General features: G+C 44.9%; 1 protein-coding gene and 1 long non-coding RNA gene across 3 annotated transcripts in view; one reads left to right on the plus strand and one right to left on the minus strand.

Moving 5' to 3' along the window:
• Positions 1-1,343: 1,343 nt before the first annotated feature.
• RAP2A (RAP2A, member of RAS oncogene family) lies at positions 1,344-29,834 on the plus strand. Of its 2 annotated transcripts, XM_068267950.1 has the most exons (3): positions 1,344-1,974; positions 26,049-26,304; positions 29,609-29,834. In XM_068267950.1, the coding sequence occupies exons 1-2, from the start codon at positions 1,661-1,663 to the stop codon at positions 26,284-26,286; spliced, it is 552 nt and encodes a 183-aa protein (XP_068124051.1). In that variant the 5' UTR covers positions 1,344-1,660; the 3' UTR covers positions 26,287-26,304; positions 29,609-29,834. The 2 variants fall into 2 exon arrangements, with proteins under 2 accessions (XP_068124051.1, XP_068124050.1); XM_068267949.1 differs by having other exon boundaries at positions 1,346-1,974; positions 26,049-29,834.
• Positions 29,835-50,755: 20,921 nt separating this feature from the next.
• LOC137544196 (uncharacterized) overlaps positions 50,756-64,953 on the minus strand; it is a 34,899-nt gene continuing 20,701 nt past the window's right edge. Inside the window, exons 2-4 of the long non-coding RNA XR_011025777.1 lie at positions 62,407-62,575; positions 54,141-54,207; positions 50,756-50,836 (exon numbers count right to left, since the gene is read on the minus strand). This is a non-coding gene — a long non-coding RNA (uncharacterized lncRNA). The remainder of the gene's footprint in view (positions 50,837-54,140; positions 54,208-62,406; positions 62,576-64,953) is intronic.

Consider the following 64,953-nt stretch of genomic DNA (forward strand, 5'->3'; position numbering starts at 1 on the left):
GTTTTGACATCTTGTCAGAACTGGAAAGAATCGCTGTAAGAAGAAAATGGTGAGCTTCTGAGAGGAACCGACAGCGAGGTAAGTAATATTTATTAGCAGGTACATCATGTGTTGATTTTAAATAATTTTAATGGTTCATGTTCCCATTGATATTATCAGATTGAGTGGAAAAATTGTTTAGATTTCTCTGGTTTAAAAAAAAAAAAATAGATAAAACAGTAGTTTCTATTTAAATGCATGTTTAAAGGAATACTGTAGGGAGGGGTCAGGGGAAAATGAGTTAAACTTACCCGGGGCTTCTAATGGTTCCCTGCAAACATCCTGTGCTACTCACCGATGCTCCGGACCCGCCTCCGGTTCCCTTCTGGAATGTCAGACTTAAAGTCTGAAAACCACTGCACCTGTGTTGCAGTGTCCTGATGTCACCAGGAGGGTATTGCGCAGGCACAGACCATACTGGGCCTGCGCAATACGCTCCTGGTGACATCATCGGGAGCGAGGACACAGCTGCGCAGGCCAGAGCCGGATTTACAGGTCAGGAGCCCGTAGGCACAGGCGTTCTGGTGCCCTAAACTCCACCCCTCAACTATGGCCACACCCCCATCTTAGGTAGGTATCCCTCCTCCCGATTTGGTAACCCCATTAATCTATGTAGTAGATGTGTCCCCCACCCCAAGTATAGGGAGCCAGATGGGCCTCCATCTCAGTATTAAGTAGCCCCCCAATTGGTAGGGGGACACTTGGGGAGGGGTGCCGCCTCTCCTACATAAGGAGCCTGTAGGCACGTGCCTACAATGCCTTATGGTAAATCCGGCCCTGGCGCAGGCGCAGTGGTTTTCAGACTTTAAAGTCTGAAATTCCAGAAGTGAACCGGAGGTGGGGCCGGAGCATCGGTGAGTAGCTGCGCGGGCAGAGGACGTCTGTGGGGGACCATTAGAACTTCAACTCATTTACCAGCTTCAACATCCCACAATATTCCTTTAAAGTAAGCAAAACAATTATAGGTTTTAAAACGATATACTTGTCTACCAAGGAGTGCACAGAGCTCCACTTCACTGCAGAACAATATGTACACCTGTACTGAACACAGTACTGTGGAATACCACCAAACTCTCATGCCTCAGCAGCACCATCACCCTCACACACGCATATTCGTGAGATCACAAGCCATGGGTGACTCAATGACGTTAGGGGCGTGGCTCTTCAGGATTGGTCTAAGGAAGGGATTCTCCAATTGGCTGGCTCAGTTGATGCTTCTTGTGCCTCTTTTCCCTTCATCCCGGATAGAGGAGGCGACGATTGGTCCTGTCAGTCGTTGTCTCCTCCCTGGGTTCTGGAGGACAGACAGTTGCTATGGTGATAGACGCAGGAGCCAATAGTCATGGCAGGTGTGAGGTGACGTGCCGGGGGCGAGGTTTGGCAACCCAACGCGAGGGAAGGAGGGGGAATGCGAGGCCGGCACGATACGCCGGGGGCGGCTAGCGGCTAGCCATCGCTCGGGAGTAGGCAGGTCTCCGCCGAGTACCGGGCCACGCAGCCTGGCCTCTCTCCCATGCCTCGGGACGCCGCTGCAGAGGGGCGGGAGGAGGAAGGAGGAGGCGGAGTGCTGCGCTCTAGAGCCTGAGCCGTGCTGCATGCCGCCGGGGAGCGGAGGGGGACGATGCGCGAGTATAAGGTGGTGGTCTTAGGGAGCGGCGGGGTCGGCAAGTCAGCTCTGACCGTCCAGTTCGTGACGGGCACATTCATTGAGAAGTACGACCCGACCATCGAGGACTTCTACCGCAAGGAGATCGAGGTGGACTCGTCCCCCTCCGTGCTGGAGATCCTGGACACTGCTGGCACCGAGCAGTTCGCCTCAATGCGGGATCTGTACATCAAGAACGGCCAGGGCTTCATCCTGGTCTACAGCCTGGTCAACCAGCAGAGCTTCCAGGACATCAAGCCTATGAGGGACCAGATCATCCGCGTCAAGAGGTGGGAGGAGGGGAAGGGGGGGCCGCTGCTGGGGGATGTGGGGTGCGGGGGTCTCCTCATCACTGTGGCAGGGCGTTGTCAGCTAGAAGAGGGGTGATCTGCTTCAGAGGTGGCTGGCTTCGCTTTTCCAGGAGCTGCCTGCTGGTGATGGGGATGAATGGTGGCCTCCCTCTATTCGTCAGGCTCTGTTCATCCTCTATCTACCACAGCTTCCAGGAGTGTGAAAAGTGCTAGTACAAATTAAAGGAGGCTTTGGGCCTTCACTGCCAGGGTTGCTCAGTTGAGACAGATGTGCTTCACATCTTAACCCACGCTTGTTAGGTGCTTTCAGAAAGATGCTCTGTTATGTTTTGTCACATAAATCGTTTAAAAGGTTGCCACTTGTTAATATTACATCAAAGACTGCATTTTACTGTGATGCTTTGATGTGCCTCAAATTTATTGTGGTCCATTGGTGTGTGTGGTGAGGGATAAACTGTGGATGTGTGTTATTGTTTTACTTGTTGGACAAGTGCTTACATTTTCTCTTTATCACTTACCTTTTGACTCAAAACATTTTGTATTAAAGTATTGGATGTACTCTGTTTTCCCCTGGCCAGCCATGACTGTATCTAAAATAGAATTGCGCCTGCCCACACAACACTATGTTTAGAATGTTAAACTAACATTTACTTTTGGGACCAGGTATTCTTCAAATACCTTTCTTGAATCTTAGAGCTAGCCATAGACAATAATAAGTTTAGACCTATTTGGTTGTCTTTTTCTATTGTTCATACTTTCACACCACATGATTAACAAACAGAAAATCGTGTAAGAGTGATGTTCCAGTATACTTTTTTGCACATGCGCTTAGGATTGTTTGTTGTACAGTGATAGCATGTTTCTAAAGTTAAGGGGAATTATGTTGGCTGTGCATGTCAACCATGACAGATGTGGACCAAAGGAAATCCATTGCTAAGGATTTTCTTTGACCAGGTTAGTGGAGGTAAGTCCCAGTGGGAAATTCATAGATAACTTTACTAGTGTTCCCATCTTCCTGCATCTCGCCACAAGGCTGAACTGAAAATTATCATCTTAGAATTTTGGACCCAGGCATCTGGAGGTGCAAATGAGCCCTCTGTCCTCAACGTTGGACATGGTGTCTTGCAAGGATGGGTTATTTAAGCCCCCTTGCATAGAAGCCCCTGAGTTGGTCAGGAACATTGTGGACTAATATTGGTTAGGCAGCAGAATCCCTTGTTTTGGCTGCCGGGTTAACACAGTGTCAAATGCTGACACACTTGGGGTTACAAGCACTGCCATTTGACTGTATTATGATTCGGTGGCCTGCAGACAGGAGGCTGAACTGCTCCATAAGCTTGCAGTACATGTGAAAGAGGCCTTCTATGTTGCAAAATTGCATTTTTGTTCATTAACTCTTACCATGGACTGACATTTTATCTGCTATTGGGTTTTTTGTTTTTGTTCTGCCCCCCCCCCCCCCCTTGTTGGACATTAGTGAATCAAAGTGGGCTGTGTATAAAAGGCTGGAGTGTTCACATTTTTAAACTTCTCTGCTTTTCCCGATTGTAAAATTTTAAAGTAGAGGTGGTCAGTGAGATGCCATATTTTCTTTTCACGCGTACCCTGGCTGAGACCGGCACCATAAACAACATACCTGGGTAGAGGGAAGCCCCTGAAACCTGCAGATGCTTCCCACATCCTTGTGGACCCCAAAATAAATCTGTGCAAATATGGTCGCACGTGTGGAGTAAGCTGGAGCTGCTGGTGCACGAGTGGCTCCATGCTACTGCATGGGTGCAGCACGGCCGCACTCCTGTTTGAAGTGTAGCACAGCCTAGATCTTCCAGAGGCATGCAGCGGTAGGGGCGAGGAGGACACAGGAAGCCTCTGGAGTGTCCAGAGACATCCTTCTACCTAGGTAAGTATCTTTTTATTTATTTATTTTTTCTGGAGATTTTAGCTTAGGTTTTCTTCAAAGCTGGATTCATGCAGCATCGTGAAACGCAGACGTTATAACGTGTAAACGGCAGTGGACACTGAGCAAGCTATACCATACACCTTTATTCAAGCCTACATGCAGTGGGTTAGAAGAACACAATCCATTACAACACAGATAGATGAACAGGCTCAAAGAATTTTATGGCCAATGAGTTGGCATGCAGAATTATTCTGCAATGCAACTGACACAGTGTGAATGCACCCGTAGACAATGTCAACCAGTGATGGGCTCACAAATAGTCACGAGTCCCTAAGGACTCAAATTCGTGATTTAAATGAGGCTCAATTGCCTCAGCTGTGTGGCTGGATGACAAGGGGTTAGTTACCCATAAGTCCATTGTCCTCCCTGCGGTTCAAACAGCTTGCACGTGTCCTATTGAACACTTTGCAAACCTCAACACCGCACACTTCCTCCTTCCGGCTTGAAGGAGGACATGCGCGTAGTGAGGCTTGCAACATGTCCAATAGGACACGTGCAAGCTGTTTGGAGCGCAGGAAGGCTGACGGACTTATGGGTAACTAACCCCTTGTCATCCAGCCACACAGCTGAGGCAATACCGCCTGATTTAAAGAGACTCTGAAGCGAGAATAAATCTCGCTTCAGAGCTCATAGTTAGCAGGGGCATGTGTGCCCCTGCTAAAACGCCGCTATCCCGCGGCTAAACGGGGGTCCCTTCACCCCCAAACCCACCCCCGCAAAACTTGGTCGTAGACTTAGTCGTAAAATTTTCTCTTCCTGGAGGCAGGGCTAACTGCTGCAGCCCTGCCTCTAGTCGCGTCTATCAGAAGCGCATCGCCGCCTCTCCCCCGCCCCTCTCAGTGAAGGAAGACTGAGAGGGGCGGGGGAGAGGCGCAGGTATGCGTCTGATAGACACGCATGAGGCAGGGCTGCAGCGGTTAGCCCTGCCCCAACGCGGAAGCGCTCCCTGGCTGCACGGAGGGGATTTGGGGGTGAAGGGACCCCCGGTAAGCTGCGGGATAGCGACGTTTTAGCAGGGGCACACATGCCCCTGCTATCTATGAGGTCTGAAGCAAGATTTATTCTCGCTTCAGACTCTCTTTAAATCACGAATTCGAGTCCTTAGGGACTCGTGACTACTCATGAGCCCATTGCTGATGCCAACTGCCTGTCCATCCTGCTGGTCATTTTCGCTTCAGTAGTGTCTGAATTACACACTTAAAACAAGTATGTGGCCAGTGTGGTAAAATTTTAGTCAAAGCACCTGATTTGCATTATTGTTCATTCGGTGGCTAAAAAAACTAGCAGTAGAGGATTGGCAGAACAGTCAGGCAAGAAAAAGTCTTTCATATCATTCTTACTACAGGGTTAGGCCTCGTTCACATCATACACGCTTCCGTGCGCATTTGGAAGCGCGTATGATGTGCTGAAACGCAGGAACGGCATAGACAGCCCTTCTACCGTTCACATCTACTGCGCTACGCAGCAGTACGATGCGCTTGGAAGCACTTGCGTACTGCTGCATGCATTTTGCCCGGAAGCGCAGAGCTGATCCCATTACTGTCAATGGATGGGATCAGCAGGGCAGCGGCGCAGATGGCGTGAGATCGTATGCGCTGCGTTCGGATCGCACGCCATGTACGCTAGGTAGATGTGAACGAGGCCTAACTCTAAGTTTATGCAAATGTATGCAGTTTGGAATAGGACCAAACAACATAAGGCCTCATTCAAACTTACAGTTTGCGTTTCGTGCTTTGGCGATTGCCGACGTTCAGCAAAGGAATGCTGCACAAGTAATCCTATGGAAATACTCGTACTGTGGCGATTGTGGTGCGTTTGCAATTTCCGCTGAACGCAAACCTGCTGCATGCAGCATTTTCCCAGCAATTGCATCGCAATTCTCATTCACTAGAATGAAAAAAATCGGGATTGCAATGCAAAATTGCAATCATGATTTGCAGTTCCTAGTGTGCCTAATCAGCTTTGCCTTTTTTTGTCCACTTCCAAGCTGCGTAAATTTGCATAAACTTCACCTAAAATGTGCATCAACTTGAAATATCAGCATGTAACCATCCATCCATTTTTAAAGTGGACTCAAACCATAAATATTTCAGATCAAGGGGATGCCCTTCTAGCAGCCTTCTGAACAATTCGTTCTCAAGATTTTCATCTCTCATGATGATAATTATCGTTTTTGGCAAATATGTAGTGTAAGCCCCACAACTTTTATGGTGATTTTTTTTTTTTTCCTTTGCGACATCGTTTAACAAAGCCTTCTTAAGATGTTGCATGACACAGTCGGTTGTTAAGGCAGATCCATTCGTGAATGATTATGCCGCTTGCTATAGACTTCCGCGCAAAAGTACTGCAATCGTGCCACACCCATTGGCCTCGATTCATAAAAAGCAGTGTGATAAAAAAAATCTTGTCGGGAAAATACCGCACTTGGTATTCTCCCGGTCTGTGTGCTAATTCATAAAGATTTCCCCAGCTGCCTTTGAAGGTCGGTAAATTACCGCAGCCCATTGAGTGGTAGAGTAGTGTGGCGATTCTCTCTTTTGCCCTGCACAAATGACTCCACAAATGACTCAGACAGATGACTCACACAGACTTTCCCTGCCTGCACAAATGACTCACACAGACTGCTCTCTGGCTCTCTCCACAGATGACTCAAACAGACTTCGGCTCTCTGCACTTTGCATTCATCAGAGGTGTCGGTAACTTGTTAACGCCTCACCAGAGATGTCGGTAACTATCGTCAGGCTTACTGCTTGTTGCAAGCTTTATGAATTGACATTTGCTGACAATTTACTGACATGTGTTGGAGGTAACTACAGCCAAGTCGGTAATTTATCTCCTTGGTCGGTAATGTCAGCTTTTCATGCGGTAACAGCCTTTATGAATTGACACATTTCTAAGTGGTCGGGAAAGTCTGCTGTTTTCAGCATTACCACATGAGGTAATGCTTTATGAATCAGGGCCATTGTGTGTGGTCGTTTGTACCGACTGCAGATGATGAAATAGGGAATGAGCGTTTGTCGGATTGCTGGTTGCCGGAAGTTCCCTGACCCATCTTCTGCATCTTCACATGGGTACCTAGCTTTACAGTCATTCCAGCGATAGTTATTTCAAGTGTGTATCTTATATCTCCCTAGAGTGTGTTTGTTCTCCATTGGCTCAGTTTGCTCCTGTACTTCTAAGTAGAGGAGGTGCAGGTTTGCTCCTCTGTGGTGTCATCGTTGGTGCAGAGACGCAAATCTCAACTCGTGAGAGGGGGACACACTCTGGGCCAGATTTATCAAGTGTCTGAGACAAAATATTATTAGGTTTTTAGAAATCCATGCAGAACTGTCTCAGCATCTTAAGAAATCATTAGATAGTGCAGATTCCTTCTAAAACTGTTGTATAATAGGAGGCGCTAGGAAGGTCTCTCAGGCAGTGCAGTGTGTGAGGAGAATTCATGTTGCTGAGGTAACCAACACACCTGCTGTATTGATAGCAGCAGGCTCTAAGGAGGAATTCAGCAGGTGGGAGGAGCACATCACAAATCATGTCTAGCCTGCAATTCTACATCTGTAGAACTGCTATCAAGCACTTCTTAATCTGCGCCAGTTTTTAGGGATGGATTTGCACTTTTCTTAACTGTAGTGCAGCTCTAGAAATTCATGCTAAATTGCCACTATTACCTAGTATTTAAGAAGGTTCTTAGTATCATGCAGAACTGTTCTCCCTGCAGGTCAGAACAGATTAAGAAGAAAAAACTGTCGGTAATGCATTGGTAAATCTCACCCATGAGCCCTTGAAACAATCTATTTCCTGTCATTGTGAAGCTGCTGTGACACAAAAGAACAAATTAGAGGCCTTTTCCATTGCAAATTGCAAACACAACTGCGTTGTGGTCCAATTGTGATTTGCAATTATTTACAAACACACTTTTCCATGCTCTGCGGTGTGATTTACAATCGATCGTCACTATCCATGTTGCAATCTCCAGAAGATAAGGGGAGGGGTTTTGTGCAACATCACCAAGAAAATCACATGGCACTTCACTTCGTTGCTATGCCTTATTCATGCGCTTTCCTAGCCTTAAAAGCAAACGCAGCAAGACTGCAGCATTCACTACATTTGTATTTATGTTAGAGGGTATCTGTGAGAATTTAAAAGAAAAAGTTTGATACTTTCTGCAGTAGAGGGAAGCCTCTGCATAGTCCAGATGCTTCCCCCATGCTCCTGGACCCCATAAAACCAGTTCTGGGACCCTCTGAAATTGACAAGAGCTTGTTGAATGTTTGTTTTTGTGGCTGCGCTCCAATCTGTATGAGTGTGACCGTACTGCGCAGGTGTGAACAGTACTGGCGCCAGTGCAGTCTGGTCGCGCTGGTACATGGACGGAAGCATGGCCATGTTCCCAGCCAGCAGCAATGGGAGTATCTATTTTATTTTTAGTCTCAGATTTTATTTAAAGTTGCATTACATTGAATCGTCAGCGTTTAAATGGGAGCACTGTGATTACAATGATGATCGCGGTGTCCCTGTGATTTCCAAAGCATTTTAGGGCTGGTTCACACGGGCAGCGTCTCGTTCAAACGCTGTTTTTTTTTGTTTTTTTTCCCCTCGAAGAATACCAGAGTTTACCAGCTTAGCTTTTGAAGGCGTTTAATAGCTTTCAGGAGGATGTTGCATTTTCAGGACTTTTGCAGGAAGTATAGGGAAAGGCTGGACTTTCATTGGCTTTCACTGGCTTCTAGGAGCTGCATGTTGCTTTTGAGACAAGACGCTGGGATTAATACTGCCAGGCTTTCATGAAGGCCTGAAAAATCTTGTACTAAATGCTCCCATTCGCTTGCATAGGAGGGCGGTACATGCCTAAAAAACGTTACTTTTAAAACACTGCGTTTAATGCCAGCAAAACGTCCGTTGTTAAAAAGATCATTACTTCTGTTTTGCAGCTCAATGAAGCAGATTTTACATCACACTGTCATGGCTGCTGAGACAGAAGTGCAGCTTGGTAAATGTCTCTCTTGCATTTCCATGTAGTGGAGTTTAGGCCTGAATAAATCAAATTTAAACCAAAAACGCGATCGTCAAAGCGGTGATTATCGCAATGACGTAAATTCTACATGGGCGAAGTTTGAAGAAGCAGCTTCAAACTAGCCCCCCAAGTCCCAGCGGTTGCGGCCCGCAGCATCGGAAATACCTTCCGCACTAGTCCAACGCTGTCCAGCCTCTATCGCCGTTTGCCAGCTCTTGTGCACGGCATACTTCCTCGTTCCTGAATGTTACATAACATATAGGAAGTATGCCGTGCATTAGAGCCTGCAGGAGGCGAAGTGGATAGACAGGTAACGCTGTACTCTTGCTGGAAGGTATGTACAGCACTGCCGTAGCTTGGGGGACAGTGGGGGCACGGAAAGAGACCCAGAGGGGGCACGGAGAGAAACTGGTACAGAGAGGCACAGAGGGGGAACAAAGCTTGATTTAAAGGAAATCACGAATCTAATCGAAATTGTGATTTTTGGACAGAAATTGCTCAATTCAATTTTTTCCTAAACTCATTCAGTCCTAGTGGAGTTGTAGGTGTGCATACATGCACCCCCCAAAATAAAAACACAGGCTCTTTGATGCACACATTTATGTGCTGCACAACAGTGTGTTCTGTCAACACAGTGCTGTATATACTTGTGTGCAGCGCATTGCTGTATCATGTAATGTTGAGTTGGCTCTGCACTGCAATGGAGAGGAGCCCAGGTGTCACACTTTTTCATAAAACTGCCACTTGCCAGGCCCTGAATGAGAGCCCTGTGCATAGAGTTGCTCTGCAATGCAGATGACTAAGTTTCATAAGACTGCTTAGCTTTCAATGACACTTTTGAAATGGGCACAGTTCTGTTGAAATGACCATGCTCTAGCTCCTCATTGCTACCTGAACTCGGGGTCACTTTAAGTGGCCCCTCTTTTTTATGTGTGTTGGATAGTTATAAACCAGTGGTGCTTTGCTTTTACTGGGCCTTAAAGCGGAACTGAAATAAAATAAAAACAGTGTTTAACTTACCTGGGGCTTCTGCCAGCCCTTTGCAGCCTTCCTGTCCCGCGTCCGTCCGCCACGATTCTCCGTTCACCCACCGCCATCGACTTTCACTATCGCCGATGCCGCAATCCACGAGTAGCTATCTTTGCATTCCCAGCCGCCATAGCGTCAGTGCTAATAGCGCAGGATGCTATTGCGGGCGGGAAGGTGAAGAAAGCTACACGTTGCCCAGGGTGCGTAGGCGCAGTTGCCTTTGTCATACAAGTCAACTGTGTGGCAATACCGAAAGTAGCTGGAGGCAAGAGAACAGAGGATCGTGGTGGACCGGTGCAGGACAGGAAGACTGCAAGGGGCTGGCAGAAGCCCCAGGTAAGTGAAACACTTTGTTTTTGTTTTTATTTCAGTTCCGCGGACATTGCATGTGAAAATGCACAAAGCATGCAAAAAATTGTCCACGGGTAAATGCCGGATTTTTCCTCTGACATAAGTGGGGCCTCTCCTTACATGTGCCTCTCTCACTGTCGTTCTGTGTTCTACGGTGACAGGAGCTGCTGTGAGGGGTTACATAAATTTGGTTGCCGCCACAGGCACCCATGCAAAGCGCCACTAATATTGGCTATAACAGTAAATTTGGGCGCCAAAGTTGCCATATTATATAGCGGGTGATGGGACTGCCCACTATAGACACTGCAGCTATGAATATAGCAGCTATAAATATAAAAATAGCGGGGTGGCTAGGGTTAGGCATAGATGAGGGAGTATCTATAATATAACTATAAGGAAAAATGAGCACAAAAACAATGGTAATGGGCACGAAATAACGGTAATAGAATATTGGTAATTTTTCTGATATATTATCCACAATAGTAATATATCAGTAATTTAACCGATGTTCTACTATCACCCACTGTGCCTTAACTCTCTCACCTGAACCCTCCGCTAACTATGCCTATTGACCCCTCAACTACTCCTAACCACCCACTAACTACTCCTTATATTATCCAGCCCCTATCTAACTTAACTGCAAAAAGCCATAGGCGCACTTTGAGAATAATGGATTGCTGTTTGTTATCAAATGAGATATATGTGCCCTTATTTTAATAATGAGGTGTAGAATACACGTATGTATGAGGATGAATAGCTTGGACCAATGTCGCATAAAAAATTAGGAAGGGACGAAATCAATCCATAATTCAAAAAGTAATTTTAAAAATTATGATCAAGCTTAGGAAAGTTTCAACAACTGTTGGTAGCTTACAACAAAACACCCACTTTTGAATATCCCTGTTTGTTAGCTATCCATAATGGTGACATTTGTGGCTTTCTTTCTGATGTCCTGACTCTTCTGGGGTTATGCTAAGAATGGAGCTGTAACAATAATTGCAAAAAAGCCGTAGGCGCACCTTGAATAAGGTATTTTTGTGCATCCACGTTGTCATGAAATTACCTCATATCGAGTTGTAGAATACATTTTGAGTGTCCTATAGCTTGGACCTCTGTTATACAAAATATAGGTAGGGACAAACTCAATCCATCATTTAAAGGGACTCCGAGCTCAAAATAAAAATGAAAATTGCACTCACCTTGGGTTTTCTGCAGCCCAGTGTAGGTCGGGAGGTCCCACAATGGCGTCCTGGCTCTTCTCCCAGAGATGGCTTCCGGGCAGCTCCAGGCGACACTGGCCCGAGTGTCGGGCTCCTGCTTGTGCATACGACACGTGTGACGTAATCACGCCGGCCGCCTTGCGTCATCACGGTGGCCGGCGTGACAATACGGCGCATGCGCGATTAAACCGCGCATGCGCCGTACTGTCACGCCGGCCACCGTGATGACTGTATTTTTTACTGGGGTTACATTAGCTTTAAGTGAGTTTGAACCCACGTTACATTGTAAACGCCTCCACGGGGTAGTTATTGATATAAATCTGAAAACTGTGGAAACTGACATTGCTTTATAAATGCACAATAATAATATGGTTTAAATACCATGCATGCAATTTCTGACAGGTATTTATTCAGCTCAACCCCCACAGTGGACCTGAAAGAAAAGCATTGCAAATACTCATGTAGTTGATGGGTATTTGGATGAATTGGAGTTTACACTGTATTTTTTCAACAATGCAGCCAAAGGTTTGGACAGCCCAAACTAGTTATAATGCTTCTTACTGGCAGCAAGTACACTGCCTTGTGCAATGCTAAAAAAGAAGGTATTTGGCTGCATGAATATGTGTTGGATGGACAGAGACTACCCTCCATTATGAGATCATTGATTTATCAACTCAGCATGGATGCTGCACATGGCCGTACTATGTACATTGGGCTTCATCCTAGGACTGCACAGAACCCTGTTGTGTTGGGGTTCCTGTAAGCTTCAGTGTGCCCCAGCTAGGTGTCTCAGATCCGCCTGGGACCCGACTTCTCTGCTTAGATCAGTGGAAAAGATCGTGTACTTGCTGGCTGCATACATTTTGAATTTGGTTCATCAACAAACACACATTTGTTTTCATTTTGGTGTCCCTTTAGTTACAGTCTAATGCAGGTCCGTGGTTTTGCTTGTATTTATATTAAAAACATGCCAGGGCTGAGAAGCTGGTGAAGCTATGCATTGTCTTTATATATATATATATAAACAGAAGTATATTCTAATTATAACTTTGTTTTTTCTTTTGTGCAACATGGATCAAACATTAAACAATAAGGAAGAGCACTCCTTCCACCCACTAACTTAACATATCCGTTTGATCTTCCTATGACTCATTTTCCAACTCACCGGACTCTTGCTATAGCCACAGCCAGTACATCGCTCCTATGATTAGAAAAATGTTCACACTGCTTGTTCTCAGCAGTTTTTACCAGTTAAAAAGACAAATCCATTAAGTGTTAAATTAGATGTGTGAAAGAAGTTAGAAATTACTGGGATTTTTGCTGGGGTTTGTGCCCCACTGGTTTGATTTTTTTTTTTCGCCCTGATTTCCCTGAGACTTGCACATTAGATCATTGAAATGTCAGGGGCAGCTTTTATTTAGATTTTGAGGGCAAGGGCCTGTACACACTTCTGCGCTTGCGCTGCGTTTTATCAAATTGCAAAGCCTTCATGAAAATAGAAAAATCACATTCACGATTTTCATGATTTTTCAAAAGACCTTGCGATTAAAAAAATGTATGCAAGGATTATTGCATTAACCTCTTGAGGACCACGGGCTTAAACCCGCTAAAGACCAGGCCATTTTTTACAAAATGGGCCAGTGCAGCTTTAAAGAGACTCTAACAAAATTTTCAGCCTTATTTCTTCTATCCTATAAGTTCCTATACCTGTTCTAATGTGGTGTGTCTTACTGCAGACTTTCCTAGTTGCACAGTGGCTGTATTATCTCGGTTATATAATCTAATCTTCTTTCCTCTGACGGCTTTGTCGGACTCAGGCTGGAATGTGCAGCACTGTTTGTGATTGGCTAGAAGCTACACACCCTCTCCACGCCCCCTGCAGGCTCTGTGTGAGTCACAGACTGAGCTCCTCTGAGCCTATCACATTCTGGTAACAGCCATGTCTTTTGTTTGTAAACACTGCCTAAAACTGGCAATTACAAGCCAGGATTGCAGCAGGGAGTGGCAGAAACAGCACAGAGGGGCCCAGGAGAACATATAATGAATAGAATGGTATGCTTTTTATTGCTCTCTGTTGGTGGGCAAGGATAGCTCCCAGGATGTTGTTTTTTTTGGGAGGGGGGGGGGGGGGGGTTTACAAATATTATTTTTTTATTTTTCCAAATCTCCCTCCCCCAGCCAGCCAAGCCAGCCAATCACTGTGATTGGCTGTCATAGGCTTCAGCCTATGACAGCGGATCTCCCCTGAGCCTGCCGGCGGGACAGCTGTGTCACACGGCTGTCCCCAGTACAGCGCTGCTGCAGATCGCAGCACTGTACAGTGTAAATAGACAGCGGTTTCTGTCATCCAAGCAGATGCGCGCACAATCTCCTGCAAAACGCACCCCCAGGACTTTACGCCGATCGGCGCTAGGCGGTCCTGGTGGAGCCACCGCATTCATGCCAATCGGCGTGACACGGTCCTGTAGTGGTTAACCTCCCTGGTGTTCAGTTTCTGCTGGATTTCTGTGCAAAAAGTGATCCAATTAGTTTTCATAACCCTTTTTCCTGTAACTTACAAAAATGTGTCAAGCAAGGGTCTAATGTACATTTGAGTATAATAAAAGTTTGAAACACAAAATCAAAACTAAAATTTCAAAATTACTTCCCAAAATCTCCAATCATTTACACTTCTGAGCTGCAGCAGCCTGCACAAATGTAAAGGTGGCCATGATGGGCAGGTCCGACCAAGAGACAAATCTCTCTCTGATTGGAGAGAGATCTGTCGGCTGCCCATATACTGCAGGCTGATTCCCGATTTGATTTCAGCATGAAATCTCTTGGGAACTGGCCTGAGTGTGCCACGTCCGCTGCCTCGCTGCTGCCCCCCAGTATATAATTGTACCCCCCATCTGTGATTTTATACATTACCTGTTCTGTCACCCACCGTGCAGTGCTCATCCCTCTTCGTAATTCCCCGCAGGTTACTGTATTGAATACAATGCAAAATAAAAAATAAAAAAAATTTTGCCGCCAGATGTTGTTCATGGTGCGTGACACTGGCATCATCAACACTGATTGCCAGGTAACATGTCACTATCAGAGGCACACGATGAGGGATCAACACCCCAACGGTGAGTATAAGTGCCCCTAGTATAGCCAAGTATAGGTTAGCTAACTTAGGTGCCCAGGTACAGGTTTCCCACTATCATTAGCCAGCTCTAGGTGTTTCAGTATAGTTAGGCAGCTTTACGTCCCCCAGTATAGCTAGCTATAAGAGGCCCAGTATAGGTGCACCCCTCACCAATCCCCCCCACTCCAGTAATAGTGGGAGGCTGATTCACACGCGCACGCACACACACACACACACACATCCACCCCTCCCTCTTCAGCGATAGCAGTGGCCGAAATACCAGCGCTGTGGAGTCGGTAAAAAAAATCTTCCGACTCCTCAGTTTATGAAACCACGACTCCAACTCCGACTCCGGGTAACCAAAATGGCCTCGACTCCGACTCCTTAGTCTAATATTTAACAGGGCTGTGGATTTTGTACAAGTCACCCGACTCCGACTGCTCAGTTTATGAAACCACGACTCCGGGTGCCCAAAATTGCCCCGACTCAGACTCCTCGACTCCGACTCGAAATACTCCCCATTCTCTCTCCCCCCACATCCCTGTCCCTCTGCAGCGATAGCGGTGGCCGATTTCCCCCCCCCCCCAGCCCCCCCCTTCCCCATCTCTCTCTCCCCGCTTCCATCGCTCCCTACAACTGCGTACTTTCCGCCCAACGGGTCTTGCAACATCCCCTTGACAACAGTCATCAGCGAGGCCTCATCCTGTCGGTGGGTACGCATGACGTCATGCGACACAAGACTTCAAGCTATAGCGGTACTTTGCATGGGAGTCGTCGGGATTTTAGTGATCCGATCCGCCGTGACGGGCGTTGTTGTGACGTGACGCTAAGCGACATAATGTGGTTGTGCGCCTGTATCCATGTCGGGATATCCCGGAAACGACCGGCGCTAAAAAAAATTGTTGGTCATCAGGAAAATCTCCGCAATGGGTACTTGGCTTACCTTTCCCTGCAGCTATGGCAACCCCCCCCCCATCTCTCTCTCCCCGCATCCATCCCTTCCTACCTCCCTCTTAAGAGATCCATATCTCTCCCCCCCCCCCTAATAAGTTAATAAGTTAGCTAGCTATAAGTGACCCGTATAGCTAAGCTAACTATATGAGACCCCGCATAAAGCCATTCACCCTCCCTCCGATTGAATCTCCACCCTGCATCTCCCCATCTGTCACTGTATCTATTTATCCATCTCTACCGCTCTATCATACTGGCGCTGAGTGATTCTCCCCCCCCCCCCCCTTCCCTGCATTTCCCCCCCCCCCCATCTATCTCTCCCTCCCTTGCTATGTCATAGTACGTGTCTGGCACTGTCACTCACCCTGCTTCTCGCCCGCGCCGATTACTCGCTCTGCTCGTCTCTGTTCACAGGGTGAGTGACAGTGCCGGCCACCCACTATGATATAGCGAGATAGGGAGAGATAGATGCGGGGTAAGGGGGAGAATCGCTCAGCGGCACTATGATAGAGCGGTAGGGGGAGGGATGGATAGACACAATGACAGATGGGGAAATGCAGGGGGGAGATTCACTCGGAGGGTGTCGCCCAAATCACTGTTGCTATATTTAAAACTCAGGAGAAAAAGTTAATTGCGTAGGGATACTGACTAGATGTGACTTGGACCTTGCTGAGACCAAAAGATCAGTATGGCCGCCAGACAATATTTCTAGAAGTGGATAAAAATGGGACCCCAGTTTGTGACATTTCTTTTAAAGGGGTTCTCTGGTATGTTTAAAAAAGCTTAAACTGAGGCTTCTATGCCCCGCACAGCTGTAATGTCCTGCGCCGTCCTACTCTGATACTCCATTCTCCACTGCCAGTAACCTCCTAATTATTCGTCTAACTAGACGAATAGAACTGTGGCCCCGTGAGTACTCGCTCCCACGCGTCATTGGGAGCTTACTGCGCAGTACAAAGCTTTCTTGTAATTAGCCTGCACAGTAAGCTCCCGATGACCTGCGCGGGAGCGTGCACGGCGACGGCCGTGCAGCCACAGTTCTATTCGTTTACTTAAGACGAATAATTAGCATGTTGCTGGTGGTGGGGAACGGAGCATCGGAGGAGGACGACGCGGGACATTACAGCTGCAGGGGGCCGATAGAAGCCCCAGGTAAGTGTCAGTTTTTTTGTTGTTTTTTTTTTTACATACCAGAGAACCCCTTAAAATAAAACGTAAATTAATAGTTTTTACTAATTTTTTTTTACAAAAGGAAGAAATGGCAGCACTTTCAAATATAGTCTGCGCTCAGGGTCAGATTTACAGCTCAGGAGCCTATAGGCACCGAAGCTCTGCTGTCGCAAACTCCGCCCCTTAACCCAGGCCACACCCCCTCACATCACGCCCCTCACAATGCGCAGATATTATGATATATAGAATTTACCAAATACTGTATAGGTTATTACCAACAACAAGCAGATAATATAAATCAGAAGGACATTATATTGATAAAAATTGTGATACTTTCTAAATCAAAGGGCAGGTGGTAATAAGTAGATTTTTAGTGATAGGAAGGTTGTGGTAGGCAATAGGGATAGTCAGTAAGTTTGCAGATTGAAAGTGGAGCAATCAAAATCATCTGCAGTGGCATTTGAGTGGTCCAATTTCAATCTATTGTTGAACTGGTCAAAGACATCGGGGTACACCTGCACACAGTAATTTTTCACCAAACACCATCAATCAATTATCATTTCAGCTGAAAAACAAAAGCACAGGTAGCTACTTTGCATAGGGCGAATCAGATTCAGACAGCTTATAACTACTTAAAGGGAACCAGAGAGGAATGGAGCCTGAAAATAGAAACCGCTTTTATACAGTGATGTGAAAAACTATTTGCCCCCTTCCTGATTTCTTATTCTTTTGCATGTTTGTCAAACTTAAATGTTTCTGCTCATCAAAAACCGTTAACTATTAGTCAAAGATAACATAATTGAACACAAAATGCAGTTTTAAATAATGGTTTTTATTATTTAGTGAGGAAAAAAAACTCCAAATCTACATGGCCCTGTGTAAAAAAGTGATTGCCCCCCTTGTTAAAAAATAACTGGTTTATCACACCTGAGTTCAATTTCTGTAGTCACCCCCAGGCCTGATTACTGCCACACCTGTTTCAATCAAGAAATCACTTAAATAGGAGATATCTGACACAGAGAAGTAGACCAAAAGCACCTCAAAAGCTAGACATCATGCCAAGATCCAAAGAAATTCAGGAACAAATGAGAACAAAAGTAATTGAGGTTATAAAGCCATTTCTAAAGCTTTGGGACTCTAGCGAACCACAATGAGAGCCATTATCCACAAATAGCAAAAATATGGAACAGTAATGAACCTTCCCAGGAGTGGCCGGCCGACCAAAATTACCCCAAAAGCGCAGAGAAAACTCATCCGAGAGGCCACAAAAGACCCCAGGACAACATCTAAAGAACTGCCTCACTTGCCTCAATTAAGGTCAGTGTTCACGACTCCACGATAAGAGACTGGGCAAAAACGGCCTGCATGGCAGATATCCAAGGCGCAAACCACTTTTAAGCAAAAAGAACATTAAGGCTCATCTCAATTTTGCTAAAAAACATCTCAATGATTGCCAAGACTTTTGGGAAAATACCTTGTGGACCGACGAGACAAAAGTTGAACTTTTTGGAAGGTGCGTGTCCCGTTACATCTGGCGTAGAAGTAACACAGCATTTCAGCAAAAGAACATCATACCAACAGTAAAATATGGTGGTGGTAGTGTGATGGTCTGGGGTTGTTTTGCTGCTTCAGGACCTGGAAGGCTTGCTGTGATAGATGGAACCATGAATTCTACTGTCTACTAAAAAATCCTGAAGGAGAATGTCCGGCCATCTGTTCGTCAACTCAAGCTGAAGCGATCTTGGGTGCTGCAGCAGGACAATGACCCAAAACACACCAGCAAATCCACCTCTGAATGGCTGAAGAAAAACAAAATAAAGACTTTGGAGTGGCCTATTCAAAGTCCTGACCTGAATCCTATTGAGATGTTGTGGCTTGACCTTAAAAAGGCGGTTCATGCTAGAAAACCCTCAGATACAGCTGAATTACAACAATTCTGCAAAGATGAGTGGGCCAAAATTCCTCCAGAGTGCTGTAAAAGACTAGTTGCAAGTTATCGCAAACGCTTGATTGCAGTTATTGCTGCTAAGGGTGGCCCAACCAGTTATTAGGTTCAGGGGGCAATTTCTTTTTCACACAGGGCCATGTAGGTTTTAAGGTTTTTTTTTCTCACTAAATAATAAAAACCATCATTTAAAACTGCATTTTGGCCTCAATTCATAAAAAAAAAAGTGCGGCAGTTCAGAGACGGGCGGGAAATTTCCGCAAGGGGTAAATGAGGGTTTTTGCAGTGAATTCATAAAAAAATATTCCGAGCGCGATAGCAGCCGGTAAGTGTGCGGCGTGGTGCGGAAAGCTGTCCGTAAAATTTGCTGAGTGCGGTAGTTTGCCGCTGACTTCCCAATGACAAGGTGCATGCTGGGTAGAAGCGGGCAGTTTTAGACCCGTGAATATATATATATATATATATATATATATATATATATATATATATATATATATATATATATATATATATATATATATATATATATATATATATATATATAATAACTCTGTACAATTTCTAACCCTTCCTCCTCTGTATCCTTTAAAATTCCATAACATTAAGCTGCAAGGGCTCCATTTGTCACCTAAAATGCTACTGTGTAGAGCAAACTCGCCAGGTCTTTGCTGGTAATAACAAGCTGTTATTTATCGCTTCCTTACTCCCCCTTTGTTTTTCCATGAATACACTTCATTTACTTTACCGACACACAACGTTTACATTACCGCACTATAACCGGTAAACATGTGGTAAACATGCTTAAATTTTATGAATCCACTAACAAAAACATACCATGCGGTAATTTACAGCTTGGGCGATAACGCATGCGGTAATGCTTTATGAATTGAGGCCTTTGTGGTCAATTATGTTATCTTTGACTAATAGTTAACGGTTTTTGATGAGCAGAAACATTTAAGTGTGACAAACATGCAAAAGAATAAGAAATCAGGAAGGGGGCAAATAGTTTTTCACATCACTGTACATACCTGGGGCTTCTTCCAGCCCCATAAGCCTGGATCGCTCCCACACCGCCATCCTCTACTTCCTCTATCACCGCTACCGGGTCCCGTCACTTCCCTTACGCATTGCGGCTGCGCAGTACACAGCAGCAAGGGTAAGTGTATGGAGGGAGCCCCTGTGATGTGGACAATTGGCCACATCCGCTGGCGGTAATGACGGGACCCGGTACCGGCGGATCCAGGCAGCGGAGGACGGCGGCGTGGGAGCGATCCATGCGTATGGGGCTGGAGGAAGCCCCAGGTATGTATAAAAGCTTTTCTGTCCTCCTCTCTGGTTCTCTTTAACTGACTTGATTATTCAGTTATTGTAATGACTGCAAGTAGCGATTGCTCAATTCTAGTGGCAGACAGGCAGTGACCTGATGAATCTAGTGGCAGGCTCTGATCGGTCGATTCTAGTGGCAGGCTCTGATCGGTCGATTCTAGGGGTAGGATCTGATCAAACAAACGAACACAGAACATTTATATCGCGCTTTTCTCCTGGCGGACTCAAATCGCCAGAGCTGCAGCCACTAGGACGCGCTCTACAGGCAGTAGCAGTGTTAGGGAGACTTGCCCAAGGTCTCCTACTGAATAGGTGCAGGTTTACTGAACAGGCAGAGCCGAGATTTGAACCCAGGTCTCCTGTGCCAGAGTCAAAGCCCTTAACCATTACACTATCCAGCCACATGTGTATCCTAGAGGCAGGCTCTGATCAGTGTATCCTAGTGGCAGGCTCTGATCGGTCTATTCTAGGGGCAGGCTCTGATCGGTCTATTCTAGGGGCAGGCTCTGATCGGTCGATTCTAGCGGCAGGCTCTGATCGGTCGATTCTAGCGGCAGGCTCTGATCGGTCGATTCTAGCGGCAGGCTCTGATCGGTCGATTCTAGCGGCAGGCTCTGATCGGTCGATTCTAGCGGCAGGCTCTGATCGGTCGATTCTAGCGGCAGGCTCTGATCGGTCGATTCTAGCGGCAGGCTCTGATCGGTCGATTCTAGCGGCAGGCTCTGATCGGTCGATTCTAGCGGCAGGCTCTGATCGGTCGATTCTAGCGGCAGGCTCTGATCGGTGTATCCTAGTGGCAGGCTCTGATCGGTGTATCCTAGTGGCAGGCTCTGATCGGTGTATCCTAGTGGCAGGCTCTGATCGGTCGATTCTAGGGGCAGGCTCTGATCGGTCGATTCTAGGGGCAGGCTCTGATCGGTCGATTCTAGCGGCAGGCTCTGATCGGTCGATTCTAGCGGCAGGCTCTGATCGGTCGATTCTAGCGGCAGGCTCTGATCGGTCGATTCTAGCGGCAGGCTCTGATCGGTCGATTCTAGCGGCAGGCTCTGATCGGTCGATTCTAGGGGCAGGCTCTGATCGGTCGATTCTAGGGGCAGGCTCTGATCGGTCGATTCTAGCGGCAGGCTCTGATCGGTCGATTCTAGCGGCAGGCTCTGATCGGTCGATTCTAGCGGCAGGCTCTGATCGGTCGATTCTAGCGGCAGGCTCTGATCGGTCGATTCTAGCGGCAGGCTCTGATCGGTCGATTCTAGCGGCAGGCTCTGATCGGTCGATTCTAGCGGCAGGCTCTGATCGGTCGATTCTAGCGGCAGGCTCTGATCGGTGTATCCTAGTGGCAGGCTCTGATCGGTGTATCCTAGTGGCAGGCTCTGATCGGTGTATCCTAGTGGCAGGCTCTGATCGGTCGATTCTAGGGGCAGGCTCTGATCGGTCGATTCTAGGGGCAGGCTCTGATCGGTCGATTCTAGCGGCAGGCTCTGATCGGTCGATTCTAGCGGCAAGCTCTGATCGGTCGATTCTAGCGGCAGGCTCTGATCGGTCGATTCTAGCGGCAGGCTCTGATCGGTCGATTCTAGCGGCAGGCTCTGATCGGTCGATTCTAGCGGCAGGCTCTGATCGGTCGATTCTAGGGGCAGGCTCTGATCGGTCGATTCTAGGGGCAGGCTGGCAAATTCCATAACTTGAAGTTTAACCACATGTTTATGCTGGGACACACATTATACCTTGCAACTCCACCACAGTTGTACATGCTTCTGCTGGGACTTGTACTCCCAAAGGAGCTCGCAGATACACTACAATGCTACAGTTTTAGTGTAGAAAGTCCACAGTCAGTGACGTAGCAATAGGGGATGCAGGGGTTGCGACCGCACCAGGACCCCTTTACCAGAGAGGCCCTCCTTCATCCATCTTATTAGCTTTTCATTGGTGCTATACTGGTAATGATTTGGATTTGAAGTTTCACAGCAGCACTGTGATTTATCTTAGCATTTATAGCTGCACCGGAGTGGTTCCGATTATGCGAGGAGTTGCAGTCCAAGTCTCTGGCTGCCTGAAACTGTCCAGCTGTTGGAGCACTACAAGCCCCAGGAATCATAAGAGGAGTATTATTATTTATTTATAAAGCGGCAACATATTCCGTGGCACTGTACAATGTAAGAAAACATGGGGTACATAATGATACAGAAGATGATATACATCAAATATGAACACTGATACAAAATACAGAACTGCTGATTACAATAGCAAATTTAACATGATGACTAAAATGTATAAATGTCTAACAGAGTGCAAGCAATTAAATTAATAACATTCAATGACACAAAAGGGTGAGAGCCCTGCCCTTGCGAGCTTACAAGCTAAAGGAATGGGGTGGAAACAAGAGGAGCATGTCAATACCTATGCTCTGAAGCTACAGGTTCCTGGTGTTCAGTTCTCAGGGGTGCTTGGGAGAGGTGAGGAGGACCTGTCAGCTGTCACAGAGGGGGAGATAAAGTGCAGTTCACGAGCAGTTCAGTGAAGTATCAGCTAGCCTTTCTTTACCTGCAGTGCAAAACCCACACTTGCTCACAGTCATTGCACTACAAATCCTAGATGTTAGTAAGCTAGGCTAATATACAACACATCATTCTGCTGCCATTCTCCAGTTTGGAAAGTTTGAGACGGCTAGAAGGTAAAGAAGGATGCTGCCTCTGGTACTCCTCCCCCTCTTGAAAGCAGAGCCCCTACGACTTGCTAGCACTGCAGTGAGGAATGTGAGCCCTCCTCCCTCTCACCAGCTCTGCTCCTGGAAGTGTCCAGGCTGCTGCCCTGTGACACGGACACTCTCGGACAGCACGCAGAGGAACTGAATCCCTGCCCTGTGGGGGAGATGGAGAGAGGCACACTGAAGATGACTGGCCTCACTGGTTTTCCCCCCCCATGGCAGTACAGGCTCATCTGCAGCGGCTCCCTCCTTCCTTTGCTTGTGTATGTGAGGCTGCTGCCACCAGCAGTCCCAGAACCATGTGCTTGCTGGAGGCAGCAGACTCGCATACACAAGTCTGGAAAGAGGAAGCCGCTGTATATGAGCCTGCACTGCCGCTGTTGTGTCTGATTACGCTGCCTGAGGATTTGCGCTGCCCCGCATGCGCAGTAGGAGACTGTGCGGCCACATTTCCTATAGAATGATGCTGCTGGAGGTAAAATACTAAATATCTCCGCTCCCACACCTCTTACACTCCCCAAATTTTCAGGGTAGAGAGGGGACCCCCCGAACTACCTCTATACCAAATTGCAGCCCCCGAGACCCACTGGTTCCCGAGATAGATTTCTCTAATCTATCTCCTGAACCAGCGGGTCTCGGGGGCTGCAATTTGGCATAGAGGTCGTCCGGGGGGTCCCCTCCCTCCCCTCAAAATTTGGGGAGTGTAAGAGGTGTGGGAGCGGAGATATTTCGTATTTTATCTCCAGAAGCATCATTAACTTCACACTGAGCATGCGTGCTACTCAGTGTGGAAGGGAGCTTCCGGGCAGCGCAATCAGACATTACACCGCTATATGAAATCTACCGCTCCCCTCATACCTATTCACCCTTGTCACAAGTGACAGGGGTCTGGGGCCTGCTGGTCACCATCTTGTTTTTGCAAATTATCTCTACGATCCCGCTGAATGCAAAGCGCCTATCACGTTTAAAGAGTAACTGTCAGGCTGCAGAAGCTAATTTAAACCTCTATTCTCCTGTGTTAAACAGTTTAGAAGGAAGCCCAAAAGCCCTTAGTGAAGATAAAAATCTCAGTTACCTTTGATGTGTGCTTATCTGCAAACTGTTAGACCTAAGCAGGACGCAAGCCGCATACTATACTGCAAAGCATTCTGGGGCCCTCCCCTCGGCTGCTAATGAGACGTTACAGCAGCTTGTGTAATCAGTCCAGCACGTAGCACTGATAAATCTCGGGCAGAGTACACTGCAGGAGTCAGCTATTGTTCCTAGCCACATGGCTCATTAATATTCACTGCACACTGTGTTATTTAGTACCAGCTTTTCTGTGATCAGGAAGCAGGCAGGACATGACGACACATTTGACAGAAAAACATGGAGCCTGCCATGAGCTGTCAGGAGCATCTATCTCTGCATATACTATATACAAATTCTGTGAAATCCAAACGTGGACAGTGAAATGCATATGTAATGTAAGTACAGCCAATCTTTAGCTACTGATATATGTGTTTATTTTCTCTGAGACCTTATACCTAACAGCTCCTCTTTAAAGAGACACTGAAGCCTCCATAAAACTCAGTTTTTATTGCAGATTAATGTTTAGCATGAATGCCCTTCCTAAAACGCACCATCCCCGCGGCCAATCTCGCAGTTAAAACCCCCGAACTCCCGGGGCAAAAATCCACAACTTTCCTGGTCGTGGATTTTGCTGCCTGGGGAGGCAGAGCTTTAGGCTGTAGCTCTGCCTCCATGCGCGTCAATCCCTGCCCCTCTCAGTAAAAGAAGACAGAGGTGGCGATCAGTGCAGTTTGATGGGAGTAGAGGCAGCTCTACAGCCCAAAGCCCTGCCTCTACTAGGAAGTGCTGCCCAAATCCTCCCCCCCCCCCCCCCCCCCACTGGGATTTCGGGGTTTTAATTGCGAGATCAGCAGCGGGAATGCGTCGTTTTAGGAAGGGCATTCATGCTAAACAATAAGCTGCTATAAAAAGTTTTTGGGAGGCTTTAGTTTCTCTTGAAATATATGAGGGAGGGAAAGAAGGGGCACTTTAGGTGGCCTGTAAGCCACCTTTCTGGCGTCTGTAGGCACGGCACTGCAATGATAAATGACAAATGCAGCCCTGGCTGCACTCAAATTGACCAGCTGCATAGATGTGCAGAGCCCAAATACGGGCAGATTACACCACTTGCATTCAAAACAGATGCAGCAAAGGACGTTGGCTTCAAAAACAGCATGTGCACAGATTGTTCAATGCTAGACTCTTCCACCTCGTTTACTAATTTTTCGTTTTTAAAAAGAGAAACTTTAACCCAGGGTCGAACTTCATCCCAATCAGTAGCTAATATCCCCTTTCCTACAATAAATCTTACTTTTTTCTCAAATAGATCATCAGGGACATCTGTATGGCTGATATTGTTGTGGAGCCCCTCCCACAGTGTGATGTCCTGGTCATTGCACAGTGCTCAATATGCAGGTATTTGCATGCAATAATCACGCAACAGGTTGCACAGGAAGCATAGATCTCCCTGGTTAATGCAAGTACAGTACTTAGTGTGCTCCTCTGTCCACATTTCTGTGCAGCCTGGATGATGCTGTAGGGGTGCAGCCATGCACAAGCGAGTCACAGATGACAGGTAATCCCCTCAGTAATCAGGCAGCAGCTTACACAGGAAGCATACTGTAGGTTTCACCGGCTGATGCTTTTAAGGTAATCGGTGCAGGCCCAGACTAGTGTGCAGATAGCAAGCAGGCTACAAGTGGCTGCCAAGCCCGTTCATGGCTCATGGGTCTCAGACTGACAAACGACACATGTGCCTGCCCAATTTCCACGATAGACTGATCAGGGCTGTGGAGTCGGAGTTGGAATCGAGTAGTTGGAGCAATTTTGGGTACCCGGAGTCTGAGTCAGTGATTTCATAAACTGAGGAGTCTGAGTCGGGTTAATTTGTGTACAAAATCCAAAGACCTGGTTTTGGTATTGATAATGGTGCTTGGTTGGGACCTGGACTTTTAGTTTACTATATCAGTGTTTACTATATCAAGACTATACTGAACTCTGTAAAACTGTAAAACTCTGATATATGAAACCTCTGGCTATAGTAAACTCAGTCCCCAGGTCCTGACCATGCACCTATATGAACATACAATGTATGATGAATTCTGATACAGTAAATTACTTGGCCAGGTGCCTTGGCGGTTTACCATAAAGGGATTCTACTGTATTCTAATTATTTATAACTGTAAGATATGAAATATTAACAAGTTTTGTTTTCTTTATGCAGGTATGAAAAGGTGCCGGTAATTTTGGTGGGTAACAAGGTTGATCTAGAAAGTGAACGGGAAGTGTCATCTAATGAGGGCCGTGCCTTGGCAGAAGACTGGGGATGCCCTTTTATGGAGACGTCCGCTAAGAGTAAAACCATGGTGGATGAGCTTTTTGCAGAGATTGTCCGGCAGATGAACTATGCAGCCCAGCCTGATAAAGATGACCCTTGTTGTTCTTCGTGCAATATACAATAGCGCTTTTACGTAACTTAGGTAAACATGACTATTTTAGCACCAATGGTTTAAAAAAAACTTGTTTTTTTTTTTCCTGTGATTTTTCCCAAAGAGAAGCATTGAGTGAAACCTTTACAGAATAATTTGTCACTCAAAATGATCTTGATCTGTAAAGTTACAGTTGCTACATTTATCTAAAATGTAACTTGTGGCATTGTCTTTGTGAACGTCCTCTTTGGCCACCTTATTCATGATAAAGGTTTCTTTAATTCAGTGGAAGGATATGGAAACCACAACCTCACTAACCAGACTGATAACTCAACAGTGTTTTTGAAGTATTCTTATCTTCTTGAAATAGACCATGTTGGGAAAGCATATGAACAACTTCCTGTTTGTGCATCAGCGGAAAATTGTAACCACTCTTAAATACCCCATTGATCAAGAAATATACAATGTATATCAGAAGGCAACTGCATACCTACGATGAAGACCTGGGAATGCGCTCAGTCTTGTTTTGGAAAATGAAGCCATGTTGCATCTGGACGAGGGAGCAAGCTTTCAATTCCTGTATGTGTCCTAGCAACCTCTGGACCACTCTAACGTTTAAGTAATGTTATTATTGGCTTATTTTACTTTTAGCATAACAATTTGACTCAAAATGTTCAATCTGAGTATTTTTCTTTTTTAATGATGCTGACGGGCTATTGTGAAGTGAATGTTGCTGTGACAAGTAATGGCATTTCATTTGGATTGAACTTGAGTATATTTATTTGCATGGGCAACTGCGCATAAAATGCATTCGACCTGCTTAATCCAGTCCGAATACAAAAATTTCAAGGGATTTCTAGTGTGGGGTCAATAAACCCGATATCCATAGTGTCATGGAAAGAACGGCTACACTTGGCTAATAGTTGGCATCTTTGAATTTTTATTAGGAATAGTGTCCATTTCTTTTGTGGGAGTGAGAAACGGTGTGAATGTACAGTAACTATATATGCTGTTTTCCAGTTCTTGTATTTTGAGCTGAGGTTCTTTGTATTTGCTCCACAGCGTTCGATATGTACACTGAATTATCCCAGAAAAGAAAGTGCTTTTTTTATGTGACTGTGAATAGAACGTTCTACTACTTGTACACAGAACAAGCACTAAATTTGCTCCTATATGCCAGGACAAGGACGTAGGTGTTTAACCAATTCTAGAGCCTTTTAGATTTTCAATTCCATTATTTAACGTACACCGGTTTGTTTTGCTCCCTCCTGGGTCTGCTTTGCCTCAGTGGATCTGCAGCCACTTACAGGATTACATCTCCAGTAATTCATTACATCTTTGTGCTTTATTTTAAGCCATACGGTAAAACGAACAAAATGTACACTGTTGTCAGGCTAGGTACTTTTTGTTTCATGTTAAAAACATTACAGTAAAATCTTGCACATGTGCTGGACATTCCCTTTTAAACATCACTCATTCTAAAGCACTGATTGGTGGTTGATATAAATTCCACTTTTCTTGAAGATGTTTTAAATGTCAGCAAGAGACAGCTTTTGTTACATGAAAAGTGATTTTTTTTGTAATCCATAAGTCTACCCATGGAATGCAGGATGAGCATGACACTCCAAACACAGTTCCACATTTCTTACTCTCTTCTGCCTGGAATAGTTGTGTTATCTGACCTAAAATGCTGCCATAATGTCTAACTAAGGATTCATATGAAAAACACTCATAACATACATTGGCAAATGCAGCCCAATGATGACTATTGCTGGCCGTGTGTAGTTGTCTGTGCACCTATAAGTAATGTGATATGACCAATTGGCCATAATGACAAAAAAAAAAAACATTGGATGTTTTTACCACTCAATTTGATATCTTGGGCTGTGATTCTGGCTTTGGAGCCAAGCTGCAAGAACTTCTTATCTTCTTATGAGCATTTAAAGTGGATCTGCATTGTCCGTTCAGTTTACGCTTATTCAAAATAGACCTGATCAATGATGCTGTATGCCTGTATTTTTGATAATAGCCCTACTTCATTAAAAAACCAACACTGCAGCCACTGGCTTTTGGTTGGGACCTATTTCTGTGTGACTCTATACTGGTAATCCCCTATACTGCTCAATTTCCCCACCCCACCACCACCAGTCTGTCCATCTTTGACGCCTGTAGGATCTTTTAAAAAAACTGCACCCCTTTTGTAAGCCTGGCTGGAGGGCAATGAGATTCTTATACTTGGCATGCATATGGGGAGTGCTGGGAGGCAGTTTCAGTACTGCAGTGCTTGTAATAAGAAGTATGACTCCAATACCCAATACATCAGAAATGTTTGTAAGTGGAGGGATGTTTCTTCTACAGGTGGAAAAAGGCGATAGACTGCGGCAGGGAATATTAGATGGCCAGAGTACTGATTTAGCCTGCTGCTATGCTGGTCAATTTGAATGAGTCTGTATTCATTAATGTAAACACTACATGACTGATCAAAGCACTGTTTGAAGCAGGTTTGTTTAAATTGAATAGCTAATGCATTTACACTTTAAATTATTTGAAAATGTGGACATCGTTGCTGCCCACCTTGTAAAGGCTTCTTTCAGATGGACAGCAAACCAATGCGTTATCACACTCACCAATGCAACTGGATAGGAGCATTTGTAACCACATTTGGTTAAAGGATACCCGAAGTGACATTTCAGTCAGGACTGAGTCAGCCACTTACATACCTGATATTTAACTCTTTCAGACAGACAGGAAGTGACTACAGTGTGACCCTCACTGATAAGAAATTCCAACTATAAAACACTTTCCTAGCAGAAAATGGCTTCTGAGAGCAAGAGGGGAATTTCTTATCAGCGATGGTCAGACTGTAGTCACTTCCTGTCCGAGTCAGGACTGAGTCAGCCACTTACATATCTGATATTAAACTCTTTCAGGCAGAGAAAGAAAAAAAGGGAACACAGCATAGTTTTGTGTGCTAGGCACTATACATACACATGTCTATCTCATCATGTCACACGTCACTTCAGGTATTCTTTAAGCGGTTAACACACTGGTTACTTGTCCGGTCAAAAAGAAAACAAAAACATTAACGTGTGGCTACCGCCCACTCAGATTTGCACACGAGACCATCACCAGATCTGGGCGCTTGTAGCCAGCTGCAAGTGCCCATCAAATAGAAGTGGTTGACGAGCAGTTAAGTGTACTGCTGTCAGCCACACGTGTGAAAGAGCCCAAAGGATGGTAGACTCCTGCATATAATGTCAAACTCTGGCTTTAATGCTTTCTAGATCATTTAGTATAAGCAGTTGTACAGATCCAAGTGCTCTGCCTTCTCTGATCTGCATACTTGTTCCACCAGAGACACTCAAAAGCATTACAGCCAGAAGATCAACTTTACAACAAGGCAGCTACATTGTCAGAACGACCTTTGTGATGGCAGCCTCCACATTTCTCTTGTAGTTTACTTGCTATCTGTGTAATTGAAGACGTGACGGTGATGAAAATCATTTCAGCAACAGATGTTACTGGCTTTTGCAGTACACGTTTTTGACAGCTGGCAATAAATAAACTAAATTTAACTTGAATTTTCTTGGTTTCAGTTTACATAATTCACATACCTTTTTGTTTTGCCAAATCCAGAAAGATGTAAAATCTTGAAAAGCCATGGTAACATGTTAAATGTGTATAATTTTCTGATTATATTTATTAAAAGTGCTGCTTGCACTTAGCAGCATACATGGAAGACCACTTTCAGACTATGCGGGAGTGTTGTGTGTATGTGCCTGTATATATTTGTATAACACCAACATCTTCAATAGTGCTGTATGGCTTAGATAACAGATGATAGTGAAGACCACAGATACATGAAAAGTTCAACATGCTGCACAATCAGAACATCCAGCAACATAAGTACACAATATATTCATAGTTCATGTGTAATTTAAAAGATCAGCTATATCAGTACATATTTTATTTGATAAAGTGGAGCACTAGCAGAAGAACCCTGCCCTTGCAAGCTAGAGGTTTGTGGGGATAAATACACTAGGTGAGGAGACTAAAGGAGTAGTGGGTGAGGCTGCGAGTCTCAACATCTGGTTATAACCGTTTTATATTGTCTGAAGAGGTGGATATAAAGATTTCCATGTTTTGAGCATGACTGACAGGTTTTAGGAGAGAGTTCCAAAGTAGAGCTGACACTTGTGAGAAATTCTGCATGTGAGAAGAGGTGACCAAGCTAGAAGAAAGGAGGGTTTCATGGGGGGAGCAATAGTTTCAGGTAGAATTGTAATGGAGTGTAGAGAGGAAATGTACAAAAAGGACAGCTTATAGTGAACCAGAGACGAAGCACCCTCATGTATTTTACCATATATATCAGTGGAAACATTAGAGAAAACACCTACCCTGCTCTGTTACATTCTTCACTGTTCAGCCTGCTTCTAATCAGCCCTGATAAAATCCCCGACTGAGCATTCAGTCTGGCTTTGCTAAGGAATCTTTATAGCTGAGTCTCTTTTCTTATGTCTTTTCAAGCCCAAGCCTGCCCCCTTTTGACTCCGCTATAATGACTCCGCTATAATGATTACTGAGCAAAGCGAGGCTGAATGCTCAGTCAGGGATTTTTTCAGGGCTGATTAGAAGCAGGCTAAGGAGTGCAGAATGTAACAGAGAGTAGGGTAGGTGTTTTCTCTAATGTTCCCACTAATATATATAGTAAAATACATGAGGGTGCTTCGTCTCTGGTTCACTTTATAGAGAGCTTTATATAAGGTTAGGATTTTGAACTGGATGATCCAGTAGTCGAGATGGAAAATGATCAGAGCATGCACAAGCATTTTAGTAACCTCTCGTGTGAGGAAGAGATGGGGTATAGAGATATAAACCCTCTTTCAGTTCTTTGGCAATCTTTTACACTATAATTATTTAACAGAGATTAAGTCAAATACGGAAGTGTAACAAATTAAGTATACCCTTACCACTTCTACAGGAATCAAAAGGGTAAGTAGCAGTGCGGTTTTGCTAATGAAATATGCTGCTTTAATTTATTAGCAGCAAGTGTGAATACCCCTATAAGTAGAGGTTTTGGCAGTTTGCTAGTCTGGAATAGATATGTGTTATCACAATGCCAAAGAGTAAAGACATTAGCAGTGATCTTTCAAGACCTTCATTATATAGTGAAGAAAATATATATGTTCACAAGGGAAAATATTCAAGATGGTTGCCAGTTGTCATGTCCCAAGAAAATCACCTCAAAGTTAGAAAAATTGCAAAAGAAAAAAAAAACTAAATAGTGTGAATAAACTTCATGTTGGCTTGAAAATGCCAAACCATTGTCAAGAAACCACTCACTATGTTTAAAGGACAACTGAAGTAGAGGGGTTGGAGGCTGCAACATGTTTTCTTTAAAAAATACCAGTTGCCTGGCTATCCCGCTGATCTTCTGCCTCTAATTCTTTTAGACATAGAACAAACATATGCAGATCATGCAATTTCTGACAATATTGTCAGAACTGACAAGATAAGCTTCATGTGTGTTTCAGGTGTGTGATTCAGATATTACTGTTTCCTAATAGATTTGCAAGGCTGCCAGGCAATTGGTATTGTGCACTTGAAACAGAAAACGTCAATGAAATACCAAATGGTTGAAAATTTACTCCTTGGGTCAGAAAATGGTTAGGACTAAGATTAAAGTAGACACGAAACAAAAATATGATCCTTCACCTTACAGTAAGTGATTTTGGGATCAAATGGTCCTTAAGAACCCAGTTAAATTTTTTTATTTTTTTTTTGGGGGGGGGGGGGGGGGTCCCTAATCCCCCTGCCTCACCAGAGTGTCAATCCTCTCTCAACCCCAACTGGATAAGTATGAATTAACTTATAGGTAAGTGAGTGTGAATGCCAGCCTCCCATTCCCACCCGTTAAAACACATTGTTTATTAAATAAACCGGTTCTGTACAGATATTTATCTTTCCTCTTCTTACTGAACAAAAGGTAAGGATGGTTTAAAAACAAACTAATAAAAATGTCAAGAATAGGCAAACTATTTTTAATTATTTTAATTACTGCTATAGCACCGCAGCCCAAATTACCTGCTTTGGGGCCCTGGAGAAGAGGGGGCCCAGATGTCTCAGTGCTCATGGACCATACACAGCATGCATTGCATGAGAATGTCAATTGCTCAGTCAATCCATATTCATAGGGTAGTGTCATGTAGTATTGCTCGAGTGCCTAGATCAGGCATGGGCAAACTTGGCCCTCCAGCTGTTAAAGTGGACCCAAATTAAAAATACAAGATTTCAGAAATAAAATCTATTTTCTAAATTATAATAATAAATAGCAGCCTTTTTTCAGCTGCATGATGACAAATATAAAATATTTTACATTTATTGGAGGAACCCCTCCCTTCCTTTCAAATTGCCGGGATTTTTCCGGCAAACTGGTGGAGTAGATGGTGTCTGGCAATGGAGGAATTGCTAATGGCTGCCCCCAGTATAACCCTAGCTATAAAAAGAGAAGGGTGAAAAGCATGCACTGAAATGATCATAGGTTTGAAGGAGTGTTTATTTGTCTTTGTATGTGTCAGAGTGGTGCAACTAAATATTTTTAATTAAAAAAAATGTTTGGTTTGGGTCCGCTTTAAGGAACTACAAATCCCACAATGCATTTGCCTTTGAGTCATGACTGTGGCTGTCGGACTCCTGCAATGCATTGTGGGACTTGTAGTTCCTCAACAGCTGGAGGGCCTCATGAAAATTTTGCTATGGGCCGCATTATATCTAGCTGTGCCACTGCAAATTACTGTAAAACCACTGTAATTTGGGTGCCAGCAACAGCCAGACCCCAAAATACACAGCCGAAGGATACAATTACCAAACTACCACATGGCTGGAACATACTGTATGTACTCAGTTGATGAAACCAAGCCCTTTTTAGTCAGATCTTGCACTTTTGTGCAGCTGATAAAAAATGCATCTTATTGGGCATGATTCACAAAGAGTTTTCACCTGTTTTCACCTTATCAGCTTCCAAAGAGCAAAAATATAATATAATTAAGGTAAGAAAAGTAATATTGAAATTAAGTCAATCAGGAACAGCTTACTTAGAGGGCTGGTGCACACCAAAACCCGCTAGCAGATCCGCAAAACGCTAGCAGATTTTTAAACGCTTTTTCTTTATTTTTATGAGGCGTTTTGCTAGCGTTTTGCGGATTGCTGCTGCGGTTTTCAGTATAGTAGATTTCATATATTGTTACAGTAAAGCTGTTACTGAACAGCTTCTGTAACAAAAACGCCTGCAAAACCGCTCTGAACAGGCGTTTTTCAGAGCGGTTTGCGTTTTTCCTATACTTAACATTGGGGCAGAAACGCATCCGAAATCCAAAAAATGCCTCACCCAGGCATTTTTCGTTTCTGCAAAACGCCTGCTGCTCTGGTGTGCACCACCCCATTGAGATACATTGACCAAGCGGATCCGCAGCCGCAAGCGGATCTGAAAACGCGGAAAAAGCCGCTCGGTGTGCACCAGCCCTGAGTGATTATTTTGCTTGAAAATGTGCTGAAAGGTTATTTTTATCAGTTAGGTGTTCAATAAATCATTTCTGAGAAGTTTTGTGACTAGAGCCCATTTATCCTCACTACTCGCCAAGGGACATGTCCTGTGTAGCCAAGACTGGATAGCAATGCATGATAAAGGGACTTGCTTTCTTTTTTTATAAGCCACAATGAGAAAAATGTCTTCTCTTGAATGAGAATTGTTTCCATCTATCAATTTTTACTTCATACAAAATTAGCTGTCTAGGCTGCTTGTCATGATATAACTTGACTATGATATCCATATATAGTAGACTCAACCAGAAATCATGGCAAGCAATCCTTAGGCTACAGTAGAGCTAGCAATGCATAGGCATTGGGTATTGTTGGCAGGCACAGCACGAGTTCTGTAAGCCTTTCTGAGCTACTTATCACTATCTGAGTGACCTGGGATAATCTTCAATTGGCTTAGCTCGGCTAAGGAGGTCTACCTTTCTCTGGGACAGTGCACACCAAAAACTGCTAGCGGATCTGCAAACGCTAGCATTTTTTGAAGAGGTTTTTCAGAGCGATTCTAGGTATGTTGAGAGAGATTTTCTAAACACGTCTAGCGTTTTTTGTAGCGTTTTTGTGTAGCTGTTTTTATATTTTGTTACAGTACAGCTGTAACTGAACAGCTACTGTGACAAAAACGCTTGAAAAATCACACTTTTCTACGTAGCGTGGATCGGGGGCGTTGGCCCTAGGGCTGCGCAGTCGCACTCGCGGCCAGGCAGAGTGCGCAGCCGTGGCCAGAGGAAGCGGTCAATTTGGAGAGGCAGGAGAGCCCGACCCGGGCCGTGGGGTCGGTAGCCGGCCCGGGGGGCTAATAAGCGGGGGGACCCGGCGGATCAGCGTGGACGGCGTCCTCCGTGCCTTAAATGACGATGCAGGTAATTAACTTTTTTGCTCCGTTGGCCTCATAAGTCCTTTAAGTCATAAAAAAATCAATTTAACATGGATTAAAATGTATATAAATCATACACACATTCACTAATATATAATAATTGCACAATCTGGAACAACCTGAATGTGACATTTACTGAGACAGTTACTTCTGGTAATTACATATTGGTATTTGCATGCACCTACTACTAGTGATATACAACGGGATGCTGCCAAATTTTCTTTTTATATCTACAAATAGCTGGTTATGGATAACTAATAATGGTCATAATCATGACATGGTAGAAATGCTCATCAAGATCATGTGATATTTTTGGTAAGTATCACCATACTAATGATATCAGAACACAACTTACTTGCAAGTTGCTTGAGTAGTTGACATGACACTGCAGTGAGCTGTGAGAGCTACTATTTGCCAGCCAATCGCTAACTATACTTTAACTTTTTTGGAAAGGCCATGAATGCCCAGTCATTGGGCCGGTGCTGCCCAATGGGGTGGCTGTACATAAAAGAGGGGTAGCTGAATACTGAAGAGGAGCCTGGGAATGGAGGGGGGGGGGGGGGGGGATTGCTGCTCAAGGGAGCTGTACATGAAGGAGAGGGGCTGCTGTACATGGATGTTACATATGGAAAAGGAGGGCAGCTGCTGCAAGGAAGGAAGCGACAAGTATAAATCTGGGGATTGGTGTAGGTGTATTTATTAGTGAATCAAAACTCAAAACAACTTTTTTCAGATACGATGGACAGCCTGCAATTTTTACAGCAAATAATTTCTGGACAGCAGGGCACATTATTAGTGAAAAAAAAGATTGCATGTTAAGAACAAAATATAAATACTAAGGTTGAAATGCTAAAAGGTTTCTGAAATCAAACATTCCAGAGAAATTTTTCCATGCCATATAGAGCATCTGTGCAGTTTTTTTTGTACACTCTGACAGGAGAACAGGATCAAAGGAAGCTGCTGACATTGACATTTGTATACATAAGGCCTGAAGGCTCATCTGCACGTCATACTTTAATTATAAAAATGTGCTGGGTGCAGGAAATGCAGCCAAATAGCCCCTAGTAGCAGTAAAATGTAAAGCAACTATTAATTAATTAATAGCAATTTCCCTTTTTTCTTAATTTGAATTTAGCAAATACATTATTGTTTTATTATTTATTTTGTTACAGTTTAAGGAACAATGGTCTGGATCACCACTAAGCATTTTTATGAATAACATTTAATATAAGAGTACCGTATATTATTACTCTATTATTAAATAGTAAGTAATACACTTACAATACACTTACAAAAATACAAAATAGTTATATAATCCAATACTCAGTCTTTACTCTGAATGAAGAGCATTGCCCATTAAAATATTACATGTCTGTCATATTTCAGAGAAACAGATTTTGGTTCACAGAGTTAGACCTGAGTGGGTCCTTATTAGGATGAAGTGGAACCCATCGGTATTATTGCATAGAAAGTTATTTGTGTGATAGCAGCAGAATAAAATGCTATACCTTATTGTCAAAAATGGTGAGAAGTGCAGATGTTTAACCACTTGGCCTCCCGGGGACAGTATATCTACGCCCCTTTAAACTTCATTTCTGCACCTGGGGAGTATATATATGTATCCCTGCCACTCATATGTATCTCCCGCACTTGTTCAAGTTGCCGCCTGTTCGTCCGGAGATCAATGAATGGGAATGTTGTTCCCATTCATTGATCTAAGTCCCCGTAGCAATTATCGGCGGCTTCTATGAGAAGCCACGTGATCACTATGAATCCCATTCATCCTTCACTTCCTGTAAGCGTAATAGTATGTTTACAGGGCGCATTAAAAAAAAATTACTGAGGACAGCTTGTGGCCATATAGTAAAATTTAATCAACAAACATTTTTATTTCATTAAAAGTCTTTTTTTTACATTTGAATTAAACCCCTTCCCTTCCACACTCTCCCCAAGGTACCAAAACATTTTTTGTTTAATAAAAAAAAAAATACATAGTTACCTTAGGGAGTGAACTTTTTTAATATGTATGTCAAGAGGGTATATTACTGTTATTTTTTAAATTATGGGCTTGTAAATAGTGATAGACGCAAAACTGGAAAAATTAACCTTTATTTCCTAATAAAATATTGGCTCCAGACATTGTGATAGGGACATAATTTAAACGGTGTAATAACTGGTACAAATGAGCAAATAAATTACATGGATGTTAATTATGGTAGCATGCATTATTTAAAAACTATAATGGCCGAAAAATGAAAAATAATAATTTTTTTCCAATTTTTTTCCCCCAATTTTTCCAAAAACATTTAGAATAAAATAATTCTTGGCATAATGTACCACCCAAAGAAAGCCTAATTGGTGGCAAAAAAAAACAAGATATAGTTCATTTCATTGTAATAAGTAGTGATAAAGTTATTGACGAATTAATGGAAGGAGCGCTGAAAGGTGAAAATTGCTCAGGAGCTCAAGGGGTAAAGACCCCTCGGATGTGAAGTGGTTAATATTTGACAGTTCCTTGTCTGTCAACAGGGCCCTGACAGAAAAAGCCTCCCCCAGCCTCCATGTGAGTAGTCTTTTCTTCATTACAGTAACTGACCGATTGCCACCTGTGTGGAGACATGTAAATATGGCTATGTATCCCAGTTTCCATTTGCAGCCCAAGATCTTTTGTTCCCAAGTGGAGTACATGTAATGCACTCTATTTAGCATAGCCCAGATCCCTCTGGGGTTAGAGTTTCGGAGGGAGTGATCAGCAGGGTCAGATTTGTACTTTCCAGCCCCCTAGGCCCACTGTCACCGAACTACGCATGCTGGCATAGATGTAGTGTCAGCTCAGGTGTCCTGAGCCACAATTTAGCAATTAGGGGATTGATTTAAGACGAGGGACAGATTTTTAAATAAGTCATGAAAGAGACTGTTGCTGCCATAAACATCCATGGCTAGGGGAAAAAAGCCAGCTATAAATTTAAGAGTGTAGGGTTAGATAAGAACAAATGCAGGGCTCAGGTCATTAAAGTGTAACTGTAAGGGTCCTTTTACACTTAATCAGTTGCTCTCCGTTAAAACAGAAAGAAAACTGATTTTCAAAGTAAGTCCCCTGTTTTCCTATGGCACCTTTCACACTTAACGCGTTTTAACTGAAATCTTCTTCCCAATGCACTGCTATGGAAAAAACGCGTACCAACGCGTACTAACGCACACCAACTGATTAAGTGTAAAAGGGGCCTAAGGGTCCTTTTACACTTAATCAGTTGCTCTCCGTTAAAACAGAAAGAAAACTGATTTTCAAAGTAAGTCCCCTGTTTTCCTATGGCACCTTTCACACTTAACGCGTTTTAACTGAAATCTTCTTCCCAATGCACTGCTATTTAAAAACCGCGTACTAACGCATACCAACTGATTAAATGTAAAAGGGGCCTTAGGCAGAAAATCCAAAATCAATTTTCTGTTTCCGTCTGTTAAATAACTAACAAGGGTGATAAAGAGGCAATCCAAAACAACTTCATAGTCAATCTTACTTAATTTTTGTAAAAGAACAGTCCCCATATCCCCTAAGCCCTAAGTTCATACATCAGCCGCACATAGGAACTTGATGTGCTAGGTTTTTTTTTCCTTTTTACTTTCCTCCCCTTCATTAGTAATTGCAGCCTGATTGGCTGTTTCCTCCATGCCTCCCGTTTTCCACTCCCACACCTCTGATGGGCCACCCGTCCCCTAAGAGATCCTGTCCTTCTTCACTATGCCGGTGTTGTGTCTGATCGTGACACAACACCGGCTGGATCCTGCAGGCTGTTAGGGCGCAGGGAGGGGGGCCAGCACCTGTACTCTGTCCCTATCCCCCCTCTTGTAGTGTGCCACTGTCCGCTAAACCCCACCCCATGTCATTCCTCCTCCCCACAGCATTACAGAGCGTAGTGGGGCGGAATAATTGCAGCACACACAGACTCGCCTCCTCCTGGTTCCAGCTGTTGGAGTTCCCATCTATACTTTCTGCACTACCGTACCCCCGCTGATGCCAATGAGAGGGCTTCATTCCCCAGCCAATCCAGGGGACAGCCGAGTGTCTGCCATACAGAGCTGCAGGAGATCGCAGCGCTGTACAAATGTAAACAAATGGGATTTATTTCCCCTTTCAGCGGAAAACAGGCTGATCACGAAGCGGAGTTACGTGAACCGGCAGGGAGCGATCGCGCATGCGTGCGCGCGTTCCCTGCTAATCTGCAGCTCCAGGACTTGACGCCAATCGGCGTTAGGCGTTCCTGGGGCTGCCGCCGCGGTCACGGTCATTAGGTAGTTAAACAGCTTCATAACTTTTTGGGGGGGAGGGGGTGGGGTGGAATTTAAATATGAAACACAAGTGAACAGAGCCTTATAGCAAGAGTAACGTGTGTATATACTGTTTACATATACTATAAAGGTTCTGCTATATTTTCAAGTCCTAATTATTAGGAAGACTATCCTATATTTTTTTCTGCTTTCTTTGCACATTAGACCAAGATCAATTGCCAGAGACATTATGATCAAGCACCTTAATGAAAAGCATATAGTAAGCAATAATGAGCATGACTTCAGAGCATATTCATCATCCTGTTCAAGGAAGAAAATTATGGGCTAAAATCTTTAGAGATAAATTGGTAGAGAAAGTAACATCACAGCAGACTATAATCTTCATCAAGAGGACACCCGTGAAGCTGAAGCACACACTACACTGACTGTATGGCTTAATACAGTAGTTCTATAAACACCCTTCAACCCGATAGAGCAGAAAACTGCAATTCAAGAAAGCATAGGCCAAATAAAGAAGTATGGCTAAAAATAAAAATGGTTAGAAAATAAAATATACAGACTGTAAGAGAATGGTCATAGAGACTTTATCAATGAGAATGATATTATGCTTAGAAAGCCATCCAAATGCTATTAAATCCCCCCAAAAAACAGTAAATGCCAACAATAATTTATTCCAAACTTACATTCATTGACAGAACTCTCGTGAGGTGATGAGGTGGTAATGAGTGACTGTCCTCCCTAGGACAACCCTCCTAATGTGGAGACTAGTATACTAAATCCTTAAAGCATACCTGAAGTGAGAAGAATATTGAGGCTGAGATATTTGTTTCTTTTCAAACGGAACAGTATATTTCTGGGATGTGGAAGGAAATTGGGTCCTGGAGGAAACCCATGCAAACACAGGGAGAACATACAAATCCCATGCACACAGTGCCCTGGTCCTGATTTGAAAAAAAAGGACGAACACTAGGCATTCATTCTGCTTTCAATGTTATTGCATTAACCCCTTTATGCATTTCTATGCATTACAAATTTGATTTTGTTTTTGTTTATTTTTGTTTGCTTCTATATATTATCACCTCGGATATGTAGTTATTCGTGTAAAGGGAGAACAGGATCGGTGACAACAAAAATCTATTAACCCTTCGCACTCTCGCATGCAAATGTTCAAACAAATGCATTTGCAGATTCACTCATCCAGGCACAACTGTTATCCCTACAGCTAAGTTAAAAGCCGGGGTTTTAGTTCACAGAAGAATGCATTCTTATGCTTAGTCACCTATACTGCGCAGAAGTATCCAGGTAAACATAGGTGTCCTAACTCTGGCCCTGTAACATGCATAGTGCAGACATGCAAACATATTCATTGCATCAAACCTATCAATGGATTAGGAGCACACATCCTGACGTCCTCTCCTGGGACAGACAGTGCATCTTACTAATCGCACAAGGGAGCTAACGTTATGTGTCCATGTGCACCATGCACATACACCAGCATAAGCTGTGTGCATGCTGACAAACACATACAGGGGAAGGAGGGAGTGCACTGAATTAGACCCTAGCCACAAGGGAGTTCAAAAGTCTAACGGCTATGGGGAAAAAAGTGTTCATACGCCTAGTAGTCTTAGCAGGGGTGAGAGGGGTCGCCCACAGTTTTCATTGATCTATTACGCAGTCTGGTGTTGTAGATGAGATCTAGAGGGGGAAGAGGTTTTCCAATAATCCTCTCCCCTGAGCTGATGACCCTCTGGAGTTTAAATCTGTCGCTGGCGGTGCAGCTAGCAAACCAGACCAGGATGGATCAGCAGAGGATTGACTCGATTGTAGCAGAGTAGAAGGACCTCAAAAATTCATGGGCCATACCGAACTTCTTTAGTTGGCGAAGAAAGAAGAGTCTTTGCTGTGCCTTCCTCTGAGTTGCGGTAGTGTTTGCCCTCCAGGTCAGGTCATCAGAGATGGTTGTACCCAGGAGGCGGATGCTAGGAACCCTAGCGACTTCGGTGCCCTCGATATATATCGGAGGGGGATTACTGGCATGCTTCCTGAAATCAACGACCATCTCCACGGTTTTGGCTATGTTAAGAACTAGCCCATTCTCGCTACACCAATGCAGATTCTGTCTACGTCCTTGCGGTAAGCCTGCTTGTCGTTCTCACTAACAAGGCCAACAATTGTGGTATCATCCGCAAATTTGATGATTTTGGCAGAGTCAGCTGTGGATGTGCAGATATTCGTGTATAGAGAGAACAGAAATGGTGACAAGACGCAGCCCTGAGGGGCTCCAATGTTGGTCACTCTGGGTCCGAAGGATATATCGCCCAGCTTAACAACCTGGGACCTCTTCGAGAGGAAGTCTGTGATCCAGAGACAAAGGGTTGGATGGACTTTGAGCTCCGTGAGATTGTCGTGCAGAATACGGGGGCAGATAGTATTAACCTCTTGAGGACCATGGGCTTAAACCCCCCTAGTGACCAGGCTATTTTGTTAAAAATTGGTCACTGCAGCTTTAAGGCCAAGCTGCAGGGCCGCACAACACAGCACATAAGTGATTCCCCCCTCCTTTTGTCCCCACCAACAGAGCTCTCTATTGGTGGGGTCTGATCGCCCCTGCAGTGTTTTTTTTTATATATAAATAGTTTTGTTATTTTTTTTTTATTAAATGTGTGTATTTTTTTTTCCCCTCCATCCCTCCCACACCCCAGGCAGCCAATAACGGCGATTGGCTGTCATAGGCTTCAGCCTATGAGAGCCGATCGCTCTCTTGTCCCCCAGGGGGACAGCCGTGTCACACGGCTGTCCCCAGTACAGCGCTGCTTCAGATCGCAGCGCTGTACAGTACAATTAAGCGGCGGTTTTGCCGTTACAGTCTCCCGAGCGGCGATCGCCGCTCGGAGACTGAAGGCGCAATCTTCTGCAAATGTAAGCCCCAGGACTTTACGCCAATCAGCGTTAGGCGGTCCTAAGGCTGCCGCCACGGCCACGCCCATTGGCGTGACGCGGTCGGCAAGTGGTTAAAGGCCAAGCTGAAGTCCAGGAGAAGAATTCTAGCGTATTAGTTCGGCCTGTCGAGGTGGTCAGTGATAAACTCCAGGCAGATGTTAATAGCATTGTCAGTGGACCTGTTTTCCCTGTACACGAACTGGAGAGGGTCCAGTCAGTCTAGAGTAGCGTTTTTGAGCAGCAACAGGACAGCTCTTTCATAGGTCTTCATGACCACTGATGTTAGGGCCACGGGCCTGAAGTTGTTTAGGTCAGAAACCCCTTGCTTTTTCGGGACTGGAATGATGATGGATTCCTTGAAGCAAGTAGGGACTTTCCTTTCGGTGAGGGACCTGGCAAAGATAGAGGTAAAGACGGGGGCCAGCTGATGTGAGCAGGACTTCAGACATGCAGGAGACACGCCATTAGGGCCAGATGCTTTCCTGGCAATCAAGGAAGACAAGAGGTGCAGAACATCGGCCTCGGATACTGTTGGGGAAGGGCATGTGCTCCAGCTAGGTTCAGTGCTCTTAGAGGCAGAGGGGTAGGGAGCAGAAGAAGTTGACTGCCCCCCAGAGGTACCCAGAACCTCAAACCTGCAATAAAGTTACTGAGTTCCTCGGCTAGCTTGGAGCAAGGAGTAGCCTGTTGGGATGGAGGCTTATAGCTGGTGACAGCCTTCAGGCCCATCCAGACTGACCGAGGGTCATTTGAGCGGAGATTGTCCTGAATCCTATCAGCATATGACCGTTTTGCGGCATGCAGTTCCCTGTTGAGGGAGTTCCTTGCTGCCCTGAAGTCCTCCAGGGAGCCAGACTTGTGAGCGGCTTCCTTGCGCTTCTGCAGTTGGCGCAGCTTGTTTGAGAACCACGGTTTGTTGTTAGGGTAAATCTTGAGGTACTTGGTGGGTACACAGGATTCCTCACAGAAGCTGATATAGGATGAGACCGCATCAGCCCACTAATTTAGGTCGGGTGATTCCAGCGCCTTCCAGTCCATACAGTCAACACGCCTGGAATTGGAGCTTGGCTTTGTTAGACCACAGTTTAGTGGACCTCAGCACTGTTTTTGCTATCTCCAGGCGCCGTCTGTAGGTAGGAACCAGATGGATGAGGCAGTGGTCAGAGGAACCGAGACGGCCTTGTAGGTGTCCTTTAGAGGCGTATAACAGTGGTCTAGAGTGCTGGCGTTCCTGGTGGGGCAGACCACGTACTGGAGGTTGCGTGGGAGCTCATGCCGGAGGTTGGCTTTGTTGAAGTCACCCATAATGATAAACAGAGAGTCTGGAAGGGATGTCTCCCACTGCATGATGGTGTCGCTGAGGTCACGCTGAGCAGTTTTAATGTTGGCGTCAGGAGGAATATACACGCCCCCCAGGATGTAGGAAGTGAACTCTTTGAGCGAGTATGAAGGCTTGCAATTAATGAGTAGTAGTTCAAGGTTGGGGGTGCACCTTTTGGCTAGCAATGACGTGCTCTGGCTCCATGCAGAGCTGACATAGTAAAAGATTCCCCCACCTTTCTTTTTCCCCGAAAGGGTAGGATCGAGGTCCGCACGTTTAATGTTGAAGCCCGGGAGGAGGAGGGCGTTGTCTGGGATGTCCTCCTGCAGCCACGTTTCCGTGAAGCAGATGACTGGGGTATTATTGCTTAGCTCCCTCTTGTTACTGAGAAGGCGAAGTTCGTCCAACTTGTTAGGGAGGGAGCGGGCGTTTGCCAGGAGGGCAGACTCTTTTTCCTCAACCTCACAAGGGCTCCCGCGCGGCAACCCCTACGCCGCTGACCTGAATGGACCGGTGGGTCAGAGCTGGTGATTTTTTTGGACGTGGCTCCAGATGGATTTGTAGAGGAGACCACCATCAGGGAGAAGCAGCAGGATTCCCAGAGGGTGAGCTGCGTCCTGGTGTAGGCAGTGCAGGGCATGAGGTGTGGTGAAGGGGGATAATGGACAGCCATTCTGATGTGGGGGGGCAACCTCCAGTGAATACGCAGAATAGCATCGGTGAGGGCACCGATAGACAGAGAGGGCAGCAGGCAGGCAATGGACACCCTCACAGAGGCAAGGTGACAGAGAGGGCAGCAGGCAGGCAAGGTGGCAGAGAGGGCAGCAGGCAGGCAATGGTCGCCCAACACAGGCAAAGAGAAGAGTAGCAGCAGAGTACCTTTGGGGATCCTGAAAGTCACGTGATGTCCAGATGGGGGCCCTTTAACCCAGTCAGGTGATGGCTGGAGGGTGGCCCTTAAAGACCCTGGAGCGGCAGGCCGGCAGCAGCGAAGACCCTGTAAGACCTGGTGCTTCTCCTTGGAGCAGATGGAGACAGCAGCAGCAGGCCTGGCCGAGGCGAGGAGGAGGGAGCAGCAGCTGATGGGCGACCAGTGACGATTAGCAGGGGAGCGGGCGGAGCGGAGCCGCGTAGTGGGAAGGAGCTGCAATGTGCAGACCTAGTCTCCTTCCCTGTAGGTGGCAAGGAAAGTTCAGCAGGGCCGGTTGCTGGCAAGAGGATGTCCCGGTCTCACAGGCGGCAGCAGCAGCGAACGAGAAGGGACCAAGGGAGCCGACATCAGGTGGAAAGGGCCACCCACGTGGTGAGCACGTGGGGGATGATGGCAGTGATGGATGTCCTGGTCTTCACTGGCGGCAGCAACGGCGAACGAGAAGGGACCAAGGGAGCCAACCTCGGATGGCAGGGGCCTCCCACATGGTGGGCACGTGGAGGCTGTCAGCAGTGGAGAGCCAGGGAAGGGGCAAGCAGTGTCGCTCACCTGGGGGTGAAGGGTCCGGCAGCAGGAGGTGGAATGAGGGCTGCAACGGAGGAAGACCGCAGACATCTGTGTCGTTACCCTGGGTCAGGATGTGGCACAGCTGGGAGCGCTGGACGCCGTTCTGTTGTTCAGCTGCTGTTGGATACAGATGGCGGGGGAGGAGGTCACAGAGAACAGTAAGTTAGTCCGCTGGGTTCAGCGGTTCTACATTTACTTAAATCTTGAAGGTTAAACTAATAACTACAGCTACAAAACAACAAAAAAGAAAGAAATTTCAGGAGCCATGTGCCGAGGCAGCCGTCGGTGGCGCCATCTTGGAAACAGACAGATGGTATTGAAAGCTGAATTGAAGTCCAGAAGGAGAATCCTAGTGTATGAGTTATGTCTATCCATATGATTGGTGATGAGCTCCAGGCCAATGTTGATGGTGTAGTTCAGTGGTTCCCAACCTTTTTCAGGTCGTGACACATCACGTCAAACATTCAGATATGCGTGACACGTCACATCACGCCAAACATTCAGATACACGTGACATGTCACATCACGCCAAACATTCAAATATACATTTCACGTATGATAGAAAAATAAGGATAATAATCAGAAAATCAATAAAGAGAGTGCATTTTTCAGAACACACTTGAAAATGAGGGCTAGAGCTTTTCATGAATATGATTGAGGCTGGGAATACACTTAGCAAAATCGCATGCTTTACGCATGTGATTCTGCTAAGTGTGTTCCCAGCCTAAAGCACAATCAAGGGCTACAGAGGCAATCTGCTTCTGTTGCTGGAACAATGGGGGGCTCAGAAACAATCTGCTTCTGCTGCTGGAACAATGGGGGTCTCAGAAACAATCTGTTGATGCTGCTGGTGCAATGGGGGCTGCAGGGACAATCTGCTTCTGCTGCTGGAACAATGGGGGGCTCAGAAACAATCTGTTGCTGCTGGTGCAATGGGGGCTGCAGGGACAATCTGCTTCTGCTGCTGGAACAATGGGGGGCTCAGAAACAATCTGTTGATGCTGCTGGTGCAATGGGGGCTGCAGGGACAATCTGCTTCTGTTGCTGGAACAATGGGGAGCTCAGAAACAGATCTGCAGCGCTGCGCATAGTAGCGCAGATGGCGTGCGATTGTACGCGTTGCGTTCCGTACGCACAGCCATCTGCGCTAAATGATCTGAACGAGGCCTTAGCGTTTGATATTTCTAGTGGGACGCAGCCCTCAGTAGATGGGTAGGGTTATTTTAGTATCTATAAAGCACTGACATCTTCCGCAGTGCTTTTATAGAGTCTTGTCACTAACTGTCCCTCAGAGGAGTTCCCAATGTAATCCCTACCACCATAGTCTAGTGCCCCATACTTGTATGTTTTGGGGATGTGGGAGAAAATCAAAATGCCTGGGAGAAACCCACAAAGACACAGAGAGAACATACAAACTCTGTGCACATAGTGCCCTGGCTGGGAACCGAACATTGGTCATTCAAAATCGTTTTAAAACCTGGCACACACATTCAATTATGATTGGCCAATCACTGAACAAATTTACTCCCCCATGTAGTATGAGGGTTTACCTACACAATCTGCTCATAGTATTCAATATCTGTTAACTATCATACTACGTGAAGGTGGTAAAATTGGAAGAAACTCATGCAATTATATTTCAATGGCGCTTTCACAATGACGCGTTTGAGGTGTGGTGTGATGCATTCTGTCAGTACAATGCACTGCATAGGTGTATATCACAAAAGAGATACGGATTCTGGAACTCAGAAACAGGATTCTTTTATTTAAGCACGGTGCAAAAGCAGGTTACAAAAGGTAAAAAAAGTCTGTGTCAACAGCTGTTTCGCGTGATCCCACGCCTCGTCAGGACACCCAGACCTGCCCAATCCTTATCCTCACCCACCTATATACCTAGACTTAGGGGTGGGCCTACAGCCCTCAGGTAATGGTGACACCATTAACCCATGCAAGGAAGGGCAGTACACACATACAATTCTATTTAGATAAAATCATACTTTTTTACAAAAAGCTGAAATTTCGTTACGATCATTAAACCCCAGGTTGCCCAAGGCATTAGTTTTGGATATCAATAGTGCTTCCTTCTGCAATAATAATTTATCAATCGAACCTCCCCTGGTTAGACTTGAAATTTTAAGTAAGCCTGCCACGTGTAGACAGTTTGCATCACCATTATGTGAACAATTCACATGATCTATCATACGGCGTGCTACCACGCCATTTCCTATAGATCTTTTATGTAGTAAAAATTAGTCCTTGAGTGGCTGAGTGGTCTTCCCTATGTAGAATCTCCCACAGGGGCACCAAACGCAATACACCATGTTCCTGGATCGACAGTTCACACAATCCCTAATCTGCCAGGTGACATCACATATCTGAACCATTTTGCCTTTTCTAATATGTTTGCACGCCACACAGTGGCCACACGGGAAGTTCCCTTCCCATTTTTTTCCACTTAACCAATTTGTATTTCCTTTCTGAATTGGCTTGAGTTCACTATGATCCAGGGTTTTCCTAATAGTATTACCTTATCTTAAAACTAATCCTGGGCGGACTACTTGCTATCTCTTTAAAATGGTCATCTAGTTACAGGAGATGCCAGCGACTGCGTATTGCCTGCTGGATTTGATGAGACATGGGGGTGTAATCAAACACAAAATTGAATCTCCGTTCACCCCTATTTTTGGGGCGTCTAGAGAGTAATTGCGTTCGTGGCACAGACCTAGCTCTCTCCAGAGCCTGATCTATAGATTATTTGAAATACCCTCTCTTAATTAATCGTTCTGTAAGATCAAGGGCCTGGTTTTCAAATTCTTCTGGATCAGAATTATTCCTTTTAAGTCTGAGAAATTGACCATACGGGATGGCATCCTTCACATGTCTGGGATGGTAGCTATCAAAATGCAGGAGACTATTGGTGGCAGTGGTTTTCCTGTAACCCCTAGTGACAAGATGATCACCTTTCACCTCTATCACGAGGTCCAGAAACTCTACCCTTTGATCACCAAAATTAGCGACAAACTCCATGTTGATATCATTGGAGTTGATCCACTTAGTAAAATTCTCAAATTCTCCTTGGCTACCATCCCAGACAATCAGGATGTCATCCACGTATCTTTTCCACAAACATAACGATTTCTTATAGGGGTTAAGGGGGGACCAGATCACATTATCTTCCCAAACAGATAGGAATAAATTAGAATAGGTTGGAGCTACCGGGGTCCCCATGGCTGTCCATGAGAGTTGTCTATACCATTCCCCATTGAATTTGAAAGTATTATGCTCCAATACAAATTTGAGGCACTCACATATATATTCTGCGTACTCTTCAGTTTTCCCGAATTGGTCCATAACGTGGCGCACTGCGCTCAGCCCCTTCCCGTGAGGGATCCTACTATACAGGCTTGCAACATCTATTGTTTCCAGGTGTAGACCACTCCGCCACTCAAAGGACTCAATTACCTGTAGGACATCCATTGTGTCTTGTAAGAGGGATTTCACCGTTCTAAGGCACGGTCTCAGCCTCATATCCAGGAATCTAGACAGCACTTCTGTTAGTGAGCCTACCCCCGAAACGATTGGTCGCCCGGGGGGTTCACCATAGTTTTGTGGACTTTAGGCAGATAATACCATACAGGGAACCTGGAGAACTCCACAAACAAATACTCGCCCATCTTTTTGGACAAAAAGCCAAGCTCTACCCCTCGCCTCAGAAGGCTCCTTAGTCTTGACTTATCTTTTTCAATAGGGTTCCCCCTCAATTTTTCATATGTTGTGGAGTCCCCAAGCTGCCTGTCTGCTTCTGCCACATACATCTGCACAGGAAGGATCACAAGATTACCTCCTTTGTCCGCAGGCTTATAAATTAAGTCACTGCGGGATTTTAACCAATTTAAGGCACATTTTTCGCCTTCTGTTATATTGGGCTGTTCCACAGGATAAATACAGGCCCTGACCCCATTCAAAACCTCTCTCTGGAACACATCCAAAGGGCTGCCAGGGGAGACAGGTGGGGCGAAAGTAGACCCACGAAGGCGAGTGAAATCACCACCTCCGCGGGTCCCCTCCACCCCACCCCTTCCCCACTCTCCACAAGCAACCCCTCAAGTATGGCCAGTGCCTCCTCATCCCGGGGACTCAGCTCAAATTATGGGCTAAACCCTAAAGTACCAATCTCAACTTCACATTTTTATTTGCTTCAGCATATTTATTTGAGAAAAACCTGTGCACAATTATTTTGTGTATAGCTTCATTAAGATCCACTTCAAAAGTGCTGATATGAAATTTTCCTGTGAGACAATAATTTAAACCTTTTGACAATACAGATATACATTCTTGTGACAATTCAACTTCAGAAAGATTGATTACTTTCAAATCCTGTGTATTATCAGAGGATTGGCCAGATGGACATTCTATGATCTCAGGGATAGGGGCCTCCCCCACTATTTTCTGATCCCCTTACACTGCACAGTTTTCCTTTTTTTGGGATTGTGAACCTCTCCTCCCCCCCCCCCCCCCCCTCTCCTCTTCCTACATCTAAAGGGCGCTGGCCTACTCCTCCCCGTGCTCCATAACCAGCCTCATCCTCAGTTTGACCATTTTCAGATCCAGAGTCAGTAGTCCCAACTCCTCCCTTAGGCTTAGGCACTACATAGATGTGGAGCAAGTATAAGTCAATAGACTGTATACTGCACTGTATTGCATCAAAACATGCATTGTGACTTTCCACTATTGTTCAGTTGCAAACCTATTTTTTCTGGGTGTGAAAGTAGCCTTAAAGGGAACCAGAGAAAAACGTAAAAAAAAAAAAAAAAAAGAAAAAGCTTTTATACATACCTGGGGCTTCTTCCAGCCCCATGAGCCTGGATTGCTCCCACGCCGCCATCCTCCGCTTCCTGGATCGGCGGTACCGGGTCCCGTCACTTCCGGCGGACGCGGCCAATTGTCCGCATCACAGGGGCTCCCTCCATACCCGTACGCATGCGGCTGCGCAGTAAGCAGCCTCACGCGTACGTATATGGAGGGAGCCCCGTGTGATGCGGACAATTGGCCGCGTCTGCCGGCCGACTGGCGGCCATGACGGGACCCGGTACCGGCGGATCCAGGCAGCAAAGGACGGCGGCGTGGGAGCGATCCGTGCATATGGGGCTGGAGGACGCCCCAGGTATGTATAGAATCTTTTTCCTGGAGCCTCTGGTTCCCTTTAATGCGGACCCAAACCAAACAATTTTTTAATTCAAAATATTTAGTTGCACCACTCTGATACATGAAAAGAAAAATAAACACTCCTTCGAGCCTACAAGTATTTCAGTGCATGCTTTTCACCCTTCTCTTTTCATAACTAGGGTTATACAGGTGGCAGCCATTAGCAATTCCTCCTTTGCCGGACACCATCTACTCCACCAGTCTGGCGGATTTTGTCCCGGCAATATGAAAGGAAGGGAGGGGTTCCTCCAATAAATGTAAAATATTTTATATTTGTCATCATGCAGCTGAAAAAAGGCTGCTATTTATTAATATAATTTAGAAAATAGATTTTATTTCTGAAATCTTGTATTTTTGATTTGGGTCCACTGTAAAAGACTACATGCTTTTGTGCTCTCATGTGTGCGCAGTGGCTGTCACTATTGACACTGCCATCCCACTGCCTGGCCTTCACACATATATTTGCTAAATCTACATGCCACTTTTCATCTGGCCGCTGTGATGGTCGAGCATGTATTGGAAAACGCGCAGACATGTAATGTTTCTCTAGTCAGCTCAAAAGTGTGATTGCAGCAGCACTAATGTACAGTTCCGTCACCTCAGTAAATTAGGCTTATGGTGTCAGAGCTTGAACTGATCATGTGTAACCGTTTATATGATAGACAAGACACATATGCACCTTTTTAGCAATTCCTCCGCATTTATTTATTGTTATGTTTTACCACACAGGAGAAGTATGCTCACCAAATGAGATATGCACATTATGGATCAAATAAATCTGCATCTGTAAACCTGCACCTGAGAAGGCAGGAGATGTAATGATTAAAAACAAAAAAAAATTCTGTCAAACCTTGCCTCAAACCTGCAAGAGAACGTTAGGATAAATGAGTTCTAATTAGGAAGGTGAGTATGATTATATGGCAAGAGAAAGCAAAGAAACCATTTCATTCAATCATACGTCAGGCTGATTTAAACATAAAAACCTGAAGCAGTCCACTTTGTTGCTAGGAAACACTGCTTCTTTACAGCAATCTGAATCAAATTGTCCACTATTCATTATCGCTGCTATTCACTGGCGTTTATTATGCTTGAGACTGGACGTTACTGTCGTAGAGCTGGATATTACCTACCATTTATGACAGCCTATTTTCATAAGTAAAAGTAACAGACTGCTTATATACTATATTACAGGCAATTCCACAGATAGGAAAATAATGATTATAAATACGTCCCTAAATTAATTAACACAAATTGGAAACTTGGCTGCAGGAGCTGTAAAAGCTGTTCAATCTGTCCCTGGGAGAGAGCTGCACACCCACACACAGGAACAAGCACTGCAAGTTGCTTATAGCACGCTCCATCTTCTGCTACATTTTCTCATATACAATGAACAAGGAATGCAAACATAAACTTGAGAAACTTCTAAGATGTTACATTATTATTATTATTATTATTTTTTATTTATATAGCGCCAGCATCTTCCGTAGCGCTGTACATAATACAAACAAATAATGGGGAACAAATATACATAAGAAATACAAGACACTGTACAGTCATGACATTGAATAGATTAAATACAGATACATACATAATTGATATGTAGTTGGTACATGTACATATGTTAAAGTAACAGCAGTATGAGAAACACTAGGAGGAGGTCCCTGCCCTTGCGGGCCTACAATCTAGAGCAGGGGTCAGGAACCTTTTTGTCTAAGAGAGCCATAAACGCCACATATTTTAAAATGTAATTCCGTGAGAGCCATACAATATGTTTCAAACTGGGACATTAGAGCTCACGTCCCTGTTGTCATGGTGATATGTATACAGTTGATTCGCTGGGCAACGGAAGTGTCAAACACATATTCAGCTTCTCTTGGGTTTCAGCAACATCAGCAATTTCCCTGAGAGCCAGGCAGGAGAAATACCGACTAACAGCTTGTACAATTACCTAACTGACTTGGGGGCTTGATTCACTTTGTAGGAGGAGATCCCCGCACTTTGGCCCAATAGACTGCCTGTCAAGTGACAGGCAGCCTATTGGGCCCATCAAATTGTGGGGATCTCGTCCTACAAAGTCACTGGACCTGACAGGGTCCAGAGTGGGACAATGGGAGCAGCTGTTCATTTTGGGGTAGCACAAGTAAGTTAATAGTGCATGCTACAGCAGTAGCGTACACTAATTTGAAAATTTTACCTGCGCTGCCACACTAAGCTACACTGCTTGAGCAGTGTAACTTAGTGAATAAGCCCCTACGAATTTGTATGAGAGCCAGATGTAGCCATCAAAAGAGCCACATCTGGCTCCCGAGCCATAGGTTCCCTACCCCTGATCTAGAGGGTAGTGGGAAGGAAACAAAAGGGAAGGAAACACAAGGATTAGTGGGTGAGCCATTGTGCCTTCAGTGCTGCCTATAGCAAATTATAGGCTTGTCTGAACAGGTGTGTTTTCAGAGTACGTTTGAAGGTTTCCAGACTCGTGGCATGACGAACCGGCTGAGGGAGGGAGTTCCAAAGGAGAGGGACAGCCCGTGAGAAGTCTTGGATGCGAGAGTGAGAGGAGGTGACTAGGCTGGAGGAAAAAAGGGTCTCCTGTGAGGAACGAAGGGTCCGGGCGGGGAGGTATCTGGAGATTAAAGAGGAAATGTATGGAGGCGATAGCTTGTGTAGAGCTTTGTATGCAAGTGTGAGAAGTTTAAACTGGATCCTTTGGGCAACTGGTAGCAAATGGAGGGATTGGCAGAGAGGGGCTGCCTCAGAGGATCTAGAAGAGAGGTGGATGAGACGGGCCGCAGAGTTTAATAGGGATTGGAGAGGTGCCAGTCTGCTTTTTGGTAGACTACATGCAAATATTTTTACTGCAACTCAATTTGCAATACTTTAATAGAATCAGAGATTTAAACTGCACATTCAAGTACCCCTGATCAAAGTTAAAAAAAATGAATGAAGTCTATGGTAGGCTAGATTAGCTGCTTCCTGGCATGATTCAGAACTGTGCAGGTTCGGTTCCACATTGCAGGTTCATAGCAAAAGCAAGCGCTTATTATTTAGCACATTCTTTCACTGTGCATGCGCAGTTCTATACTTGCATCTGTCCAGTTCAGAATAGCTCTGCGCTGCTTGGAGAAACTTCTGGTAGGCATGAGAGCTTCAAGGACAAAGGAACTGGGGGGACCCCCGCAGACAACAAGCAGCATCAGGACACTAAGGAAGAGGTACCGTATATATTCAAATATAAGTCGACTCCAATATTTGACCCTCTTAAACTAGAATTTTTTATTGACTCAAGTACAAGTCTACCTAGCAAAGTTAATGGCTGCACTTGGGGACCAGGAAGAATTATAGCTGCCGTTGTGGACCAGGAGGGGTTAAAGCAGACCCAAACCAAACATTTTTTTAATTCAAACTATTCAATTGCACCATTCTGACACATACAAAGATAAATAAACACTCATTCAAGCCTATGAGCATTTCAGTGCATGCTTTTCACCCTCCTCTTTGCATAACTAGGGTTATACAGGTGGCAGCCATTAGCAATTCCTCCATTGCCGGACACATCTACTCCACCAGTCTGCCGGATTCTGTCCTGGCAATTTGAAAGGAAAGGAGGGGTTCCTCCAATAAATGTAAAATATTTTATATTTGTCATCATGCAGCCGAAAAAAAGGCTGCTATTTATTATTATAATTTAGAAAATAGATTTTATTTCTGAAATCTTGTATTTTTAATTTGGGTCCACCTTAACTGCATCCCAGTATCTTCCCCCTGCCCCTTTCCTTGATTGTTGTGGCCATGAATTTCAGACCTGTGTTTTCTTGGCATTTCCTTTATCAAACAGCAATGTCATTAACAGTACACTCATTACTCTGTGCTCATTGTTGCTTGTGGTAATCTAGCCCACCACGGTCTTTATTCAATTGTTTTTTCCCCAGTTCAGGGTCATTTAAATTTACAGGAAATAAAAATGACTTTTCCACTACAACAGGCTGCAGACTATGGTTGTGCAAAATGAGAAAATGATTTAAATTGTGCCTCCTTGCAGCCAAACCATGACAACAGAACTCTGTTTCCTGATGGGAATTTTTAAATTGGCTTACTGGTGCACACAAAAAAGTTACAATGCTATTTTCTTAAATAACTGTACCTACTAATTCACTATGTTAACATACCTCTTTACCTTTCAGGGCTCTACAGGAGCTGCACTGCAGATTGATTTGTCCTTCACTTTTGCACAAGCTGTAGAAAATATTCAGTAGAAAGAACAAATTGAACCATAACCCAATACAAAAACACATGCATACACATATTCTCACAGAATTACTGTTTGTTCATTGACCTGAGAAAGTGGGAAATGACCCGTTAAAAAAAGTAGTCTTGTACAGTGTTGGACTGGGAGCTGGAAAGGCTGAGGAAATCCACTTGCTGGCCAAGCAGCAGTAATCAGGTGTTGTTGCTCACAGTGAAGACTTGCTGCAGGTTTCTATTGGGAGTGATAATACAGCGTTACTGCTGCTTGGCCAGCAGGAGGATTTCCTCAGTTTTTCCACCTCCCAGTCTGACACTGGTCTTGTATCTATATTGTGCTACTAAAATCAGAGCCAAGAAAGTTGGTGAATCATCTGAGAGGAAAGCCAACGCTTAGCCTCTCTCTCTGAAACTGTTTTAATGGTTTTATTATTTTGGGCACCTCCAATCCATATTCATTAATATGAGAGGGCATTTATGTGCTATCTGTCTATTCCAGTCAGAGCTGGAAAATAATTTCCCTTCTCTAATCTTTTCCCAGAACCCTTGGCCATAACCATAGTGGTAAAATTGAAAAACACCCACAACAACTGAAACATTTACTGTATATAAAATAAAATGCAAGCGCCAACTTATGGTTTCTCACTGTCACCGCCATTTGTTTATCAATTGAGCCTTTAGAGGTTCTTAGATCCCGGAGTCAGGGGTGGCTTCTTTCTCCTCTGCTGTCTTTCTTTAATTGATAGAACAGCAGTGGACTCCATTGTTCAGGACTTGCTTGATGTACATCTCTGTACTCACATCCATTGACTACATCCACCGGCATGCATTGCGACAGTCACGGACTCGCAACTTCGCCATACTTACCGGAGGGGGAAGCCTCTGGATCCTAACGAGGCTTCCCCCGTCTTCCTCTGTCCCTCCGTTCAAGTGCCAGGGTCCCCCGAGGTGCCGCGAGGTAAACATTTACCTACCGTGATCCTGCGCAAGCGCACTAGTCGCTCTTCATTTGGGTTAAGGCAGAAATTGCTGAGTCCGATCGTTCAGCTCTACTGCATAGGCGCGAGTTCTTTTGTGCCTGCGCAGTAGAGCGGATCAGGCTTAGCTATTTCCGCCTAGCCTGAACGAAGAGCCGCTACTGCGCCTATTCCCTAAAGCTACAGGGGAGGGGGAAGCCTAATTGGGACCCTGAGGCTTCCCCCTCCCAAGGTAAGTACCCCCCAGAGAGCTTTTTTTAAAGTACAGAGTCTCTTTAACCTCCCTGGCGGTAAGCCCGTGCTGAGCACGGGCTATGCCGCCGGGAGGCACCGCTCAGGCCCCGCTGGGCCGATTTGCATAATTTTTTTTTTTGCTGCACGCAGCTAGCACTTTGCTAGCTGCATGCAGTGCCCGATCGCCGATGCTACCCGCCGATCCGCCGCTATACGCGTCGCCGCAGCCGCCCCCCCCTTTCCCCCAGACCCTGTGCGCTGCCTGGCCAATCAGTGCCAGGCAAGCGCTGTGGGGTGGATCGGAGTCCCCCTTGACGTCATGACGTCGGTGACGTCATCCCGCCCTGTCGCCATGGCGACGGGGGAAACCCTCCAGGAGATCCCGTTCTTTGAACGGGATCTCTTGATCTCCGATCGCCGGCGGCGATCGGAGGGGCTGGGGGGATGCCGCTGAGCAACGGCTATCATGTAGCGAGACCTCGTCTCGCTACATCAAGAAAAAAAAAAAAAAAAAAACGTATTTGCTGCCCCCTGGCGGATTTTGACAAACCGCCAGGAGGGTTAAAGAGGAACTCCAGCCTAAACAAACATACTAGTTACATTAATTATGTTAATTAAAATAGATAGGTAATATAATCTCTTACCCACCCTGTTTTAAAAGAACAGGCAAATGTTTGATTTCATGATGGCAGCCATCTTTTTGGTTGAAAGGAGGTGACCGGGAGCATGAGACACAGTTCTAACTGTCCTGTGTCCTGAGCACCTCTCCCAGTTGCTAGGCAATGTGAATAACAACATAGGAAATCCCATCATGCTCTGCACAGCATCAGGGAAAAAAAGCCCGGGCTTTTTTTCTTTGATGGGTGGAGCTTAGATAAAAATGCAGCTAAAAATGATGCTTTGGTAAGAAAAACAAAGTTCTGATGCTGTGAAACTGTTAAAGAAACACGAAGCCTTTTCAGTTCTGTTAAGTAGATTTTTAGTCCAGAGGTTCACTTTAAGAATAGCTCTGTGGTGACTCCTGCAGGTATTACTGTAGGTATCTTCCTGATTTGCCTATGTTAAAAATGGCCTGATGGATGATGTCAAAGATTGGCTAAAATGCCTGTAAACACTTGTACTGATTTGCACAGCAGTTGGAAGATGCCGTAGAAACAGAATCTGGACCTGGCCATTATATAGTGTTTCATTTCTTGAATTATTTGTGGACCTCTTGCAAACATATTATTAGTGGAGGTGGGGACAGGGCAGGGGAGTGTGACCAGCTGTTTTTTGAGAGTGGGGAATTGCAGGAAATGTCTGGTTCTGTGAAACCATATACAGGTAGTCCCCAGTTAACGAACGAGATAGGGACTCGTAGGTTCGTTCTTAACCTGAACCCGTTCTTAAGTCGGAACACTGTGCCATCTTTGTCCCCTGTGCATCCAGTGTCCCCCTCTGTGTCATCTCTGTCCCCCTCTGTGTCTCCTTGGTCTCCCTTGTACCTCCTTAGGTCTCCCTTGTGCCTCCTTGTGTCTCCCTTGTGCCCTGTTATGCCTCCCTGCTGTGCCTCTTGTGCTGCTCAAGCCGCAACATCTCACATGTTCCAGGGCAGTCACTTTAATCAGCAATGTCCTCTCTCCGTTTACAGTTCCCCCTAGAGGCTTCGCTTGTGTTACATAATGATGCAATCAAGAGGAGCCGCTAGGCGGAGCTGTGAATGGAGAGAGGACCCCGCTGATTGATGCAAGCCGCCGCCAGGAATAGGTGAGAAATATTGCAGCTTCCGCTGTGCCTATTCTGCTAAGCCCCAGACTTCGTAGCGCCATCTCGAGCTCGTATTGGCAGGTCGTTCATAAGTTGGGTGTTCATAAGTCGGGGACTACCTGTATAGATCTTATGAATGTTTCTAGGGAGGAACCTTGTGTTAGGTTTAGAGTACTTTCAATAGAATGTATTAGGCATACTGTGAAGTTTTAGTTTTCCATGGAATGTAAAACATTCTTTTTATAATGTGTAATTACATGCATTGGACTTAAAACAATCCAAAAAATTAAAACAGGGCAGCACTGAAATGACCAGGATGTGCGCGCATGCAAGGACTCAACTGTGTTTCAACGGGACATTGCACACTGTCCACTTTGATCCAGTACAGCTTTTTTGCATAAAAAATTGCTTTATTGTATTTGATGCAAAAGTAGTACAAAAGTTACATAAAATCCTGCTCAAGTGGCTACAGCCCGCTGTTTCAAGCCTCCCTGGCTCTTGCTTTCCTTTATAGGGGATGGTTGTGATGCGTATTTCCGCGTATGGCGTCTGCGTCACCTTGGCAACACTATTTAGTTTCAGTGCTATTGGCCATGATGAATTTACGGTGTTTGCTGGTTGCCGTGGTAACTATGGATAGCGGCTTGTTGTAGAGCGGCGTCCCAGCCGCCCAAGGAGAGATAGTGTTGACTTCTATCCCTGTAAGTGCCGCACATCCCCTAAGTATGGATATATGCTCATTATGTGAATTACCAGCATTGTAAGCAGTTTCCTGATTGATGGATCCATATTTTCAAAGGCTGGGTAAGAATTGAGGGTGTGGCCTCTTGGCCGTTTCTGGATTGTTCCCCATCAGGTCTGCGTATTTGCATACTGCACTTTCATTGGGTGATGCAGGCTAGTTGTGCACTACATAAGATGGTGTTGTTGCATACTTGGTTGTGCTGCGTGGCATGAACAAGAGCCAGGGAGGCTCGAAACAGCTCGGTTTGTGGTGGAAGGGGTGCCTAAACATCCTGGAGGTGGAGATAGGGGGAAGGTGCTGTTACAGTGTGAGGCTAAGTGGATTAGCAAATTGAACTGTGTACAACCCAATGGTCTTAATGAAAACCTGAGTTTGAAGTGTTTTCTAGAATGTGCTCTTCTCTAGGTTGAATTGATGGCACAGAGTGTCTGAAACAGGACTGTATCAAGATTGGTATCATTAATATTGGATATTGTAAAAATGGTTGTGATGTAGTGATCTGGGTGACCTATTCCTCAGTAGTCAACTGGGGTAGACACCAGCGGTGTAGTTCCACAGAAGGAATTTGTTATATTATGATTTAGAGATTGTTATGTATATTGATGTTGAGCATGTGACTGTGAATTTCTGTGGGTGGGTATTTAGGTGTTACTGGTGATGGGTGTGGCACACCTGAGGAAGGGCTCTGCCCGAAACGTTGTGTGCCTCTGTATGCTGCTAATACTGTGATTTACTGAAGCCAATTGTGTGCCGTCTCCGTTTGTGCTATTAGGCATGATAAGAGGGGTCTGTGGCCACTTATGCAGCATTTTATGTAACCTTTGTACTACTTTCGCATCAAATACAATAAAGCACATTTTTATGTAAAAGAGCCGTGCTGGATTGAAGTGGACATTGTACTTAAAACAAACCCTTTGCTGTAAATTTTTGCTCTAGATTTTTAGATAGCCCTTGCCACCACTTCTACTTGTTACCTAACTCTGATGCAAAGGGTTTGTCATTACTGCTCCTGTCCCATATTTTTGTGGGATGCAGATGTTGGATGCAAAAGGCAGCCCCAGTTTTTGGTCATTGGTTTCTTCTCTGAAAAGGGCTCAGTGTCCTATGTCAAGGCAAGTCTGTAGCTTTTTACTGCTTCACTTGGTCACTGCTTAATTGTGAAATAATGTAGTTTGAAGTTTTTTAATTTGTGTCATGTTTTAATCCATATAATTGAATGACATGAATCTCAGCGTAATTAGAATTTCCCAGCAACACTAGATGGGCAAAGCACGTTAAGTGGAAGGGGTTCAACAAGTAAGAAAATGCTTGGAAACCTGTGAAAAATGTTCATGGCGGAAGTCTAATCAGAGCATATTAACACTTTCAATCTAAAGCCACTCAAAAGGTATTTTGTAAACAAGGTTCAGGTCCGAACCTTTAACTAAGGAATATCAGAGACCATAGCAATTAATCGAGTGTGCCAAACAACGCATTGTAACGTGTGCCTTTGATCACCGATTTAGTCAGAAGTGTTCGAGGCACAGTATCTGTCTTTGTGATGCACAGTATTTCTGTGAGACAGCTGTTCCATTGTGTATATGCTAACTTAAAACTCTAATAAAACTTTTGAAATAGAAAAACTTCTCCAGGGAGAAAACTCAAGAGAAAAGTTAACTGAAATCAAGGCCATTACCTGCCTCTTTTAAGAGATCCAAAATAACATCTGTTGATCCTGTTCTTCTGCTCTGTTGTACTTACTAAATAAATAAATTTTGGCTTTGTTGTCTTCATTAAAGAGTAACTGTTAGGCATAAAATACACAATAACTTCTCTATTGCAGGGTGATATATTAGTGGAAAGGATGCTAATCAGGCAATTGAAAAGTTTAAAATCATCCTTACTTTTTTTTTCATGTGGAGTTTCTCTCCCCATGCCCCCAAGCTCTAAGATCGTACGCAGACGCAAAAGAGAAGTGACAGGCATGCTGAATCAGTCTGATTGGCTGATGCCTCTGTCACTCACGTCTCTCCTCTTTGATTGGCCGCCTTGGTCTCCCCTTCTCTCTGGTGGTCCAGCCGCTGTTCGAGCACAGGGAGGGGGGCCAGAGGCTATCTCCTGTCACTGTCCTCTGTCCCCCTCCTCCATTGGCATGTCCGTTTCCCCCCTCTGCCCTTTTGCTGCCTGCTGCCTCCGCATTCTCTCTCTTCCCTGCACTGAACATCGGGGAGGGATAAAAGTGGCGCACACAGAGTCACTGAATAATGGTTCCAGGCGCTGCAGTATCCTTCTATACTCTCTGCACTACTGCCGGCGGTAGTGCAGAGAACAGATGGACACAGCAGCGCTTGGATCCATTAGTAGGTGAGTCTGTGGCTGCTGCGTTTATTCCTCCCCGCTGTGCACAGAATCAGTGTGGGGAGGAGGGGGATGCGTAGGGGGGGGGGGGGAAGAAGGATCCAGCCAGAGCACACAAGATGGCCCCTGCCGGCAACAGGAGTCATCTAATTTTACATTACACAAAACACATAAATCAAAACGTGGACACAACAATATATCTATTATGTAAGTAGAGCAAGTATTTATCTACTTACATATGTGTTTGGCGGTGGGGGGCATTTTATAGCTAATAGTTTCTCTTTCAAGAGGAACAGTCGCGAAAATCTTAAAATGTAAAACACATACAAATAAGAAGTACATTTCTCCCAGAGTTAAATGAGCCATAAATTACTTTTCTCCTATGTTGCTGTCACTTAAAGTAGATAGTAGAAATCTGACATTACCGACAGATTTTGGACTAGTCCATCTTCTCATGGGGGGTTCTCAGGGTTTTCTTTATTTTTAAAAGCACTTAGTGAATACCAGTTGCTCCATCCAACTGCCAAAACAATGTGCAGCGAGCAGGGAGGCTGGCCAGCATCTTTGCATTAATCATTTTGAAGGAAGTCTTCATAAATAATAAAGGCTATGCTGAGTATCCCCCATGAAAAGATGGACTAGCTTAAAACCAACTGGCATTCACTAAGTGCTTTTAAAAATAAAGAAAACCCTGAGAACCCCCCATGAGAAGATGGACTAGTCCAAAATTTGTCGGTAATGTCAGATTTCTACTACCTACTGTAAGTGACACCAACATAGGAGAAATGTAATTTATGGCTCATTTTACTCTGGGAGAAATGTACTTCTTATTTGTATGTGTTTTAAATTTTAAGATTTTCGCGACAGTTCCTCTTTAACCACTAATCTACAGGGGTGTAGATATACGTCTATTGCCGGGAACAGCAGCCGCTTACTCCCGCGTGGGTTCTCGCCGTTGCCCGTTAGCCTGGAGATCAGTGAATCATAGATCCCATTCACTGATCTAAATGCTGATGTCAATGATCGCCGGCATCAATGAGATGCCTGCAGTCAGTTTAACAAACTGAGTTACACTTGTACGCATTACTTGCTGTTCACGTACTATTAGTAGGTGGCAGGAAGAAATTGCTTGAGGACATCTTGTGGCCAAATAGTAAAATTACACCTACTGTTTAAAATAAAAAGACATATTTTCTATTAAAATCAACCCCTTACCCCCCTCACTCTCCATTAATTCCTCAAATAAAAATGTTGCATATGTATATATGTACATATGTATATATGGAAAAAAAAACTAAAAATATATATATAGTTACCTTAGGGACTGAACGGTTTTTTTTTAATTTGTATGTCATGGGGGTATATTACGTTTATTTTTTACAATTATGGGCTTTTAATTAGTGAAGGACACAAAACAGAAAAAATAAACCTTTATTTCCAAGTAAAATAATGTCACCATACATTGTACTAGGGAGATATTTTAAAGGTTGCAATAAATGGGACAAATGGGCAAATAAAATGTGTGAGTTTTATCCACAGTAGAACGTTTCATTTCAAAATCTATAATGGTCGAACATTGAGAAATAATGAATTTTTTCATTTTTTTTTCTTATTAATCCCAACAAAATGCATTTAGAATAAAATAATTCTTAGCAAAATGTACCACCCAAAGAAAGCCTAATTGGTGGCAAAAACAAACAAAACATTTTGCAAATTGTACTCACCTGCCATCATCACATTCATGTTTCTTTGCCTTTACTCCAGTCTACTGCATGGGAAAAGCCCTGGTATACGGATTGGTGCCCCAGCAGAAGTATCAGGCTAACATTGGATTGCAATAGACCAATGACAATCCTCCCTAGTTTGAAGGAGGATTCCCATCAGTCTATTCCAATCCAATGGGGAGCATCAATGCTTTTGCTGGGGCTCTAATCCATATACCAGCACCTCTCCCATGTAGTGGACTGGAGCGGCAGTGTCAGTGGGAGCAGAAAAACACAAATGTGACGGTAACAGGTACTATATACTGAACAGGTGCCAACATGGAACAGAATGGGAACAACAGATAAAAAAACAGGAATGGGCTTTCGAGTATGCAACTAAAATTAAAATATCAGTTTTTTTATACTGTATAGTGTGAATGGGGCATACCATAATCCCTTTCCACTCAATCCAAAACCATATTTTCTGGCACCTTGCATTGTACTGAGCAGTGGCCAGAAACAGAGTCTGCTACCACAGTGTCTTCACCAACAGCGCAGGGAGTCAGTGGCTGTCATCCTCTCAGCAGCTTGTGACACAGGAAGTACTGAAGGACCTCCTGGAAGGCGAGAAGGGTGCATTATTCTACCCACATCAAATACCATAACATTAACCAATTGCTTATTAATAACAGTAAGGAACCAGTACCTGAGGATGAAGAATGTTTAAAGAACTTAGATAAAATATGATTGGTTTTCACAGTTTTTACAGCTGTACAAGTGCTCTGAGCTCTTTCCATACATCTAGTGATATATATATATATATAATACAGCTCACATCAATAAAAGGATTTCACGTGTACATTTTCACAGTGTGAAATTTTAGGAACAAAGCATGACAACTAAATCATAGATATATTGTTCCCGTTGCTATGCAACACTCTTTCTTTTACCTTTGAGAGAGTTTTCAACCCTTCATTTTGCTCACGTAAAAAAGTCAAGGGTGTCCTGATGTAGTACATAAAAAGACGTATTTAATCCCACAAAACATACTCCGTATCTGTCACCTACGCAAAGAACCATTATTTTGTTTTCTGTATGGTAAGCCTAAGTAAATTGAGGTTGAATGTGTCAATTATTTCCTCAGCAAACAAGTATAATACATAATAATAATGATCCTGTATTCCTGTATGAATATATCTTGGGTCACATGAAAGTATAAAGTATATAGTAAAATGAATGACATGAAATATATTGTATGTAATGTTTCAATCTTTTAATTGATTCAAGCACCACTGTATGTTTCATCAATAATCAACCATAATTGCAAAGCTAAAGTACAGTGGTTCTTGTTAGAGCCTAGGAAAGAAGCTGTAGAAGTACAGCTTCCTAAAGGCGTACATTAAAATGGGCCCCACAGAGATTTGAACGCTGGAGATATTTAAAAGTTGAATATCGGTAAATTACCGATATTCTACTATGATCAGTGAGTAATCTCGAAAGTATAATATCGGTAATCTACAGAAAATTTAACATGGCCTAATCCAACCTGACTCTTACATGATGTAGAAGCTTGAACAGAGGAGCCAAAATAGGATACAACAGTAGAGGCGCTTGACTGTATACCAGACCCTTACTAGTTTGCTCTCCTAGATTTGTCTGATGAAGCAGGATTGTGCCTTTGAAACGTGTTGCAATTTGGAGTATGTATTAACCACTTAAGGACCAAGCTATGCTGCACTGATCTGTGTTGCGTGGGCTCTCCAGCCCACAGCACAGATCGTGTAATAGCCAGGGCGACCAGACTTCCCCCCTTTTTTCCCCACTAGGGGGATGTCCTGCTGAGGGGGGGGGTCTGATTGCCACCGGTTACCTGCATATTGCGGGGGGGGGGGGGCTCCTCAAGGCTCACCTTCGCAGCGATTCCCAGCCTCCCTGTACTTCCCTCCCTCCCCTCCTTTCCTATGGGCAGCACAGGACGGCGATCCGTCCTGCACTGCCTCTGATAGGCTTCAGCCTATCAGATGCCGGCTAACCCCCGGCGAATCAGAGGCTGGGGATCGCTGATCGCTGTGCAGCAGCGCCGTATGATGTAAACAGCGGGGATTTCTTCCCCGCGTGTTTACATTTAGCCTGTGAGCCACGATCGGAGGCTCGCAGGCTGTTCACGGAGACACCCTCCGTGAACTGACATCGAAAGGCCGCTCGTTCATGGGAAACCACTTGCGACCTGCCGACGCCTATCGGCGTTAGGCGGTCGTTAAGTGGTTAAATGCAATTTTTTTGTATGAAATAACAGAATTGTGTCTGTTTGGTCTATTGGGGAGGTAAGTCCACCACTACTTCCTCTTTTAAACGGTTTTTAACACTGTTTTATTCTATTTTGGTGCGTCTGTTCAAGCTTCTACACCATAGTCTAGTCCACCCCAGGTGGATGGATGTAACCCCTTTTTTCCTGTCTACAGAGAGAGACTTCTTAAAGTGGTTGACAGAGGAAACTTCGGTGGCGGCGTTGGAAGCTGGAGATGTACTCTGCACCCGCTCTCTCTCGTGTTTGCTTTTTGGGGTGAGAAGACATCCACACCTGTTTCGGCTAGTGGGGGGGTCAAGACACCCACACCTGTTTATGGGGGGAGAAGATAATCGCACAAGCTCCTGCTGGGGGCGGGGGGAGAGCTGACAGGGGACAGCATCTGGCGGTGATCTCCCGGTGGGAGGGGGTGCGGGCTGTGGCTGAGTGACCCTGCTGCTTCCAAGCCAGGCCGATTGTAAAGGGGCAGCTGCGGACATCTAGGGGTCTTCCAACAAATCCAGCCCTGCATGCCTGGCAACCCATGGATGAACAGAGGCGTGCACGGGCGTAGGGCCCGAGGTCGCAGCGGTCGACTGGGCCCGGCTCCTGCAGCCTGAGGGGAGGGGCCCGGGGCTCCCCGTCTGCGCGTGTGTTTATACTGGCAGCGGCGGCACTTAATACGTCGGAACGCTCCCGGCTGACTCC

Source organism: Hyperolius riggenbachi, chromosome 2 (assembly GCF_040937935.1).
Source record: "Hyperolius riggenbachi isolate aHypRig1 chromosome 2, aHypRig1.pri, whole genome shotgun sequence".
NCBI lineage: Eukaryota > Metazoa > Chordata > Amphibia > Anura > Hyperoliidae > Hyperolius > Hyperolius riggenbachi.

Coding starts and splice junctions, on each gene's coding strand:
- RAP2A (XM_068267950.1), top strand. CDS start 1,661: ATGCGCGAGTATAAGGTGGTGGTCTTAGGGAGCGGCGGGGTCGGCAAG. Junction 1,975..26,048: donor CAGATCATCCGCGTCAAGAG/GTGGGAGGAGGG, acceptor TTCTTTATGCAG/GTATGAAAAGGTGCCGGTAA.